At 33.2% G+C, this 70,601-nt stretch overlaps 9 protein-coding genes, 1 non-coding gene and 1 pseudogene across 17 annotated transcripts in view; 4 read left to right on the plus strand and 7 right to left on the minus strand.

The window, feature by feature from the left end:
• Positions 1–4,661: 4,661 nt before the first annotated feature.
• Positions 4,662–14,065, plus strand: LOC120259072. Of its 2 annotated transcripts, XM_039266608.1 has the most exons (11): positions 4,662–4,923; positions 6,226–6,262; positions 6,374–6,715; positions 7,012–7,162; positions 7,349–7,456; positions 7,561–8,116; positions 11,047–11,346; positions 11,469–11,538; positions 11,802–11,980; positions 13,403–13,475; positions 13,689–14,065. In XM_039266608.1, exons 1-11 carry the CDS (start codon positions 4,756–4,758, stop codon positions 13,835–13,837), a joined length of 2,133 nt encoding a protein of 710 aa, XP_039122542.1. In that variant the 5' UTR covers positions 4,662–4,755; the 3' UTR covers positions 13,838–14,065. The 2 variants fall into 2 exon arrangements, with proteins under 2 accessions (XP_039122542.1, XP_039122541.1); XM_039266607.1 differs by having other exon boundaries at positions 6,226–6,715.
• Positions 14,066–14,633: 568 nt separating this feature from the next.
• On the minus strand, positions 14,634–26,268 carry LOC120257981 (protein SEMI-ROLLED LEAF 2). 5 transcript variants are annotated; one of them, XM_039265304.1, is made up of 20 exons: positions 26,130–26,268; positions 24,747–24,821; positions 23,648–23,763; positions 22,738–22,852; positions 22,470–22,598; positions 21,850–21,897; positions 20,887–21,038; positions 20,603–20,799; positions 20,186–20,478; positions 19,710–19,859; positions 19,489–19,597; positions 19,242–19,387; positions 19,031–19,126; positions 18,139–18,214; positions 17,843–17,970; positions 17,478–17,678; positions 17,243–17,383; positions 17,015–17,143; positions 15,081–15,296; positions 14,634–14,950 (listed from the first exon to the last, which is right to left on the minus strand). In XM_039265304.1, the coding sequence occupies exons 1-20, from the start codon at positions 26,253–26,255 to the stop codon at positions 14,789–14,791; spliced, it is 2,805 nt and encodes a 934-aa protein (XP_039121238.1). In that variant the 5' UTR covers positions 26,256–26,268; the 3' UTR covers positions 14,634–14,788. The 5 variants fall into 5 exon arrangements, with proteins under 5 accessions (XP_039121238.1, XP_039121236.1, XP_039121237.1 ...); XM_039265302.1 differs by having other exon boundaries at positions 18,983–19,126; XM_039265303.1 differs by having other exon boundaries at positions 19,031–19,132.
• Positions 26,269–29,080: 2,812 nt separating this feature from the next.
• On the minus strand, positions 29,081–35,523 carry LOC120259407 (translation initiation factor IF3-1, mitochondrial). Its single transcript, XM_039266999.1, has 8 exons — positions 35,273–35,523; positions 35,095–35,191; positions 34,929–34,996; positions 33,956–34,054; positions 32,706–32,756; positions 30,940–31,008; positions 30,615–30,683; positions 29,081–30,480 (listed from the first exon to the last, which is right to left on the minus strand). Exons 1-8 carry the CDS (start codon positions 35,519–35,521, stop codon positions 29,356–29,358), a joined length of 1,827 nt encoding a protein of 608 aa, XP_039122933.1. The 5' UTR covers positions 35,522–35,523; the 3' UTR covers positions 29,081–29,355.
• Positions 35,524–36,469: 946 nt separating this feature from the next.
• LOC120259250 lies at positions 36,470–37,115 on the minus strand. Its single transcript, XM_039266825.1, has one exon. The coding sequence runs from the start codon at positions 37,037–37,039 to the stop codon at positions 36,647–36,649; it is 393 nt and encodes a 130-aa protein (XP_039122759.1). The 5' UTR covers positions 37,040–37,115; the 3' UTR covers positions 36,470–36,646.
• A 374-nt stretch (positions 37,116–37,489) lies between these two features.
• On the minus strand, positions 37,490–41,758 carry LOC120259224 (transcription factor 25). The gene is made up of 4 exons (XM_039266794.1): positions 41,566–41,758; positions 39,870–40,414; positions 38,342–39,253; positions 37,490–38,149 (listed from the first exon to the last, which is right to left on the minus strand). Exons 1-4 carry the CDS (start codon positions 41,704–41,706, stop codon positions 37,837–37,839), a joined length of 1,911 nt encoding a protein of 636 aa, XP_039122728.1. The 5' UTR covers positions 41,707–41,758; the 3' UTR covers positions 37,490–37,836.
• Positions 41,759–42,709: 951 nt separating this feature from the next.
• On the plus strand, positions 42,710–42,781 carry TRNAT-UGU. Its single transcript has one exon. It is a non-coding gene; the product is annotated as a tRNA-Thr (tRNA).
• A 520-nt stretch (positions 42,782–43,301) lies between these two features.
• On the minus strand, positions 43,302–52,556 carry LOC120258400. Of its 2 annotated transcripts, XM_039265786.1 has the most exons (8): positions 52,462–52,556; positions 50,873–51,060; positions 50,670–50,754; positions 50,473–50,582; positions 49,018–50,301; positions 44,898–44,935; positions 44,584–44,812; positions 43,302–43,546 (listed from the first exon to the last, which is right to left on the minus strand). In XM_039265786.1, exons 2-7 carry the CDS (start codon positions 51,005–51,007, stop codon positions 44,614–44,616), a joined length of 1,851 nt encoding a protein of 616 aa, XP_039121720.1. In that variant the 5' UTR covers positions 51,008–51,060; positions 52,462–52,556; the 3' UTR covers positions 43,302–43,546; positions 44,584–44,613. The 2 variants fall into 2 exon arrangements, 1 of the variants encoding a protein (XP_039121720.1); XR_005535987.1 differs by lacking the exon at positions 43,302–43,546 and having other exon boundaries at positions 44,720–44,812; positions 48,913–50,301.
• Positions 52,557–57,134: 4,578 nt separating this feature from the next.
• On the plus strand, positions 57,135–57,969 carry LOC120259163 (annotated as a pseudogene).
• Positions 57,970–58,640: 671 nt separating this feature from the next.
• LOC120258776 (putative pentatricopeptide repeat-containing protein At5g59200, chloroplastic) lies at positions 58,641–60,739 on the minus strand. Its single transcript, XM_039266211.1, is given in 2 exon segments — positions 58,641–59,841; positions 59,843–60,739. Coding segments are annotated over 2 exon segments (1,908 nt in total). The 3' UTR covers positions 58,641–58,830.
• A 7,110-nt stretch (positions 60,740–67,849) lies between these two features.
• LOC120259012 (fructokinase-1-like) lies at positions 67,850–70,288 on the plus strand. Its single transcript, XM_039266528.1, has 4 exons — positions 67,850–68,329; positions 69,424–69,756; positions 69,829–69,945; positions 70,021–70,288. Exons 1-4 carry the CDS (start codon positions 67,919–67,921, stop codon positions 70,147–70,149), a joined length of 990 nt encoding a protein of 329 aa, XP_039122462.1. The 5' UTR covers positions 67,850–67,918; the 3' UTR covers positions 70,150–70,288.
• The window catches only part of LOC120259013, a 3,641-nt gene continuing 3,288 nt past the window's right edge, over positions 70,249–70,601 (minus strand). For both annotated transcript variants that reach the window (XM_039266531.1, XM_039266529.1), the window contains one exon: positions 70,249–70,487. In XM_039266531.1, coding sequence (XP_039122465.1) covers positions 70,328–70,487 — 160 coding nt within the window. In that variant the 3' untranslated portion in view covers positions 70,249–70,327. The remainder of the gene's footprint in view (positions 70,488–70,601) is intronic.

The following is a 70,601-nucleotide window of genomic DNA, read 5'->3' on the forward strand; positions in this document are numbered from 1 at the left end:
TCGACCATTTTCGCCACCGTGAAATGACGAGCTTCCTTGATCCAAGCATCGAACGATCCGCGACGCTCGAATACATCTCACCCCAACGATCACCTCCGAACAGAGATCAATTACCAATGTGCCATATCCGATTTATTAATCAACCAAATGATGAGCTCGGGTGATATGGCATCGCGCTCATTCACTGAGATTATCGAAATCTTTAGCCGTGGACGCCCACGCACGCGGAAGCATATAGATCAAAGACTCCTCCCTCAATGCCTTCCCAAGTCCGACATCGCTTTCATAAAATTGGCCTCCAAATGTCGAAGACAAGACGCATGTGGCGAAGAAGGGAAGACTCGCGAATTGCGCTCACAAGGCCCTCGACTCGTCCGACACGAAGGTAATTATCTCATGATAATCTCCACCTCGTGATAAGGCATCGCCCAACTTAGATATCGTAACCAAGTCCAATCTGGCATCGGTCTCGCATTGTCGACTATACCAAGGCGACGTGGAAAAAACCCATTGTTACCATCTTTCCCTCGCTGGCACCCAAAGAGTGTACTCTCGATATTTTCCAAGGAGGTGGGTACCATCGAGAAACAGCAGCACGCCCCGCAAGCCCTCTCGAATCCCACAATACACGCTACCGAAAGAAAAAGAATGCACGCTTAAAACGATCACCGCCTCTCTCCACGATCGCAATGTCAGCCGGATTTGTCTCACCCACCTTATCCACATACCAAAGCAAACAAATATAGTCGGAGATGTCACCGCTGCCGAGGACCACCCTGCATGCTCTTTTTCCCAACCAAGCCTCGCTTGTATGGTACGTGGACACCATGTTCCCGCAACATGTCCTTCCTCGAATGTCGACGGCCTCGTATAAGGGACTGCGTCCTGAGCTCTCAATCACTCGCGCGCTAACCCATTTTTTTCGACGCTTTTCGATGTGACGTCGAACCTACGCCACCACCGCAAGTGTGTGACGGGTTGATTGTCTTGATTCAAAGTATTTTTGTTATACTTTTTGATGCATGAAGGCGCCAACGACAACCATCGGGCAGCAGATTCCACGACCACTCACGATGTTTTTCGCTCTTTATGAATTTGAAGTCAAAATTCCTTTTGATTGCATGATTTCAAGTACATCCCTCGAAATGTTCGACAATCGCAAAACGCCGACCAATATCCAACGACAACACTTCGTAATGATCCGACGAGGAAGGAAGACATCCCACACCGCTGTGGTCACCATGGGATGAACGTGAGCACTCGCAGAATCCGAATTCCTCGCCAACACTTCACCAAATGAAAAGATCAATATGTTAAGCGGAGAATATAATGTTTAAGCGATAATGACAATAGTTAAACGTTAAATTAAATACTTAAACAATTAACTAATAACGTAAAGGACTAGTACTAATATGTTAACCAAATGACGGACATATTTAAACAATAATCGACCCCTGCATAACCGAATAATTAAAAGAAAAGGAACTTACAACGAGTAAACCTCGCTTTTCATTAGATTCGGCAATAGCACATTTTCGCTCCCTCGACGACAAGATCAACTCACAAAGACATTCAAGATGGAGTGGACGTGACACATCCACCGGAAGTCAACATCGCTTTCTATCGGGCAAACTGCTTTTATATCCATCCGTGTGATGAACTTAACCCTCGACAAGAGAAACTCTCGAGACCCCATCGCTCACATATCTCAGCCTAACACCAATTCCCAAGAAGTCTCGAGCTGTGAACATTAGCACTCTTCCCTCCCCGTCAATCTAGCAATACCACAAAAACTCTCCATAATATATCTGATCGAAAACCAAATCAGCATAAACCAAATGAAATGAAGAACAAAAACGAAGACGACGTAAGAAGAAGTAGAAGATGTAAAGAACAAAATGCATAGATGTAATCGCAAAACAAAAAAAGTGCACAGATTGTACGACAGAGGTTAGACTAGACGTGATGTGATTGGGCGGTATTTTTTTTCCTCCATCCCAAGGGCAAAAAGGGAAATATATGTCATTGTCGCGAGGAAGACATGTTGTCATCGTTCGAATGAAAGTTCTCAACTCAACACGAGTCTCTGTGTAAACGCCAAGCTTTTTATGTTTAAACAGATACATATAGTGTTTAAAATAACGGTTAACTGTTTAACTAAAGTCTATATCATGTAAATAATATGTTATTGTTTAAATCGAATGCTTTCATCGACATCGCGTCGCTAGATGGGTACCTCCCGGTCACCTGCTTAAAACATATTTACGTATTTTCTTAAACACCGCTGTCATTGTTTAAAGAGTAACTTGAGTATTGTTTAACTTTTTTTCTATTGTTTACAATGACGCTTTTTGTTTCCCACATTGTTTTTACTAGGTCTCTGCTTAAATTTCGTAAGTTCACAACAACTACGATTGTTTCGCTTTTATTTATAAAAGATTTACAAGATTTACAACATTTACAAAGATTTACAACATTTACAACATTTACAACGTCCGCTCGGACTTTGGACACTCACGACTCGACCCTCAGATAACGAAACAAGTGTCTCAGTACATTCGATACGCCACGCTGTGCATAACAAGCGCATCAACTTGAACTCCGCAAAACGTATAACATTAAAAAGGTTAAACAACACACATTCATGAAAACGACTATTAATCAATGTGTCATGGTAGGACTTAAACGACGATCCCGAGTAGTTAAACACGTAACGTAAGAGTTGTACATCGACGCCATTTTCTTAAACGCTAACGTAAAAGTCTCAGTGGTAAATGTCAACCCCGTCTTTAAAGGATGTTTCACGATCTCCTCCTCTAGAGAATCCTCCGCAATCACGCAATACGTGAAAAACTTTCTTTTCTTACCCAAGTCGAAATGCTCTTTAATTGCTTTCCCAGTCATCCATCACTGGAGAATCCTCCTGCATTCGTGCAATTATGAGAGGATTTCGTCAAGGAGAAAAAGATAGTTTAACTAGTTCGGTGATTACGGCTAATTGATTCTCAAGATAAGGAAGAAGGCTCACGAAACATCCTTTCAGATAGAGTGGTTGTCCATGGGAAGAGGAGGAAGAGGAGGAGGAGGAGGAGGAGGATGATGAGGACGACGAGGAGTGGTTGTCCATGGGGAGGGTTCTTCCCAGTTATTTATGGTGTGAAGTCCATGACAGGCGACTCTTCAGATCCGAGAAAAAGTTAAACGCACAGGGTGCCGATATCGATCGATGAGAACGAACGCGTGTTCGAATTTGATGTTACGTGCATAAGAATTAATGCCGTCATTAATTCTTACGCACGGATACTCATAACTCTTGCACCGCCACGCGCTACATGCCAACAATTCGTATCAAACTGAAAAAGATCACCGCTTTACGCAGAGACTTTTGAGAATTTACACGCTTATGAATAGTTATACATGTAAAGATAATGTTAAACGGAGATGGGAAGTATTAAACGGATATGACAATTATTAAAACATATTAGTAAAAATATTTAAACGGATAATAGCAAATAGTTAAACATTATTTAAAAATATACAAATAGATAACCATAAACGAGAAGAACTTTACAACGAAATGAACTCATCGTAATTACTGTTCTTCTCGTCGTAATACAACTTTACAACCATAAACGAAGAGCGACAATGGCACATGCTGCCTCGCCGACAATAAAATCGACCATGATTTCATTCAAGATGAAGCTGCACTTGACCAATCCGATGGAAATCAATTTCATTTTCCGCTCGGAAACCGATTTATATATTTCGGGTATGATAATGAGGAGAACAACAAGATGTAATGCAACTCCTCGCATTGTCTATCGTAAACCAAGCGAAAAGTCCTTCAAAAGTCGAACACGATGTGATTTTGGGCTTCCTTTCCCACCATTTTCGTGGCTAAAAATGAGATTTCACAACACTGGACCCATTCTGAAGTGAGCGGTAGGGGGTAAAGGGAAGTTAAACACTAACGGAGACAGTCTGTGAGTGTGTAAAAAGTAGGGAGGGGTTTTTGGGAAGTTTTGAAAATTACGAGGGGTGAACAGTAATTTTCCCTAAAAATCATTTAAACATATATTAAAAAGGATAGCCAGTTATATTTTCATTAATTATTATATTATTAATATTAACAGGTGGAAAATAACAAAAAAAATTTATAAAAATATACATTGGTCAATCCAACTTTTACAAAAGCACAGTAACAAATAGCCATTTTTTACAAGGGTATACAAGCAATTTTTTTTAGAAATTATTATTATTATATATAGAAGTAAGTTAACATTTACCAACTTCTACAGCTGTCTATAACCATTTTTACTAACATATTAATTACTATTTAAAAAAAAATCATTTAAACATATATTAAAAAGAATAGCCAGTTATTTTTTATAAATTATTATATTATTAACATAAACAGGTGGAAAATAACAAAAGAAAAATTTATAAAAATTTACATAAGCCAGTCCAACTTTTACAAAACACAGTAACAATTATCCATTTTTGCAAGGGTATACAAGCAATTTTTTTAAATTTTTTTTTAAATAATAATAACAATAATAAGTATTATTTCATAATAATTTATTCGTACCGAATAAGACAAAAAACAGTTACTTTTTGTACAAGTCTCACACTCTGGAGCTTCGCTTCGCGCCCTTTTGGTTTTTCTCAAACCCTCGTTCTTATCGTTCCAATTTTGGAAACCTAATCCCCTTTTGATTCTCCAAACCCTAGATTCATTCTTTGTGCTTTTCTTCGATGGCCGCCGCTGCTGGCGATCTAGATGGGATGGACCCCGATGGAGAGATGACCATGGAGGAAGTCATCCATGCCCTAACTGATCAACTCGTTCTTCCCCTTCTTCCTTGTAGGAATCCCTCCAAGGAGCCTCCGCTGATCCCTCAGCAGGAAGCAGTCGCAAAGCAGGTGCTTTTTTGGGGTTTCTTGTAAAAATTGTTGGGTTTTATGGGTTGTATTTGGTTTTAGATGAATTGTTTAGGTGGCTTGGGTTTAGATCTCTAGAGAATTGACTGGATTTTGAGTTGATGATGCATTTGTTTTTGCCTGATGGATTAATGTTTCCAGTTTGGGGTTTTGTATGTGAGGGTTAGTGATCATCTGTATGATAGGAATTCTGGCAGCAGGGTTGAGAAATCTTGTTTTGTTTATTTATTTGTATATTTATTGGACCTGTTCTTGTGCATTTTCGATTTTTTTTTCTTTTTGCCGGATGTGTGTGAAGGATGAGAGGATTTTTGAGCAGCTCTGTTTTTCAGGTTGGTTGAATCACACATATTTATGAAATGAATTCTGGTGGTAAGAGAAATTTGGTCTTTTTGGTGTCCCCATCCCTGTGAATTTTGGATTTTTTTTTTGCCAGATATGTGTGAAGAATTAGGGGTTTTGGAAAAGCTCTGTTTTCCTCGTTTGTTGAATCACAAATATTTGTGAAATGAAATCTGGCAGTAATGGTAAGTGAGATTAGGTCTTATTATTGTCTCCATTCCTGTGAATTTTGGATTTTTTTTTTCTGCCAGATTTGTGTGAAGAATTAGAGGTTGGAAAAGCTCGGTTTTACATGTTGGTTGAATCACATATATTTGTGAAATGGATTTTGGTAGCAATGTTAAGAGAAATTTGGCCTTTTGGTTGTCCCTGTTCCTGTGAATTTTTTATTTTTGCTGCTGATATGTGTGAGGAATTACGGGTTTGGGAAAGCTCTGTTTTTTAGGTTGGTTATGCGTGAAATGGATTCTGGCAACAACGGTAAGAGAATTTGGCTTTTATTTTTTGGTATTGGTCTTGTGAATTATGGATCTTTGAATGTGTTTAAACAATGAAGGCTGTTTTGGAAAAGCTCTGTTTTTTAGGTTGTGTGAATTACGGATATGTGTGGAAGGAATTCTGGACTTGGTCTTTTCTTGGCTCTGATTTGTTGCAGTGGTGGAACTCTAAACCCTAAACTCTTTTAGAACTTCACTAATATTGCCTTTTAGTATGGGGTTATCTGCATTTTATTTTGATCTAATGACATGGCTGGTATTCTATAGTAAATGAAAAGCTATTTTGACTTAGTTTTACATTTACTATTGTTTTTGAATGATCATGGTAGTTGATTTTCCATCATTTCTCTTTTAGTAGTGTCATTTTCCGGTTAGTATTTCATTTCTTTTACTTCTGTTAATCTTTCATGGCGCTTCAAATATTGCATTCTCTCTCTTGCTGCAGTTGCATGCGGTTGTATTGCTGTACAATTATTATCACCGTAAGCAGTTCCCGCAGCTTGAGTTTGTTCAATTTGCACCATTTTGCAAAGCTGTTATAGTTGCAAATCCAAGTCTTATGATTTATATGAAATATATTCATGGACGTGAAGTAGCGGAGTTAGAAGATATTCAGAAGAACCTTTCCATTCTTTCCATCACAGAGAAGGCGGTCTTGGACGCTTGCAAGATATGTGCAGCATTGGATGCTGGAAAAGATGTTCCATCCATAGAGGGACTGCCAGTCTCTAAAATTGCTCTTTTTTTGGTCAACCCTGTGAAGAAGACATGCTTGCTTCAGTTTTCTGCTGTAACTCAAGGAGTTTGGTCCTTGCTTGAGAAAGATGTTGATGCACCTCTTGACAATCTTGGCGGATCAAAGAATAAGAAGAATTCTTTAGCTGATAATGATATAAGGCAGAAACTTGCATTTTCCGCTGCTCAGAAAATTACAGGTGCCTTAATCTTTTATGTGTTTGTTTTGTTGTGTCTATTTATTTATTAGCCTTGCCTTTCCATGCAAATAATTGAAAGAGCCTACATGCTTCCAATACACTCTCAGAAATATTTTGAGCAAGAATTTCTGATATCTTCTTTAAATTTCAAGGAAAAATAGCCAAATAATGATTTTGAATTTTGGTTTTCTTCCATGAAATGCCTTAGATATTGTTAGTCTATCTTGATGATAAAATATTATGGCACAATTTAATTTGTCAGTCACCTCCTGTACTCGAATCCCTGGTTGAAACAGGTATTCATCCATCAAAATTGAGAATTCTTGGATGCCATTTAACATACTCACTAAGCGAGGAGAAGAGAACTACTACGCTATATATAATGGAGTATAATCAAGCTGTTGATGGGGATTTTGTAGAAGTTCCTATTGATGATGTGATGAACAGGTTTGTTTATTATTCATATGTTCATAGGAATGCTGCTCTTTGTGATTTTTTTTCATAGCCATCTGTTGTACAATGGGTGTTTAAGGCTGAGCTTTTTTGGTTTTTGGAACATTCCGCCTTTTATTTTCTTGTCTTCACTAATTTGTTTGTATTAATTGAGTTTCTTGTTTGCTGATATTTGTGTAGCATAAGAGGTCCTCTAGTAAGGGCAGGTGTACCACCTGAAGTTACAACAGTTGTGGAATACTACCATTTGTTACCATATGTTCACATTATATCTGAGTGGCTATCCAGGTTATTTTTAATTTTACTTTCTGATCAGATGTGATACTTCAGTTTATGGTAATCAAGGGCATAATTTTCTCATTTTTAACATTGGGAGGAATTGCACTATGCAGGGATCCACCTCACAGAGGTTCCTTAGATTTGCAAAAGCAGCAAGCAGAAGTAGAGAAGTTTCCTTTGGAGCCAGAGCCAATTGTGAGAAGTCACGTGGTCAGCAACAAATCTTGTAAGAACACACAAGCTATGGTCTTGAGCAATAATATCAGCAAAACTGAAACTGAATCTAGAAATAAGAGGAAAAATAATCCATTCTATATGAATGGATCACAGGAAGCTGCTGGTATACCCAAAAAGAAAGCTGGCAGTTTCTCTTCGAAGCTTGATTCATCCAACTTGCAACAGCAGCCAATGACTTGTGGAATGAGTCTCAATAACAAGAAAGAAATGATGAAAACCCAAGTGATAAATGATCAAGGCATTCGAGGATCCACTTTGAGTGAGTCATCTGAAGCTTTTTCAAGACCTGAAAATGAGGCTGATGGACCTATCCAGCAACCTTTTCTTCAGACCAAAGAACGCATCATTTCTGACATTCAGATGAATAATACTTCAGAGCAGCTATCTTCCGAGGCCAATGTTAGTATTGATTCAGATGGATTTAAGGACAAGGTATAAGATACAAATTTTCTGATAAATGCTATTGACATTATCTGCAACTTGTGTGATTCATGTTTTTCTTCAATAAGACTATAATGTGATGGTTGGAAATACATATTTTCTTTGGTCTTCAGAATGATGCATTTTTTGACGCGTGATCTGTTATATTAGTTTCCAATTATATCAGGAAGCAAATGCAAATGTGAGTAGTAGGAGTATTTTTTCTCTGTGCTCATGAAGGCCACACTTTCATGAGAAATGATACATGTGTGAACGACGGATGTTTATTGGCTAAACTGAACATGGTATGCTATAGATTCAAATATTCATGTCTAACTGTGCAGAACAATATTATCTAGATTTGGTTGTGATGTAGCTCTTCACTACAACAAATATCACCTTTTGCATATTATGACGGCATAAGATATTAGAAAGTAGAAATTGCTCACTGATCTTGTGGGATGAAGATCATTCCAGTCAATGATTAATGGATGGTTTGGTGGTTGTGTCAGAGGAATTTAGCATGTTAAAATGCTAGTGATTTTTAGGAACTAAGGTCGCAATGCTATTGGATGTTTTAGAAACTGAATAAATTCTAAATATTTTTGCTCTACAGTAGCTACAACAGTCTTTTTGAAAATTAATACAATACCTTCACTATTGGAGCCACATTACCTATTGATAAGTCATTCAACTTTATGTCTTTTTAAAAGATACCGTTTAAACAAAATCCAGTGTTTGTTTTGAAGTATTTCACTGTAGCTATATATTTGAAAATTTTAATATTTTCCAAATAATGTTTGAAATCATGGCTTTCTATTGCACCTAATATGAGCGTAAGTCAAAATCTCGATTTTGTTTTCCATCTTCAATTGTGACTGGGATTGCATTTAATTCTCTCTTATTATTCATCTTTTTCTTTGTCAAGTTATGTTCCATATTTTGAGCCTTTTCTAAACAAATAAAAATCTCTTGATTTGAATTTCGAGCCTCTCCAACCAAAACAAAATTATATTAGCATAAATTTTCAAATCTATGCTACTCCAATTACATTTAGCTTCCAATATAAATTATTTCTAATTATCTTTAATATAATTCTAGGTCCTTCTTTGACCTAGCGCAACATGCACCATATTATTCCTCGAAAGCCACCCTTCCTATTTAACTAAAGACTAAAATCGGTGGAATATATACAGTGGATTATGAATGAAAGTAATCTTATTGTCTCATGAAGGAAAATGAAGGACTATGAATAAACTGAAGGATGATAGAAAGAGAACATAAATACCGATGGCATAAAGAATGGTTTAATTGATGATTATGATGATGATGATTGAGAAGTTGTAATCATAAATGGAAATAAAAAGCAAAATAAAGAAGATGTAATAATAAGATTGGAATTTGTCATCCAAATGTTGAGGTGTTAAAAAGGATATATTTGTTAGATAAAAACCAAAACTTATTATATGCACTCGATTTAACCCAATAGTTTTTAAGCTAATAGGATGAGAGACCATGGTTTATGTATACAAGTCTGTATTTATCAAGTTAACTTATGTGAGATCATTAGTTACTCTAATATGCATTTTTGTATGTGCTAATCTATTTTTAACTAGCCTCATTTGCAAACAAACTAAGCTTGGATACTATATTAGATTGAAACTGAACTTAGTAATTGAATTGATTCAACCCAAAAACTTAAGCTAATAGTGTGAAAGCGACTTATATATGCAAATCCATATATATTATAACTGGTATAGGACTATTAGTTACTCTAATGCATTTTCAATACAAATCCTGATTAAATTTCAGCTTAACACATGCTTTTGTCATCTGGTCTTGAGTCTAGGTCTAATTTTATTTTTGTATTAGGAAATTGGGTGTCAACGCTCTTTGACTTGATCCATGCTATTTCTAATATTTAAAGAAAAGAGAAAACAAAGAAAACAATTTATTCATGATTTGTAAGGACAGTAAACGGTTTTTTTATACCTTTTGTTGGCATCAAACTTATGCATTGTCTTTCCCTTTTTTTCATTGAGTGGGCAAGTCTATCGCCATCATCAACGTGGCTATAAACATAGCTGTGGATGGCAATATCCACGGATCTGATGGGTACGTGGTCCATCCGAATTTTAATAGAACTTGTTTAGAAAGCCCTCGGAGGGTCTAAGTGAGTTTGGAATACTAAGCTGAAATCCAAGTGAGGATAGGACATATATGGGATTTGACCATTGGCTACCTAAAACTTGAGCCCAAATATTTCAAAAGTACCTGATGTAGAATTCATGGAACCCAAAACATGAAATTCGAATATTATGATTATAAATGAATATATGTTAGTATGTATATAATTAGAATGCTAGATTTTTAAACCAATAATCTCTATTAGTTAATATATATGGTCTATTAATTTATTTCAAAGTTTAAACTAATTCCTTTTTCTTTCTATTTCATTTTTTGAGAAGTTGACCCTTATTTTCATGTTCTCATTACTTTGGGAAAAAATCCCAATTCAATAACTAACTCATCTTCTTACTAGTTTATTAAAGTATGACTTTTGTTCTCACTATTTGAATTTTTTTTTATGGGTATCTTATTAAGTTTGCAAAATATGGTAATTATTTTTATTTAAACCACTTGACGGCTTTTAGTCAGGTTTAGCAGGTTTAGGATAAGACAAGTCTGGGGATCTAAATAGTGATTAATAGGCTTGGGGCAGGTTTGGGTCATAAAATTTTAAATGGGTTTGTGTCTAAGGTTTGTGTTTTTTGCTGTTATGCGGGACATTGCCATCCATAAGTATGGTTTTACTGTTGATAATCTTATGTTTTTCCAATCCATTCTTCTTCTTTGTTATTTGTACATAAGTTCTATGCACATATGAGATAAATGAGTTTGTGCTTGACAATCAAAAGAATTATGTTTGTTTGGCCTGGTAGGCAGATAAAGTTGATGTGGCTAAGAGGCTTAATAATGACACCAGAACTGAAGACGGAGGATTACCAGTCCAGAAGGATAATGAAGGTGGAAATTCAATTCAAGATAGGATGGCTAGCAGTGGTCTTCGAAGTTCAGTTCAGGATAGGCTGGCTACCAGTGATCCTCGAAGTTCAGTTCGAGATAGGTTGGCTACCAGTGATCTTCCAATTGTTCCTGTTGAAGGATGCTCTGAGAAAAATGATAAGAGAACTAGTCTGCAGACCACCTTACGAACCTTTAAGAGAAAAAGGAATGAATTGGTAAATGTTATTTTTGAGTTCTTTGTAAATATTTGATTCCCTCGTCATTGTGTTAATTGTATTTCTGTTAAGATCATGCATTTGTTTTCATACAACTAAGTTCTACTTATCCTACAATGTAGTGTAATCAGCATCGAATTCTTGAAGATGAAATTGCCAAGTGTGAGATGAACATTCAGAACATATTGAATGGTACAAGTTCCATTTTTAGTCTTACATTTGGCAATTACTTGTGTGTTTTATTATGGTTATGCAGCAATATTGCAATTTTGGAATGGAAAGCTTCATATTATCAAAGTTAACTGCTTGAAGTCTTGAACTCTTAAACTTAGGTTTTATAAAATAGAGAATTTGGCTCCTCTGTATTATAACATGATTTATTTTACTATAAACAATTTCCTTATTAAAGTACCATATTACAAGAGGAATTGAAGTTCCATGGCTTTCTTTTCCAGGTGGGGAAGAGGATGTTGTTTCTAATATGGAACCCATAGCAGATGCGGTTACCATTTTATCATCTAGCCAAATGAGCATGGATGGATCTACTGCATCCTCTGAAGAAGAGAGCTTTAATGAACTTGTCAAAAGGAAGAAATTATCTGAGGCTGTTCTATTTTTAAGAACCCCGTGCCAGGCAAGTTTTAGTATTTTTGAAACTTTTCAAGGAATTCAATGATAAGTTTAAATCTCTTCCTAGCTACTTGTCACTTCGAAGTGGAGATATCAGCTGTATGATGTGGGGTTTCTTTTCTTTTCCTTTTCCTTTTATTTATTTATTTATTATTATTACTATTTTTTTATATACCCTCTAATTATGTCTAGTTGTCTAGTTTTCCTCCAAAAGTTCACAATTGTTTCTATGCCTGCATAAACCTCGAGATAATATTTGAATAGGGATGAAAAATGGATTGGGATTTAAGTTTGAGGATGAAATTAAAAATTTCCTTAATCTTCTTTGGGCTTGAATGAGGATTAAGATGTAGGGGATATTAAGGAAAAGTAGTTTGTTGGAGGTTAATGTATTCTTTTTAGTGTAGTTCACTTTTAACTGTAGAAATTTAAACTTCCATCAACGGTAGTAAGAGCAAAATTTTGGGGGTTTGGAGGATATAAGATGCCACAGTGTGCAGTTTCAGGAGCCCTAAAATCAAAAGGGGAGGAAATGATGATTGAAACAACTAGTTTATTGTTTGGTTTCCTTAATCTTAGTTTCTAAATAAGGAAATTTTCTCTTTCCTGAATTTTCCTTCCTTGCATTTGTATTACTCCTCTGTTTCGGTTGCTTGATGAATGAAAAGGCAAACTGGATTTTAAATTCTTCGTCGTTCATTTGTACTCTGACCAGCTACTGATAGGGTGCATAAACCACCCTCTTCCCCTTCTTGATTGTCACCTTTCTGTAACTCTTCTGAACTTATACTGCACTCTCAAACACTTCATCAGTCTCCTGTTCTGGCCCGGGAAGCTAATAAATGGAAAAGTCATGTGTGTGCACGCACGTGTTTACTGGTCACACTCAAAAATTCAAGTTTCCATGCCATTTCTGTCGAAGCAATATTTCTGGAAATTTTGAAGTGACCGCAGCACACTGAAGACAATTACCTGGGCAGCTAATAAATGGAAAACCCCTGTGTGCGTGCATGCGTACATGTGCATGTGTGTGTTTACTGGTCACATTCAAAAATTCAAGTTGCCATGCTCATAATTGTCGAAGCAATATTTCTGGAAATTCTGAAGTGACCGCAGCTCACTGAAGACAACTACCGGCTACGACCTTCGTAGCAGATTGTTGTATTGCAATGCTCAATCAGAAGACATTCTGGAGTGACTTGCCACACTGTAGAGACAACAACCTTTCACAATGTCATCCAGCATATTATTTTGTTACTACATAATTTCATGATCATATAAAATCCTTCTCTTATTTAAGTTCGCAGACTACATCTTTTTCTTTCAATTTATGTGCTTGTTTTGCATTGCAATAATAGTAGTTTATCATACTTCTGTCAGTTTGATATGTTATGAAAATTTAATTCTCTTTGATTCTTCAATGCAGGAGTTGGATGATATCTGCAGCAAAAACAACTGGACGCTTCCTAGATACTCTGTGTTGCCAGTTGTTTCAGGCGGTAAGACTCCCAAGTACCTCTTTATATTGCAGAAAAATATTGAAGACAAATATTAATTATAAAGCTCTCATGCATTGTCCCCAAACCATGAGAATCACTACACAGCCACAGAAGCAAAATAAAGAGCACCATATTATCCTGTTTACACCTATAAGAAGAAATGCGAGTTATTTAACATTCATTTAGCTTTATGTGTGGAGTTTGCTTTTGCAGGGAACTTCCAATCCACTGTAACAGTTCAAGGTGTAGATTTTGATTTCATGTGCCGAGGAGATCCCGAAGAAAAACCTCGTGACGCCCGACAATCCGCAGCAAGTGACATGTTGATCAAATTACGCAAAATGGCAAGTCAAACAAAGTAGATCAATCAGCTTAGCTTCTTATCCTCTCTGCTTACACCTTTTTGCTTGTTAGTCCATTAGATCCCATTTTGAATTCCAAATATAGTATTTATATGATGCCAAAGAAGCACAAAATACCAAACTTGTTAATCCCACAACAATTAGTTGCTGCCAAAACTCTGAACTCATGACTCATTTGTTTCTTGAGATTTATTAATATGAAGTCATCATTTAGTCTCTGAGTTATCAGTCTGTTTGATTCCTAATGCAAGTGTCTTCAGGTGTTAATATATAATTTGCCTTTTTGAACCATTTTGTGCTTTCCAAGTCTTCAACTTGTTATTCATGCAGGTTTGAGTTTCTACATATGTATTCTCTGGTTATTATTATTATTATTATTATTATTATTATTATTTCACCATATTAATAAAATAAAATTGCAAAGGAAAATGTGGACAAACCACATGCCCTTGAGTTTGGAGGGAAACAAGCTTGAGTTTTAAGAGGAATGAGGTAATTCTAGTATGTATATCTATATATATTTAACAAAAATTGTTTTAAACAATTAATAAATCTTCACAAATACATTTTTTATATTTTTAAAAATATTAATTTTTAATTTTACCCGTATCAGGTTGCATACATACACAGCAATCTTTTCAAAAGAATAACTTAACAATAGTAATTAAACAATATCCCAATTCAAATAAGCTTCAATTCAAACGCGCTATACTTCCAAGTGTTTGTTTTTTTTAAGCCACCCCTCTAACTTGCATACAAAAATACAAGACCAAACATAGTTATCAGAGATGAGATCTCACTGATAAACTTGGAATTATTATTATTACTGCAATAATATATGATATGTGAACTTTTACATGTAAAAAGAATGGAGGAAATAACAAAAGCAATAATACAACTTATGCGATTTATAATTAAGTATTTGTATACATGCTACATTTTCAGGATCTTTCAGCATCCTGCAGCTTTCAAGAATTTATCGTACGGGCTCGAAGGCGGAAGCCGGAAAGACTGCTCGGATTCAGAAAACTGTGAATCTCCGCTTCGTATACTCACATTCTCCGGCAAAGTTAATCTTAGGTCTACCACAGGGTGGTTTCGCTTTTGCACCATCTGCTTAATGGTTCAAGATGTGAAACAAACAAAACAAGAAAGAGTTACTTAAAAATACGGTTAAACTTGGCGTCAATTAGATGAAAGTTTACGATATGATACAATGGTTAAAAGCACCGGAAAAATTTACCTCCTGAGTAACCTCTGCCTCATTGTTACTACTGTACTCAAGCAACTTCAGAGGCGACGGTTCTTCTTGCTGCTGTTGTTGCTTGAAGCTCAGGAGAACTGACATTTTCTGCTGCTTTCCCAGCACTAGTGCCTCACATTGGCTTTTCATTTGGTCGTAGGGTACGATGGTAGTCAATACTGGTAAATTAGCAACTTCTCGTGCAGTCTCGAGAACCTGAAACAAGCAACAGTAGTTATTGACAATCTTAAATTCTAATCAGCTGCGGAAAAGCTCTGTCGTTAAAATTGCTTAAGGGTGACGACGGGTGCACAGAAATCTTATATTCTAAGTGGTTTATCACAAGAAAGCTCTTGGCATTTGCTATAGGTATACCAAAACAAATAAACTTGATCAAGATCGATAAAATGATTGTTAACAAGTGCTATAATGATTGGGGAGTATCAAGCATTTTAAGAGCAAAGAAAGATAATAGGATGAAAGTTATGATCAAACTGTAAGTTAAGAAGCAGTTTTCATATCATAAGAGAGATGTGCACAAACCAAACACATTACTGTCAAGTGTGTTAACATAAAGGTGAATGCAAGTGGTGAATAATCAGGTAAGTAGATTTCATGTTAGGTTTGATCTTGTGCATGTACATATGACATCAGAGGAATGTTCAAAAACAGTGGGGTTTTATGTCGATAGTATTCGACGGTGCCATGCTTAATACCAGCCATTACACTAGATGTCATGTTATACTGGATCTCGTGCAGGTATATTTATTTGCCCCATGGAACTATGCTCTCAAAAATTGACAATGGAACTTCTAACCAAATTACTTGTTTACTATAAATATGGGGTGGCCAAAAACGCAATTCAGCGAGTAAAATTGCTAAAACAGCACGGTAAAAAGAATTTTACATAATAAGACTTTTAATCACAGCTTCACTACATAAAATTATTTAATATTGTTGAAAATCATTTTACATAATTCGGCATGCATTTAATATTGTTGACACTCATTTAACCAAGGTTCAATTTATTTTGGGCAAGTGGTGCCATTGAAATGGGGCACATGCTCACCAAAATAAATCGAACCATCTTGCCCCAGTTCTCACTAAACTATTTAATAGGTTAGGCGGAGCTCCTTCGTGTATGACTCCATCCAAATGGACCATGTTACTTTTCTTTGATGGGATCAAATGTAAATAATATATACATATATATAACCAGAAAATATTACCAATGGAGGTTGGTCCAAGTGATAGAGGCTTAGGTCAGTTAAGCAAGAAGTTTTGAGTTCATCGTGTATCCAAAAAACTTCCCTGGGAAAAGGTGCAAACCTTATGGGGCTCACAATACCTCACCCCGAGAAATCAATGGGCCAAAAACCAAATTAAAAAAAAAATTCATTTTTTGTATAATGCCATAGTACTAATGTCTAACTCCATATAAATTTAGAATAAAATTTTAAAAATCCAAGATCATATTATTACATCATATTAGAAACCAATATGTAGATTAAAAATAACCCCCATTTTTAACAACCTGGTTTATAAAGGATCACAACTTGGACAACAGATCTTCCTGCTGTTACTCTAGAACTACCAAAAGCTTCACATCCTTTTCAAAGATTACTTACATCTTTTTAAATTCTTATCATCCTGAAATTACTGCAGATTTACATGTCTTAATTATGAAACATCATATTTAGCTAAATTATACTCGAACACCAAAGTATAGCAATGCTGACGTCACAGCGGATAACAAGCAATGAATTAGACAGTGAAGAATTCCTAAATACGCCTCCTAACTTATGCCAAGAACACCAAAGTCATTGTTAGACATGCATCAAACACAAATAGCAATAATTAATGATGGCTTCTCAGCATTAAATAAATTTATGCAAATGGAAACATTTTATTGGATTAGAGCAAGTATTACGTACCGATTCCATCAATTGATTGACATTTAAAACATCAAATCCATTTAGAGATTCGGACATTTTGCGATCTGACTGACTTCCACAAGCTTCCGGAAATAGGTCATCATCTTCTGTGAAAGTAATACCCATCACCTGCAATAAGAAAACCCTTACTGAGTCTAATGCATGCAAATAAAAAATACAATAAACTAGGGAGTTTAAATACAAGATAGGTTATGACAATGATAGAACCTCATCTAAAAGTTGGCTTTCTTTCTGTGCTAGTGGTGAACAATTCTGCGGTGTTTCCATGAACAAAGGAGCTCCTAGTAAAAAGATGTCGTCAGGTGAAAATTTCTGCAAAAGCTGCTCCTTTATGCCCATTAAATCTTCCTGTGATACAGCAGTTTTAGTTAGTGGTAAATATCACAAATGAATATTCCATTCCATCTGAGGCCAACAGATTCCTAATCTAAAGTACTTTTACCGCTGGTAATTCTTTAAATTTTCCAATCAAGTGTGAAATAACAACTTGCTTTAGTTTCTCGTCATCAATTTTGATTGTCTCAAGGAATTTCAATGCATCATTGTCATCTTCTTCAGACCCATAAGTTGCTTTTTCTTTTGAAGGAGTTACATAAATGGCTGGCAGCCTACCATCTTCAACCAAACGAATATGTGGATCAACCTGTAACATGAAGTAAATTAATGAATACAGAAATGGAACTAGTTGTTCAGCAAATCTTAAATGCAAGAACAAAAACCAAAGGGAATTAACTCGAACAATGTAATTGTTCAGGTATCAGACTGTAAAATAACACATCCAACTATCTGAAAAAGCTAGAAGCATACCATTTTCTCTATGGCCATTGCTTTAAGGGAAGAAATTAATCCTGGAAGATCAGAAGCCTTGGCTGATGATATAAGCATGGAAGAAGCCATAGTAAAAAGTGATCGCCTACGGGATGGCTGCAAACAATCTTCATCGAGATGCAAAGTCAGAAGAATAAAATGTTGAAGGAAAGCTCTTGACTTGAACCCTCACAAAATATTGTCAAATGGAAATGAACACAAAAAAAGAAAAAAAGAAAAAAAGCAACCATTACCAATTTTGGAAAATGGCTTACTTTAATCAGAAAAAAACTTACTTTCGGAGTCACAAGAGATGCTCCACAGGGAAACTGCTAACTGAAAACATCGAACTAGAGCCACATGGCTTGATGTCTGTCAGAGAGGACAAACATACGTAAAGCAAATACCGAAAAAACACGAAGAATGGATTTACAGTGTATTTAATTAATCTTCAAAATACAAACTTTCCTAACATTGAGGATTTTAGTCAAGGAACATATATTTAGCAGGTTCTCAATAAAAACATCATTAAGGATTCAACAAAATGCAAATGGCTTCAAGTGAAGGTTTCATTTACGTGAAATTCAAAAACGGTTTAAGCTTTCAGGGTAGGCAATAATAGTTAAGAAGAAAGACATAGGAAAAAAACACACACACACACACACAAAAGCATGTGCATTTAGTACAAGATAACAACATATATTTACCCTTAATAGTAGATAGCGGTTATTCAGAATTTTTTAAAACAAAAACTTCACAAAGCTTAAAGCTTAACATAAACATAGATCAGTGTGTGGTTCAAAAGATAGGTCAAATGCCAACAGGGAAAAAGAGAAGAATGCAGTAGTAAAAGGCGAGTGAGAGAAAATCACAATCTAACATAAAGCACTTCAAGCCCACGAGTGCGCAGCTCCCCACAAAAATTCAGGCACTCTCCTTATCGTAATGCATGACTAAGTAATTGTCAGATGATAGCACACAACAAATATTGCTCCAAGGAAATAAAAAAAAAAATTTAAATACAAATGTAAACATTGTACAAGCTGTTCAAATTTGAGTTGGGAATAAGAAGAAAATAAATTTGTGGCTTCTTAGTTGCAATGGATGTCCCCCCAAAAGAAAAAAAATTGTGTAACTCACTTTGGATCGAGAAAACAATAGAGTAAGGTTGTAACTGTGAGACATTGCCTCATAATTGGCAGGAGTATTCTCTTGTGATGTAGCCTGAGTCCAGATTGACGAAAGAAGGAGACCAACTTGGTGACTGCTCAATCTCAGAGACATCTGTTTCTTCAAGACAGTTTAATTAGGAAAAATCAGCAGGAAAAACAGCATTTTATGCTTAGTGAGGAGAAAGATTCAAATCATCACAAGCATGTTTCGGTTCAGCATAACATACTTCTTTGTAAGATTCTGCGGAAACTGCTCCTTCAGAAACCGTACACGGAGGAAACAGCTTCATGCAATCAGACTCGCTCCCTGGGGCATAACCTTTCGGCAGCTTTATATCTTCATTCACATTATGGTACCCACTGTCTCGCATTCCTTCCAAAAAAAAAAAAAAAATCCTGACTTCACATACTTTACCCGTGGATCATAAATGTTAGGTGAAACTGCAGCAAGTGGAATTGGCCAAGGACAAGTACCTAAGGGCATAAGAACAGCCGAAAAAACACGATGGGAGCCAACTCTCGTCATGTGGTCCGGGTGGGTCATTGCCAAAAGCAGCTGGTGAAACAAAGCTTCAGGGAAAGCCTGAAGTATAACATAACATCAAGACACCAACTTAGAAATTGCTTTGGTCTAAAATTTAATGAGATATCTTCATGAAGTAGTTTAAAGTTCTGAAAGAAAAAAAGGAACTCACCTTCTTGTGATATGATAAGTTGGGGATAGAAGCTGCTATTTGTGCAATGCGATAAACTGCAGAAATTGTTGTCCGAGCTACAATTGCCGATGTTGGGATATTCTCCAGCACTACAGCCATCATGTCAAGTATAGGTCCAACATCACCAACCTGCTGATCCAAAATAGTAGTCATGCTAGTTTCAAGAAAGGTGAAACAGAGAGGATCCTAAACGGTTCAGATAAAATTTTCAAACAGAACACGGTGAATATATTACATCCATCTATTGTCTATGTTATCGTCTTAGAAGTGGAAGACATATCAAATATATTCCATGTCATTTCCGGGTTCTTTTCATATCACTGGAAGTTATGTCACTAGAAAGTAGAAACTCATGAATAAACAGGGTTAAAGCTATACCAAACAAACGATGTAGACACTCCTACATAATTAACCTAAATCATAAATATATGTGAAAAAGGATAAGAAGTTTAAACCTTATTGGTCAATTCTTTGAGGCAATCTTCTATTGCATAATGAAAAAGAGAATTCCATTTAATGGCTTCATCATCCAGGTCTGATGCTTCAATTGAGACTTGGATACATTTCCGCAAATGTCTCAACAATTCATTTATAGCAGTAATTAATGCCACTGAACCTTCCAAATTCGACTGTCGTGAAAGATATGAAGTAACATTAATGATGTTGATCCGCACACTGGGCTGCTTGGCTACATTCTTGTGATCTAAATGCTTGATCAGTATGGATAGTAACAAGTGACTATTTTCTCCTGAATTTAGAAAAACACACACACACACACACACACACACATGTAAAAACACATGATAATGCTCTCTATTCTAAATTCACAAGAAAGAAATAATGAAATAATGTAGAAAAAAACCCTACTTAACCTGACTTCTCCATTAAGATCTGCATTTCAGATAATACAGGCAATGCAATCCCACTATCAGGAGTCCAGTGACTCCCAGTGTCAAACACACGGAATAAGGACTCCGATACACGTCTCAAAGTAGTTGCCTCCTTGGCAAGTTTGGCCATATTGTGCACACAAACTTTTGACCAGTACGATGGACTTTTGGAAGTATCACTGTCAATATATCAATTAATGTCAATATGAAGAAAAAATAAAAATAAAAACTTATGTGAAATATTGCTAATAACAATGAGTTCTAACATTATTGAATCCAGTAAAGCTTTGGGACTGTCTGACAGGGCAACCTCTTTTCTAACAACTTCCTGCACCAGCAGACTTTGAGGCAGGTCATACTTTCCTTTCTCTCGGTAAAATTCAGGAACCTCATAACTATCCAAAGTTATTGAAACAATCTGTTTACAGTTCACAGACACATGTTAAAAAACTACAGCAATATTAGAAGTCTAAGTTGAGTTGTAGCATACCAACTAGATGGTAAGTTATGAAAAATGATGCAGTCAAAAAGTTGATCCTTTCAGTTTATAAAAATAAACTGATCAACCACTTCAAATGCAATTATTCTGCAAAAAATCCTCTCAAAAAGACAGAATATTCAAGACATGAGGCTAAATTCGACTATGGATAATGCCAAACAAAGACCAACAAAGCTATCACACTCACCTTGGGAATTTCTTCTTCAGAATCAAATATTCAAACACATAGAACATCAAAGCTATGCATAATTCCTTAACATTTCCTTTAAAGTTTTAAAAAGAAATTTGTGAGTTACAGCAAAGCCCAAAAGCATTTCTCTATTTGATCCTTTAGCTCTAAATTGAACATATATATTGCATAAAAGAATTATCGTAGGGCTTTATGGATAAGACATTATTTGCATCAGCAATTACTTATTCTAGTTGGTACTGTATACTTGATATTTATTTGGACAGAAAAGAGGAGTTTAGAAAATTTCATCTCTGGACATCATGTTGTGAGGTCTTTTCCATCTGTAAGGACACACAGACTTGTCCCATTGGCATGTGACAATTGCTTCAATAAAAAACTGAAAATCAACAAATCATAAATCCAAAACAAACTAACAAAACTGAAAGTGGGAGAGAAATACAAGCACCAAAACAAAGAGAATTTGGCTCACATGCAGTTATTCGAAAGCACGGCACTCACTTAATTTTGACAGATGCAAACTAAGAAAATCAAACTTACATCATCAAAGTCCATTGCTATATGCGAGTAGTCACCCATGAACTGCACCTATGAAAGAAGTACATGAAACAATGCCAAATATAAAAATGATAAGTAAGTGTGACATTAACAAGAATACAAAGAACCCATAATGTATGGTTTGCTTGAGAAAATTATAGACAAATTGGAATTTAAATTATTACATAATTTCCATAGTTTATACATCAGACTTAAAATATTGTTTTAAGTTATATCAAACAATGCATTTATCAATTCAGTTCAGAACCCATTTTCTCTTATGCCTAGTAACTAGATAGCTATACCTAGGTCACGTGACGTTAATCATGTATCTTTTTTTTTATAAAAATTCATGCACACAAGCTGCAATTTACTTTGTTGTAAGTCAAGAGCAATATAATACCAAATCAAATAGAACTCTAAGCTGGGTATTACTCTGTGAAAACTAAACAAACCTCAGTCAATTTAACAGGAATCAGTCTATAGTGTGAAAGATATAGAATCTAACGTAACCTAGTGATACAATGTCACAAATTGTCAATGAGCTAAAACAGCCATAAAAATATATAGTGGATGTTACAAAACAAAATTATATACTCAAAAACATAAATAATAATATATACCATTGATGCAAGAGCTTGCAATCCTGCCGAGCGTAGACGGAGTGCCCTATCATCTTCTCCTATTTCATGACCAACTTGACAAAGTTTTGGAATGAGGCCTTCAAGGTTGAACATATAGGTGCTATCAACCTATTATGAGACATGCTGTGTAGAAGTTAGCAGATATGGATAGTTCATACAAATTTCACAATCAAATAAACTGCATTCATGGTGCTTTCCGAAACATGCAGAATAATTCAAGCAACCACCAAGAGTGACAAAGAAATACCTGGCTGTTCAGAAAGTCCACAAGTGTATAACAACCAAGAATGCGCATCTCATCATGTCTTGTTTGATCAAGGAGGGTACGTATGATACACAATAAGCTAGTTGCAAAAAATGGCCTGATTGCACCAAAATAAACAGAAATATTAGGCAATGACATGATGTAAAGGAAGAAAAGGAAGGGAGGGGAAAAACAGAGAGGAAGAGTATGTCATATCAGGTATGTGTGCTATTTTGACCTAAGATTGATTTTGAGGTTTCTTTTGTATTCTCTCTCAACATGTTTATTCCACTTAGACAGATAGAAATCTTTAATGCATTTTTTTTCATTTGAATTCCAAAATGCAATGGGCAGCAGAAATGTAGCCCAATTTCCTAGCTTAGGGCATTCTTTTGCTCCTAATATTTATCTAGTTGTTCAAAGTTCCAATTGACATTACTTAATTCTGAATGTTTTGATCTCTCTCCCCAACAAGTCAGCAAGTATGCTAGTCACTGTTAGAAGACTTTGAAACCGTTAAAACAGATGTGAGTGACCAACAAGCTTTAAATAATGTAAATATCATACATAACAAGGTATAATTTATAGAAAACACATAACATGTAATGCTTTATTTGCAGAGTGCCAAACAAGAAATGTTAGGAACCCAATGAAGTAATAAGTAATTGAACCACTTATTGCCTTTAATCAGCAAAAATGATCATTCATCAAGTGTCTGTGTTGGTGCATGCAGTATTTGCATGCATGTGTGTGAGTGGTAGGTTTCCAATAATGAATGCTTAATTAGATTTTTTTTTTATAATAGACTCAAGTGGATCTATATGATAGAAAAGGATGTTAATAGAATCTTGCCAGCAGACAACATCAGCCTTTAGCAAAGATTAACCTTGAAGAAAACATACATTAAACTTACATCTGCTCCTTACATGAAGCTAAAAGTTTCCTATAGATGCACGGCACAACTTTTGCCATACAAAAGTGTTCATTCCGCAATTCTTTGTAACATCTCTGCTCTAAATACTGTGTGATCTGCAAAGTACACTTACAAGTGGTTAAAATTATTTAAAATGCCAGAAGTATTTTGAGAAAATTCAAGAAAATTGCCAGCAGCCTAGTGTTTTTGTATAAACTTCATTATAAGACATGATATTTAGGAGACAAAAATATGGCAATAAAATGGTTAAATGAGGCATCAAAAGGGCTGGCTTTCTTCCTCTTTGTCATCTATCTTTCATTTTCTTGGCGAGGAGTTGCACGTGTTTCCCCTTAAAAAGTGAGGACAAGAACAAAAAAAACAGTCATCCTAACCTTTGAAATATATTCAAAGATTGAGAATAGACATATTTTTGTGAGGCATATGCCACAAAGAGCTCATGTGATAATACTTATAATAATATTAACTTTTCATATTTTATTTTGCGTTATTGTTAATGATTCACACTTTTGGAACTGCAGCACTTGAATTAGTAAGAACTAGCACTATTGATTCAGCCACCTGCTAAGGTACATCACAACAAAAATGAGAGTGGCTGGTATTGTGTATTACTATTACCTAATAAGATTGGCAAAATAAATCATAAACTAATATGAGAATATTATATTAAAACTTTGAATAGGGAGTACTGTGTTGGCAATACTTTAAGCAAGACTATGATAAATATTTTAATGGCAATCAAGAAATTAACTTGATGCAACCAACAGCTATGTTTTTCTTTTTTCTTTCAAATACCACCTTCCAAAGATCCACAAAATCTCTGAAACGGTTCCTTTTTCAAGTAAAATATTAGAGAAGTTTCTTCCAGTAAGACAAGCATTTAAAAACAAACTAAACCTTGCTGAGTTGAAGAACACCAAGAACTTGTGTCAGTATTCATTAGATGTCCTAGACACAACGCAAACTACATTTAAGGTAATGGACATATGGCTAAACATCCGGGACAAGTTGACCAGATCATATATTAACAAGTTCAAAATCATTGTCACACAACAGACATGGTGAAGATGGAAAGTACCTTTGGTATGCGCAATGGATTTTTTGAAGCATACTCACAGAGTTTGGCAATCATCCTATCATTTGGATCTCCATCCTGCATTTACAAAAGAGAAAGGTATTCGTTGAGCAACATGTCCAACAAAAATAAAAATATAAATCAGTTGGAAATCAGATCGTCAAAAAGTCTACGTGGTTGAGTAGAAGTTTTAAGCCAAATCAAGTAACTTGATCAAAATGAGAAAAAACTACTTTTAATAAGGAACATGGTCTCTCAATCCTTCAAATGCCAATTTTCCCACAACTAATATACATGGGCATCCACTCAGAAATGCTTATATGCATGCAAGCAAGCAAGCAGACAGGCATGCACCACTCCAGAAACAACATATCGATAAAGTTTGATGTAAGTAGAGTTTAAAAAATGAGGAAAAAAGAATGAAATGATGTCTTAACAGCAACATGAAAAAATGTTAATGAAATTAAAATTAGATTTTAAGACTTGCAAGGCACAATACCAACTGAATAAGACAAGTAAAAGGAAAAGGAAAAGGTCACAAGAACCAAGTATGCTTGGATATTCATTTTGTATTCATGTAAACTAAAAGGAAACACATAACAACTCAGTCCTCATTTTTTCCAAAGCCATAAACAGAACTGCCTGAAGAAACCCAACTACCTATCAGAAATGACAGGGGACATAACTCATTGTCATCTTTAGAATGACGTCTTATTGACACATCAAAATAGAATTCAAATGGTGTTTCATGAGACAACATTTGCTAAAGTGTGGGTATTCGATAATAATGGAGATGAAAGAATTTCCTTTGCCCTATGTCAGCAAATGGGAAATGGACATAGTTTCTCCATAAAATATATCGAATACATGGATACTAAGTTGCTGAATGATAGTTCTGCAAACATAACAGTTCTTCAAATTTGTTATATTTAAGCACACAGAAAAATTCTACCGTCACTCTTGTTTATAGGAATAGTAGCAATTTTAGTACAAATAGTTAATTTTAATACCTGTTAAACAAAAAACTTCATGAGATGTTTAGAATATTCTCCAAGGTTATACAGCACAAAAATGCATCAGCCAAACTATACAAAAGTGTTGCTGCATTACCTAATTAAATGCACAGTATATAAAGCTAAACTTCCTGTTCATTGATCCAACTGACTCAACCTTTAGGTTCTCAATATCAATATATCATTGACATTAGGACTACGTCCTCAAAAATCCCTTAAATTTAAGTACGCTCAATGATAACACTAGCCAAATTAGAAATAATGCAATTCAATTCGAAAACATACTAAATATGTTGCTCAATCAACATCACCAACAAAAAGATTTAAAAAATAAATAAATAAATAAATAAAAATTAAAAGCTTATAACTTCACCTGAGATTTAGGGAATGCATCAGCAAGAAGCTTCTTGTAACGCTTAACAGGCTGTCGCGATCTTGCACGTAGGGATGGGCAAAAGAAACACAATCGGCCGCAGGCCGGCAAAACACGCCTCGACATAACCCCCCATTTCAAATATATATACAAATTTTTTCCTTAATTTTTTTCTTTTTTCTTTATTTTCTACTTTTCCAAAACAATTCGCCGAAACCCTAATAAAATCTCAATTCATCAATTCATCCAAGCAAAGGGCCCGAGATTTCTCCAGAGCCCCAATTGAAAACTCAAAGTCTCATCAAAACTCAAAACTCAAAATTCCAAACAAATTCAGCAACAAAACCCCTCAGAACACTAACCAAAAAATTTTCAACAACTACCAAATTAAAAATCCCCAGAAGAACCAAAAAGCCAATTTCTTGATTCCTTGATTGAATCACGACTTCGGGATCAGCCTGCAATCCAAGATCTCCACAATCACAGACTGAGAAATCACTACCACAAAAAAATATAAAAAATGCGATTTTTACCAACGATCAAGCAACATCTGATCAAACTGGGATAAAAATCAACAAAAAATTTAAAATTTAAAGGAAAAAAACTGAAAAAATAAAAAAACGAAGATACCTCCGTTGGTTGCCTCCGAGAGGGGGCAGAGAGGCTTGGGATCCCTCAACGTTCGTTTTTTCAATCTCATAAATTGCATTATATGGAGAGAGATAGATGGCAAGAAATAAAAAAAATTCTATAAAAAAAATATAAAACTATAAATGATGCATAATAAATAAGTAATAAATATAAAATTATAATTTACCAAAATATAAAAGGAAATATGAATATATATATATATATATAAGGAAATAAATAATTAAAAAGTCAACTTATAATTTTTTTTAAGGTAATAAATATAAAATTATAATAATTCATTAGAAATCCAAAAGGAAATATAAAAGGAAATTTATATATGTAGTTAGGAAAATGCATAATTGCATGTATAGCGGTTAAAAAATAATATTTATAATTATACATGTACTTATGTTGTCAAATGTTAACTCACTTTTATTTTTTAAAAAACTCAGTTTACTATATATATATATATATATTACCTCCAATCTCCCACTCAAACATGTTGAAAAAAAAACCTCTCTTCATTATTAGATGCATTCTCTTAAAAAAAAAATGTTGTTTTAAAATTTTAACCAAATAAGAATAAATGTAAATATCATATTAATGTTTTTATGTAAATATATGGTTTTTTAGGGCGTATGCACACAGTATGATCCACTTGTGTGTCACATTCGGTAAATATGAAAATTTAGCTACAAATTCACTCCCATAATCAGAAAAAATTGTGATACTATTACATTTTAAGTTCACTGTATTTTGAACCTAAATAATAAGTGTTACATAAATTAAACCTTTCGCAGTGGGTCAGTGCTATTGGATAAAAAGATTTAACCTTATTTATATGCGGATATGCATAAAAAATAAAATAAAATAATTATATAATTGTAATATTTGTCACTTTTGGAAATTGAAAAACACACTTTTTATTTATTAATTTACAGTGTATGCCTTTGAGGAATTTAGATTATAGTACTTACGGTTGAGATTAATTATCTTCGAGTTGTTTTATAGTTAACTTTGGTCACTATCAACAATTATTAAATGAAGTGGGACTATGAGACAACTCATTGGTTGTACAAGTTAAGGAGGGAGGGCACAAGTATATTATTTGTTACTTGTTAATTTTATATTTAATTTTATCTTCAGTAATACCAAGTAAATTTTTATCATACAGTTTGCTTCCAAATCAGTTAGACACACCGATCACCTAATTTATTAAAACTAAATTTTTTATATGAGATGTTTTTGTTTTTATAAAAAGATGAGTTCAAATCTCAAGTCACGCACAAGTGTATTAAAATATTAACTTCATATTGTGTATTGTTTGTTCACAATTCTTTATAAATATTTTTATTTTATTAATTTAAATCTAAATGTTAGTTTATAATATTTTATATTAGGAGGTGAGCTTGATTTCTTTAGCTTGAGAAAATTTTCATTAATTTTTACAATTAAATGATAAATAAGATGAGATAAAAAAAAATTATTGCAGATAACTTGCAAGGTTTTGAGTTGAGTGTTATTACTTATTAAGTCTAAAAATTAAAAATTAGGAAAAAGAAAAATAAAAAAAGAAAAAGGACAGTGTTGATATGATTGAATGCAGAGTTAGAAAGAAAGCCACTTTCTGTGAGATTAGATTGAATTAAAGATACAAAAAAGTTAGGGCACAGCATGAACATGTTCTGGCAGTACTTGTCTGCCCTAAGTTGGCAAAACTATACCATACCTTGTTAGTTCTGAGAATAAACTATGTTTACATAAATTATTTTTATTTTTATTTTAAAAAAAAATTGAACACACTATTAACAAACTTCCAAACCTACAGAGAATGAACTACTCACTATTGAGGTGGTGGGTGATAAATTATTTTAAAAAATATACATATAAATAATTTTTTAAAAAAATTTATTCAATCATGTGACAAAATATATTGCATGAGTCCTGAAACTATTCCCTAAAAAAATAAAAAAGAGAAGAAAAAAAATCATCTTTGAATTCAAAGACATCAAAAGAAGACAAAAAAGACAAATATAAATGGTCATGACCAACTTCCATGTGGAAACAATAAATGCATTAATTAAATAAGAAATAATGAGGTAGCTCAACAAGTGATAAACATATGGGTGCTACATAATAGTAATAATAAAATAATAATAATAATAATAATAATAATAATAATAATAATAATAATGATGATGATAATATTAAATTATAGCAGCAGATCATCCATAATGCTACAACAGCATCCAAGAGTGTATATAAATCACTGATTTCTAAAACCTCTGACTTTGAAAAATAAATTTAAAAAAAAAAGAAAAGAAAAAGAAAACATGCTTGTTATATTAGGCCCAAAAATTGCCTACAAGATCTCCATAGAAATTGTTAGAAATTGACAGTTTATTTGGATTTCAAAAATGGTACCTTTGTGAACCAAACAAGGTTCTGTGGCTGGTTGCAGAGGCTTTCCCTATTGATTAAATTCAAACTCATAACAAGTTATGGTATCTTGATAGTCTCAAAGATCTAACCTTGATCGACAGCCGAAATAGTTTGAATGATGGATTGATTCAGTAAAAACAGAGATTAATCGTCGTTAATTCCTTTGATCACTAGAACTGCTGAAAATTCCAAACCTCGGAGGTGATGGATTAGGATTATTTGCATCTTTGGTATTCCTTTGATCACTAGATGCGGCACGATTTGGCTCGCTAAATATTCCGAAGCTAGTTCTACCAGCATTGAAATTTCCGGGTTTATCTGCAGTAGCATCTGCCGGGTTCTTCTTCTCAGCAGAGGCAATGTTTGTGCCTGCACTAAAAATTCCATAGCTCCGCGGTGATGAGTTAGTTTCACCAAGCTTTCCCTGATTTTGAATGCCCTGATTAGCAGAAACCTTCTGACCGCTGAATATACCATAACTTGGTTTTGATGAATTGTTGGGCTCACTTACTGTTGCATCACTTGAACTAGCAGTTTTTGAAGACATGAATACTCCATAACGCGGAGATGGAATAACAGGATCGGTTGGGTTAGACTGTCTTTGCCTTGGATCAGATTGAACTTGGGGATTCCTCGGGCTAGGCTGTCTTTGCCTTGGATCAAATTGAACTTGTCCTTCGCTCGTGTTTCTGGGAGGTTGCTGTCTTCCCTGATTAAAGACGGGGTTTTCTGTACTGGCTCTTCTAGGTGTTGGTTTTACCTGATTGAACCTCCCATTGGGATCAGTCTGTCTAGCATACCTATTGGTTTCCACGACAGAAGGTTCTGTAGATCTATCTGCAGGACGGGGAGTGTTGGTGTTTTGATTAAAACCAGCAAGTTTACTGTTTCTAATGGAATTGGGATCAGTCATTCTGTTGAAATCCTTTTCTTTAAATCCAGATAAGCCAAGTTCCTTACTGAAGTTTCTGCTTGGTGAGCTTTCGGAGGTGTGAGGTACACTAGAGAAAGACTGGGCTTTGGCTTCAATCTGATCATTGAAGTCCTCAACCTCAATTGCTGAACTGTCATCAACTGTTTCCCATTCTTCTTCATCTTGGGATGAAGTATCATCCTGGCCCGATTGTTTGGTACTAGGAACTCCTTTACTTGCAGCTTCTAAAACCTCGCTGACTTTCTTTCCAGATTTCTTTGCTGCAAACTTAACATGCCTGACAATCACATAAGCTTTGCTTGCCTCAGCATGTGGACCACTCTCCACAATAGAGACATCTTCAATCTGTTTCATATAAAATGTTTGATGTTCTAAGGAACTGAAAAACTCAACTCACTAGAAATCTAACAAGCCATAGTGCTGTATTCATGAAAGTCAGCAATATAAAAAAAGGTGTGTAGATATTTAAAGATTGTTACCAGCGCTAAAACTTTTGATAGAATGTCTGGCAAACCTTCATTTTCTCTTCCAGCAGGCATAGCTGTACACTGTTTGATTGTATAAAAGGTGCAAATGCAATTAGTATTTTCCAACATAAGGAAATAATTTAGTAAGACAAAATAAGTCAGACCAGCTTTCTGGGAGAAAAATGACTGGGTGAAAAAGAAAGGTAGTTACTGCAGCTCATTACTCATAATTTACATAATCGAGAAATCAAGAAAGAGAGGTTCAATGAAAGGATGACAAGAAAGGCACTATGTGTAAACTGGCAAGTAGATGAGCCATAAAAGTCAGCTGCAGTACCTTCACCCTGTAACCACGCTCCATTAGTCTCGTGATTGTGTCTGCTTTCATTTTAAGGTCTTTTAAGTCCTGAAGGAAAAGCAAATGCAATAATTAAGAGCCAAATCTTTAACTGGAATGACAAGAAACAGAGGAATCATGTATGAGTCTTCATAACATGCAATTATCTGCATTATTTAAGAGTTTTCATCAGGACAGAAAACTAGGTGGTTATCAAGATTTTTATCAGAGTGAATTATTTAAAAGACCAGCACTTGGCAAAAGGATGGCATTAGCAGGATATCTGATTGACAGTTTAAAAAAAAAAATGTCTTAATTGCATTTTTACATTTATATTTAAAAAACTAAAGGTAAATCTATTGATGTGGAACAAGAACAACCATAATCAGCATATGTCCTTAATCTTTATTTCAGCAAGGCATGCTTCCAAATAGGCTAATATCATATGTATTGATGACACAGCCAAGATACACCACTTATGAATGCAAGTTGTCATTATAAGTAATTTGGTCCAAACAGAAGCCATACAATTATTTTGAAGTTTCATGCCACTTTTTATTTTTTCAATATACAAAAAACCAAGAAGAATAATATGCAATATTTCAATTTGCAATCAATAATGAGATTCACTATTTTCTAAGCTGTGTGATTGTTTATTCTTGAGTCATGTTGCCATTGCTAAATGTAAAAATACTAGTTTATGGTAATAAACAACTGAGCAAAGAGTATACTGTAATGACTACATAACTCACACAAAATCGAATTATTCATAAGCCAGATTTACTCAGCATTTACTATTCATCTACATATCACCTATTTCAGTATCAAGCTTATCAAAGATTTTGTCCTTGTCGTATAGTACATAAAGAAAGTAGTATAATCTTTCTTCTCAAGCTGAATTAATTAATCATAGACTGAAAAACAATTTGCAGATCATGCTTTCAGTCATCACAGAAACAGGAACTATGATGGCTTGTCCAAATTAAAAATAGAAGCTTTATAGGGAAGTTTGAGAGCTTCATGTCATCAGTAAAAATTTCCCAATGTTCCCCCAATTCATCACCTAATTATTCTCTTCTCTTGATCCAAGTCTTAATTCTTAAAGGCAAATAGAGCCTCATCATACAAATCAAACAATTTATAACTCACATAATTTTCCATTCACTTCAGAAAGAAACATTATTCTCCAATTCGACTGATATATTTCCCAACCAAACTCAGGTTTTAGTATAAAAATTCATCTTCAGCATTCTGAAGTTGGTGTTTGAAGCTTGCATTTAGCATATTCAAAGATCATTAATATACTATATGAACCTTTTATGATTTTATTTTCCTGTTGTATGGAGATGTCCCGTAGCTGCTTGACAAATCAGATGAAAGGAGCAAATAAAAACTTTCGAACCCAAAATAAACTAGATTCCGCAAGGATAATAGCGTAATCCCACTTCAGATTAGCAGGATACTAAAACAACCAATAAAACCCTTTCAATTCAACTGCCTAGAGAGAACCCAAAATGATCAGCTTGAGTTTTGTGTCTAAGATGAGAGATTAGTCCTGCACTTGGTATAACCTTTATCATTAACTACATAATTTGTCTGACCTCAATCAGCAGCACAAAGGCTTTCATCCATTGAACAATAGAAAAAGGACAACAAAGAAAGATACCTAAGTATATAAAGCAGGCTATTCTAATTAACTAAGACAAAAAAGGGTATCTTAAATCAAAATGATAGCCCAGAAAAAGTGCTATAGAAGCACAACTTACAGTTTTTGGTGTAAAGCGTATTTCTTTGTTCTCACCATTGCGCAAAGCAACCTGCATCATGGGCACCCAATCATGGAATATAAATGAGATAAGTGCTGCAAATCTTGGCAATTTTTTATGGAATTAGAAATTTTTGATATCAGATATAGTAAAGAAACAGGATTTAGACAAAGAAACAGGTTGACACTTTAATTATGAGCAATGATGAAAGTGATTACATTTCAAATATATATATATATATATATATATATGTATATGTGTATATTATTTCATATTGAAACAAGTTGTTCAGCTACGAACATTTAAATGTATAAGAATTTGCCCCCTAATTAAATATATGGTTTCTCAGTTGGTTTATAAAACGATTCTTGCCCTGAAGGCAGGATTATAGTCCTAGTCATGGTATAAAGAGTATCAGTGTCCAGTTTAGCAAATCATGACAAACTAATAAAACCATCATCTTCATTATAATCCAGGCTTTTGGATATTGGATAATGGATATTGATCACATCACTAAAGTGTTTCAGAGGAAGTGAATGGCATTTGTTATCAGTTATCATCAAGCATGGCTTAAAAACTAGTCAAACAGTCAACGAAGGCAATGGGCAAGTCAAGCCTTGCCATACAAACTCCATTATACAACCCCATAATAGAAAACAAGTCTAATTCTAAAATTTGGTATACATTTAAACTAGACTATGGGCAAAGTCAAGCCTTACCATACAGACTCCATTAATTACATCATCGTGATTGAAATCAAATTAAAAAGTTTTTTAATTCCATGGAGATCATTCTTAAGCCCCTTCAACATATATAAGTGGTGTGTGGTTCAATATTTTGAAACTTAAAATTGTCAGGAATCCCTGAGGACATAAAACACCTACTCTTTTGCAGAGCTGAATAAAGATATTGGCCAAATTATGCTAAACGCATGGGATCTAATTCATGTCCGGAATCATGGAAATCTTTTTTTTTTTTTAAATAATTATCTATTGGCCAAATCATCCCATCATTGATCAAATTAAATAATTAATAACTGTTGTTCCAATCCATCCTCACAGAATTCCGCAACCACAGTTTTATTCATTCTCAGACATAGCTTAAATGAATAGACACTGTCCAAATCCACTGGCGAGCATCTATTATTCACATGAAGTCACTACTATCTAAGAATTAATTGAATATATTCCCTGATATCAAGCTTTCTTTAAACCAAAATAAATAAATAAATAAAACAAAATAAAACTAACCTTGCTTTTGACACGTTCCTTTACTTTTACTTCTTGTCTGAACTTTTCCTTATAGAAATCCATGATCTTGCAAACAGGTGGATTTGCATGTCTTTGAACCTGCATTCCATGAACAGGCAAACTTTTCAGTGCAAAGCTTCTTGACACCAAATCATTCTTAAATTATGTAAATTCATGCGAAGAAAAAGCTTTCAACATTGATATTATGTTACACATTGGTTTTAAAATATCTCAAAAAAATTTTGAAAATGAAATCAGTTAAATACATGGCAAAAAAATAATTAAAAATCATTATTAGATGAATAAAGATCTTTTTTGAGTTATTAGGCACTAGTTTCCCATAGATACTATTATCTCATTTTCAAGCTTTGATATCATTTATGCACTTTAGCAAGCAATCAACAAGTATTATTCCTCTAGGATATCCACCAATATGTCCTGATGTTTTTGGTCCAATATGTCCTGATGTTATTTCGATTAAGTGTGGGTTTTCAACTAAGGTATTGCAAGAGGCCTGATCTTTGCTATGAGACAATTTGTAACAGTTCATTGTTGTCCATATAAGATAAGATGTTAGAGGCTGTTTGTCAAGTATATATATTTCCAGTCTTTTTCTAGAGAACTAGTGCACTTACTCAGCATGGAACCTCTTCTCTAACTATAGCAACATCAAGTTTCTTAATAATTTGTGGATTTTACAAATTTGTGGAACTAATAGAACTCTGGGATCAAGATCAAGCATGATAGACTTGAACATAATACATAAATTAAACAGGGATAAAGATTTACATAAACAATTACAAATAGATTTGAAGTTTAGCTTGATTAGTTTATACTACAAATCTTCAAACACAGTCGCATCATGCGCACCACCAATTTCACTAAGAAAGGATGTAATTATGAAATCAAGATGATAACAAAATAAGTTGAGAGAGATCATGAACAAGAACAACATATAAAAGAAATCAATAACCTCAACTAAGTCAAGATTGAGCTTTTTTGCACGATCAAGTGCCTCCAGCCTTGAGACAATACAATGCCCTACAAGCCAATCAAATTCAGTAAATGCAACTTTAACCTAAACAACCATACATCTTTACTAGCAAAAGAGCAACAGATACCAAAACTAGGGCCTTTACCTTCGTCACTGACAACCCGGACAAAAGGGGCAGTGATAGTGTCATTCAAGCGAGGCCCAGCCGAGGAATTCATACTAAATTTAGGTTTCGGCTTAGCCTACAATTCCATCAATTACAGCAAGCAATCACAATTAAAAATCCCCAAAAGAAAAAAATCACTGAAGGACTAGAAATCCACCTGAACGGGAGCAGCGAAGGATCGAACGGAAATGAAGCTGGATTCCAGGGCGGGTGATAAGCAGAGGGGTTTCTCCACGACACTCGATCGCCGCCGTCCACAAGCGCGGTTCAGCAGTGGAGCTCCGGCGAGATAGGAGAGGCATCTCGTTTGGTAGTGGTAGAGAGGATCGATGACAACCGGCCGGATCCGACGCCAAATCGCCATGCTTTTTTCCCACTCTATCGAGCGTAGAGAAGCAGCAGCCATGGACATGAGAGACCTTTCGCTTCATCTTCGTTTCCATTTTAAACTAAAAATTTAAAAATAATTATTATTATTATTATTACTAGACATTTTCCACATCTTCGCATCGGAGTTTTTATAATTTTTTTAAAGAGTTTTGAAGCAATATCATATATAAAATAACAAGTTTAATTATCTTACAAGTCTCTTTTTTATCCTTTTAATACTTTTAGGTACAATTAAATCCTCATATTTGATCAAATTGGGTCATTCTAGTCCACGGCAATATTTTTAAATATAATTAAATCCTTGTAATTTACACTTGCTCATCTATACTGCAGACTAGAATGATCCAACTCGACTATGATGACTTAATTGTACCTAAAAACATTACAAGAACTAAAACAGCAGAAAATACACAGTTACATAGACCTATATAATAATTAAACCAAAATAATATAATTAAACAAATACTAAATTATAATCTACTTTATATCTTAGATTTTAAAAATTTAGTCATATTTATTATATAAATAATTAAATATTATTAATGTTTTTAATTACTAATATTATAAATAATATAAATAAAAAATGTAAATTATACATCTATTTTAATAATATTTGTATAAATTATTATTATCATTACTAGATTATTATTATTATTATTATTATTGAATATTAATATTTAGTAATTATTTTTTTATTTTAATTTAATGTATTAAGGACAACAACCAAGAAAAAATAAAATTTATTAATATTATCGTAAAAAAATAATTTTGGCCAATTTTTTTTTAAAAAAAACACATTAATGTAATCCAAAAAAAGGTGGCTTTAAAGTCTACAAGTGGATGTTTAAATTGGAGCAAACTTTTTAATTTATCATTTTAATTTGGAATAATTTAAGTAAATATTAAATTAATTTTTCTTTTTATAAATTGAGAATTTTCCACATAATATGATCGCAACAACAGCTAAAGAGAAAAAAAAATTTTGAAATTTCATGATAAAAATACAATTTTGGGGGGAAAAAATTAAAATGTAATCTTAAATTCCATTGATAACTCCATCACGTTCATGTTTCAATCTCAAATTTAAAATTAAAAAAAAATCCCCAAAATTCCCAAATTGGAAACCCTAACCCTAAAAATCTCAAGGCCACTTGAGCTTATCAGCTCCGGCGACACGCACGCCGGCTTGCTGAACAGATAGAAAGAGGGAAGCGAGAGGGCGGCGATAGTGTGGAGGGCGGGAAAGCTCAAGGTCAAGATCAACCTCGACAACGTCTACACCAGCGCCGCGGAGACGGAGGCCGAGCTTCTCGCCGACGCGCGCAGCATCACGAGCATCCCAAATGCTACGAGATCTCGGAAACCGGCTGAAAAGACGCGCTCGATGTTGCTGTACAAACTCTTGCTCGCCGGAGGAGGCCATGGCGACGATGGCTCCCGTCCTCGGGATCATCACCTCAGCCGTGATTTTCCGGCATGTTAGCACCAGCCTCAGCATATGCGCCGTGGATTCCGCCGCCGATGACGCCGCCATGAGAGAGAGAGAGAGAGAGAGAGAGAGGAGAGATCGAAGGTTGGGGATGGTGATCGGGTCGCGGGAGTGTTCTGGAAGGGGAAATGTTATTAATATTTAATGCATAAATTAATTATTTTTTAAAAAAAATTAATAATTAATTAATATATCATTTGGTTGTAAATTAGAGAATTTAAAAATAATATTTAGGGAAAAAAATGCAGGAACCTGTTGAAAGCATGGAAATGAACAATTGATTTAATTAATAAATATATATAAAGTTTAATATTAATAAGCTTTTATCTCTATTTTAAAATATTTATTATAAGTGATGTTAATTATATTTAAAAAAAAGGAAGAATAACAACAGAATTTACAACTACTGAGAAATGTTATTCGAAATGTTATTCATCAGTAATAACTTTCACAAAATTTAATATAAATATAAACCTAGAACTAAGATTAACATTCCCAACTCCAGAGTAACAATCCCAGTTTTAAAATTAGTATTTGTATGATTTTTCATACAAACTATTCGTGATGAAATAGCATTGCTAGTTAATATAACCATAGCTGATGCCTTAATAATAACCTTACATATAAAACTACAGTATTGCCTGAACCCTGAGGCAGAATTGTTATATATATATATATATATATAAATCGCTTGACATAACTTAGGAACAAAGATTAAAAGAGGAAAAAAAAAAAGGAAAAAGAAAAAAAGAAGAGCTCCACAAGTTTGTCCATGGGTAGGCATTTTAATGTCAAAAGGAAGAAAGAAAAAATAGAGGAAAACTGATTAGTGAAGAATGTTTCTAATGAAGATCATCATTGAAATTCTGGTCACCATCATCTGGATATTCATGGTCTTCATGGTTTTCATGACCGAAATCAACCCATGGAAGCAATGATTCCAGGAACACAGCTACCGCATTGCGGCCAGCTACATCTCTTGGGGCAGGAGCTCTTTCAGGAGCAACTGCTTCACCATTACCATCGGGAATCTGATGATGATGATGATGATGATGATGATGCATCATGTGTGGAGCAACCATGAGGGGGCGCAATTCTTCAGGAGGAAGCGTTGGTACCACATCGGAAAAATCAGAGACGAGCAAATGTGAATATCTGCCATGAATAAGGATTCAGATGTTATTTGGAGCAGAGTTTGAGAAATTGCAGACTCAAACTGTTGGACATAAAAGATTGTAATGATAAGTAAAATCAGGTCAAATGGGTTCATAAAGAGCACAAAGGAGTCCATAATTTCAAGAAAATTTTTAAACAATTGAGAAGTCTTAGAAGATCAAAATGCCTTACTCATTTTTGTCTGATGAAAAAGCTTCTTGTCTGACGCATTGCCAGTCCCAGGCTTCACTGTTGTTTTGTTTCAGCATTTCAATCACCAGCAGGGCAGCCTCCTTTAACAGATTCTGCAGTTCTGGGAACCTCCACATAATATAATTCCGCTCCACGTAAATGTTAATAAGGTGATCTAGAGTAGGGCTGCCCGCCTTAGCTGATCCGAAGAATGAATGCTTGAGTATTTGGGTCCAAGCAGAGTCCTTCAGAGGTGCCTTGGCCACTAATTTCTGAAGAACCAATGGGTGAAGCATTAAGGCCTGCTTCATAAGATCACCAGAGGTGGCTTTCCCAGTTGATGAAGTTTCATTTCCAGGTGCCGCATCTTGTTCGATATAGTACCGACATATAGCAAGGGAATAAGAGAAGTTTGGAAACAGCCATATTGAGTTATCACTTTGATACTCCTCTGCAAACTGTTCTAACCATCTATACTCTTGTGCCCGCAAAGAAAAGTAATCAATACAAAACAGAGCTCCCTTTGGATCATCATGATCTAGGGCTAACAGAAGCTTACAGACCTCAAGAGCTGAACGATGACAGCCACGTCTATCCATGTTTTTCATGTGACTGAAAAGGGCTGAGAAAATTGGCTTATTTGTATCGTAGGTATATTTCAGCTGGCAATTACCCTGCAATGGGCTGAATAGTGGATGCCATGCACACTCCAATGCAAATAGGCACTTTGCAATGGCATCAGCAGATGATTGATGCTCTCCTGAATACTTGAAAAGTTCAGCAAAAGTCAATAGTGACTCAACATGATAAGGATAATGTGCTAAGACAGCAGCAATGGCATTGAGATCATTTATCTCCTTGGCAGCTTCAAATGCTTCTTGTGCATGTCTGTAAGAAGGGGAATGCACATACCTGCAGGAGAAATTAACTTAGCAGCAATAAAGGATGCCATATGCAACAATGACACATTAAACCAAGCCAAGATCAGAATATTAGAATGTAACAAGAGTTCAGCAAAAAAGTACTCATTTAGTCAAGCAAGTTCCATCATATCACGTTAAGAAAAAATAATCAAGCAAAAAGGGAACAACTTTCTAATAAGCAACATCAATTATCTAAAATAGCCAAAAATTCTATGAGCTCTTTTTTTATATGTAATAGTAAGCAAAAGAATTTGACACACAGAAAACAAGGATAATTATGCCACCTTTTGAATTTTTAGGTGTGAGTTGTTTGAGCTAAACCTCAACACTGGATATATCATATGCTAACATAAACCAGACCAAGCTGTCATATTCTAGCAGGAGCCAAAAGATGAACATGAAATTATTTGTTTCATTCTTATTTCTATGATCAACCACTGGGAATCTAAATCAGCCATACTCCTGTTCAACACAAACTGAGGTATTAAGCACACAATATAGCAATGTCAATCACAAAAGAGATAGAACTATATTTATTCAAGTTGAGAAACAATTGCATCCGTCATGCTGCCATCTATTGACAACTAGAAAAGAATGAAAGCTACCTGAAATAATGAAACCCTTCCTTTGTTTCCAGAAGTTCCATAGACATGGATCTATCCCACCAGGGCCAATAGCTTGATGGAGTTACAAGAATTGTCTTCCTTGGATTGTGCGCTACACGCCTCCCACCATGTACCTGCCTTGAACTACTGCCACTATGACTATTCTCAAAAGAACTGACAACTTTGGCACCAAATATTTTTCTTAATTCATTTTCAGCTTTTAAACGTTTGGGATCTACAGCAAGAATGGATGAAACACTATGCTTCTTAGGATTTGCCTCATCAAGTTCTTTCTGTATGGCTGTGGTATTTTGTTCTGTTTGTTGAATAGGAGCTTTATTGATGATGGATAGGTCTTCTAAAATTTGTTCAATCTTTTCGACATCAGATTTTGGCCTTGGCTTATCATCTTTACCTTTGTTCTTTTTTTTCTTGGTTTTTCGAATATTAGCTGCAACTACATTGGAAGAGTTCCTAGTCACATGTTCTGCTTGTTCAGCAGCATCTCCTTGGTTGTCTAAATCATCAGCTTCCTCCACATCCTCCTGCAAAAAAATTCACTGTCAACTACAAGTAATTCACAAAACAATGAGATACTGAATACTTCAAATAACAAAAGAAAAAAGGTAATAAAGATTTAACCAAACCTCACTATTCATTGTTAATTTCAAAAAACATGCACTATATTATCTCAGAAGAAAATATAAAGACAATTTGCTATCAATAAAATACCCAAAATTTATGCCAAAATTAAGAAACATAAGCTTTTATTTCTGATGGATGATTGAAAAGTCATACTGAAAACCCATGCTTATTTAGACCAAAATGGTGCCCTCTATATAAATTACAGAAATCAGGAGATAAATTGCAAAAAAAACTGGAACTAGACTTGCTAGAAGTGCTCTCCAGATAAATTAAAGAAATCAGGAGATGAATTGCGAAACAATGGAACTAGACTTGTTGGAAGCCATTATTAGATGCTATAACTAATGACAGTCCCAATCAGTAAAAACAGAAAAGGAGGGGAAGAAAGTGCCAACTAGAAACAAGTTTCAGCACCATATGCATCCTATCCTCCCACTCCTCTTTCACATCACATCTTCCCTCGCACTAAAATCATTTTATTTTCAGCTTTCAGATCAAAACAATCCAAAATTTCAACTTCAACCAATAAAGGGAATGAGACTCAGAATAGCTTAGTATATTATTTTGCCTTCCTTCAATCAAAGATTGGAGCATATGAAAAGAAATAGAGCAATCTCCTTCCACATTAAAGCAATAAGAACAAAAAACTAACCAGAAATGCAAAAGCCAGATAACACACCCATTCAAACATACAAATTAAATTAGAAGCATTATCATGGAAATTTAAATCCCACAAACTTAGAACTATCCCTCCAAGAATATCGATCAAAGCACAAAAAGAAAGGGAAACAAAATATATATATATATATATCTGATTTAAGGTTAAAAAAGTTATAATCACATCAAAAATCATACAAAAAAGACAATCTTTCCTACCTAGCAACACGTTCAAGACAAGAAATTCTAGTCGCTAACCATCAAATTCAAGAGCAAAAATCAAGGAATTGAAACAGAACAACAAAGAAAGCCAATAAAGATGACAACCACTATCATTATCAGCAAGAATCTCAAGCAATGACGATAAAAACCCTAATTCTCAAAGCACAGAGACCTGGTCACCGAGGAGATCGAAGAGGTTCCTTGAGGGAGCTCCACGCTTAGGGGAATCATCGAATTCCTCATCGAGCTCCTGGTCATGGAGCTGCTGCTCCTCTTGCTCCTTGAGAACCCTTCTCAGCAACCTTCCGGACATCTACTTCGTCTCTGGTGCTCCGAAAACTCGAAACTCGAAACTCGAACCTCGATCGATCGGAAAGCAAAGAGAGGAGGTAGCGGCTACTTATTATAGCTGCAGATTTAAACGGGTCGGATCTTTGTTCTCATTCTTAGATCCAAACCCGATATAGCATAATGGTTAAATTTAGTTGAGAAATTATAAATGAAAAGGTTTTATGGATTTATCTTTTATTTAATTTAATTATGGAAATAATTGCAGTAGATACGCCAGTGAGTTATGCTTAATTACTCGCTTATAAATCCTTTGAAGATGTGATATCCAAATACACTCTAAAAAAACATTAGCATTTATTTATTACTAGGCATTTTCCCCAGCTTCGTATCGGGAAATTTTAAAAATTTTGTGAGGAGTTTTGAAAACAATATCATATATAAAATAATATAATTAAATAACTCCTACAATATAAACTATTTTATACCTTGGATTTTCAAGGTTTTATGAAAATTTATTACATAAATAATTATATGTAATTAATATTTTTTAATTATTAATATCATAAGTTATATAAATAAAAACTTAAATGTTATTAAAAAGTAAAAATTATTCCTTTGAAATGCTCTCGAGTTAACTATACATCTACTTTAATAATATGTATAGATTATTTAATCAAGTTTGTATGTATATACTACAATTAAAAACAAAAATAAATTCTTTTCTTTATGTATCAATTTTATTAGAGGAACGTGGACAAATCATGGATAATTATTTATATTTTTATTTTATCTAAAAATATTTAAATAATAATATGATAAACTTTCTGGAGTATAAGAAAATGTTTGCATATAATCTAGGAGTTTGTTTTTGTTTCTCTTCATTCAACCGAACACTTTATTTCCTTCTAATTGTTATATATATTATAGTTGTAACACATTATTTGGGGAAAAATTAGTTGTAATTTGGAGGGGGCAAATATAAAGAATTAGTCAAATATTAAAATTTTAAGATGCTAACAAAACAAGCCCCTATAGCTCAGTGGTAGAGCGTCAGTCTTGTAAACTGAAGGTCCGTAGTTCGATCCTGCGTGGGGGCATATTTTATTAGTTTTGTAGGGCTCGGCTTTCTTGCTTTTTTTTTCCATTACATGACATTTAATTAAATGATATATAAAATCCCCTCAACACGGTAAAAAAATAAATAAATAAAATTTGGGACCCAGAGTCAAAATTCATCCAACTTCAAATACCAACAAATCAAAATCATATCAATTATAATAATATTTATCAAATTTGGAAATAAAATCTTACCACCCAATTTGGAGGACAAGAAGAACATCAATCCTGTTTTGAAAACACAAATCTTGTGGGCACTAAATACTGTAATAAACCTGTTTCAAACCATCAGCACTTTGAAGACAAATCATTCTCTTAAATAAAAACTAAAAGAAAGTAACACATGTAAGAACATCACACAAACCTATTTTGCAAAAGTTTTCATGATCTCTGACGAATATTAAATGAAATTTAAGTGTGTTAATTCTGCTGATTTCATGATAAATTCAGTGTATCACGTCCACATGCAAACATGAATGAAAAGTTTCTATTTTTTTTTTCCCCCTCTTAACCAATGGAGAATGAAGAATTATGACATTTATAATACCCAAAACATACATTCCACCCTTTCAGTCAGCTTCAACAAGGGGAAGGGCAATGTTGAGTGTGCTTGTACAAATTGCCTCTGCTTCTGCTGTGAAATAATTATAGTCTCCGGTAAGAGTAACTCATCTTCAGTTTTTTTTTTCTTTTTTTCCTTTTTAATTATTTTCGCAAATGTAAGTAATAAGCTTTGACTAATTGCACTGCACATCAAGGAAATAAGAGTCAGAATATGAATATGGTAAATCAAGAGCATATTGAAGATAGAAGAATCAATGGAATACAAGAAAAAATTAACAGATAAAAAACTGAGAACTGAAGAATCAAAGAAAATCTCAGGTATATTAGAGAATCTATATTTAAAGGAAATATCATAGAACTACAAATTGAAACAACCTTGAATCTACAAGAGAGGGGACAAGGTTGACAGTGTAAGATAAAGGTATATGGCAGGAGACCTAAATATTACTATCAGTTGGTAGAAACATTAGTGATTATGAAACAAAAGTTTCTGCGACACTGTCTTATACTATTATCCTGGAGTGAATTTCACATGCATGGGTTAGGAATTAGATCAAGGAAAACCAAATTATTACACAATAATGTATATAGGTATGAAAAGTAGATGCAAAATGCAAAATAGCAAACTGCATCTCATGAACTCTTGCATGGATCCAGCAGTGCCCTTCAATGTCCATGTTGTTAAGTCTCACATACTCATCTGAAGAACCAAGAAATTCTTTGCTACTAAACAATCTAAAGAAAAAATATTGAGTTTATAGAAAATTCTTACTTTAGGTGTTTAAGCACATGCTTAACTACACATTCAAGGCCAACAGCTAGTTTTTAGTCCCACCCATTTTCAAACATGTAAGTATGTGCTTGCAAATGGTCCACGCTCAGTTATTTGTTTTTTAGATGGGCAAACAAAACTTCTTAGTGTTCATACATTTGGACGTAGACAAGGGGGGCTACGTGTCAATAACTACATGGTTATCAAAATATAAGTTATCACCCAAATCATAGGCTTTGTACAATTTTTAACAATCATTGGCATCATTTTTGTCAGGGCACTTAAGAAATGAAAGGTCTGTATCTCATAAGCATAATGCAGCAATTTACAACAATGGGGTCATTTAAGTTCAGTTCAATTCCAGCATAGCCAATTGATAACAAATATAAGCCAAAAGCAATCAACTGAATAAAAACCACAAGTACACGTGAGATCAGAAGATATTACCTCTCAGTGGTCAGAAACAGAATCATCAGATTAAACCTTAGACACAAGTCTTGAAGATCTCCTGGGAAGAACTGAATCACATATAGTTTCTGTGCTTCTTAAATTCATAACAGCGCCACTCTTACTTTCACCATTAGAGTGTTGTTTCTTACTCTGGAATTCCTCTGTTGTCTTTGAACTGTGAGGTTTCTTGCCATTCTCAACTACGAAGCCAGGAAATTGTGAGCATCTGCATAATCAAGTAACAAAGTTTATGTCAGTATGAATTTGTTAAAATCAATATAGCAATAAACTTTAGCTAAAGCAGAGATTACTCCGAGCTCTCTTTTTCCCTCCCCTCAATGCTCCTATCCTGCATACACAAAAAATAATTCAATTTAAATCCATGTTTCAATTTTATTGACATTTGATACTCAAAATTATTGATGTTTACACAGCTAAAGTTATCATTTGGTGCTCTTACTTGGTGGCCTCTTTGACCATCAAAAGCAATGTTCCATGTGAAAATTTTCATAAGCAGACTAACATCAAAAGGATCACATTTTGCAGTCCAAGTGTAGTAGCTTTGACCTTTGCATGTCCACAAATCATAATGGAAGATCAATGACCACAACCAAATTCATATTTCTAAAAACTAAATGCACAGAAATAGAGAGAACGCAAACATAGCATGTCATCCTAGCCATATTTACCACATTGCATACCCAATGAGGCCCTCAAGGTCACAATGTTTCCAGGGGAGATATAAACAAAGTGTTGAAAAAGAAATAGGATTTGAGAGTGCAAGATTGTAATTTTGAGAAAGACGAACAGGGGTGTTCTCATAATGTTCCTAGACATTTGGCAAGTAAACTGCAATTCATCAAAGGTCTGTCACTCGAAACTAGTGTTCCTAGTCTGCTCTAAGCTGATACTATTATATAAGGTTATAACTGGGAACAAACTATAATATCCATAAGTTCTGTTGTTGGCCCAAACTCAAAAATAGAGCTATGATTTGGGCAATGAGAGTCCTTGAGTTTCAGAGGCGTGTCCACACATATGGGCAACATAAGTTGAGAACTCAGGAAAAAGCACAACAAACAAAGGGTTTTATTAGATCCTTCAAGAAAAATGCATGAGAAATGAATCTATAGTCTCTTATTGGTGATGAGTTTGGCATATAAGCTCAAACAACATGGACATTGAAGGGCATTGCTGGATCCATGCACGAGTGCGAATGGCATGTGCTTAACTACTAAGCAAGCCACTTATATGGACATTGAAGTGCATTGCTGGATCCATGCTCAACTACTAAGCAAGTTACTTATATGGTACATATGATGTAAGCTTTCACATATGTATAGGGTTTGGCAGCGTCACACAAACAGACGGACAAATAAGTATGTACCCATATATTGCCACGTATCTCGATTCTAAAATTTAGCTGTAGCAAACACTTGGGTAGAGTATAGCCGCATGATAGAATAGTGTGGGCAAGACAACGTAAAGAGGGATGAAACAAAAAAAAAGAATCTTGTCTATGTATCTATATTTGGTAAAACGCCGCCAATAAACCACAAAAAAAAAAGTACACCATGCCAAATGTCAAAAATGCCATTACTATGTGAGATAATTTCCAAAATATTAATGCTAGAAACCTAATATATAATATATGATTTTAATTTATTCAGTATCTTAAGGCATTAATGTTTATTGTAAAGATACAATTATCCAGTATTAAATTATTTTAATCAAAGTATTAATCACTAACATCCAAAAATAAATTGCAAACTAGTTTGGAAGTGTTTTATAACAAAGTAAACTTCTAATAACCAAAATATTCTGTGTGTGTATGCATGTGTGTCTATATGTATATATACTAACACATTTTTTTTCATATATACCATTTAAAAAAGTTGTAATTGTTACCATATTTCGATAAAAATATGCATATCAATGCAAGGGCATATATGTAATTACAAATGTATCAAGGGATATATTTGTGATTGCAAATTTCACAAGCATTTATAAAAATGAGATTAAATAAACTATCTTAATGCGAAATAAGCTTTATAAGGGGTATAAATTAAAATTTAGATATATTCTCATAGAAAGAAAGAAAGAAAAAAATGGGTTAAATGGATAAAAACAAAGGTTCACCCAGAGTGTAACAAATTTATCCCATGGGAGGGCATTGGATAAGGATTAATGTTATCTTTTGGTCCTATATGATGGGTGACAGCATGAACTGTGCAACAAATGCATCACAAATTTTTTTTTGCATTTTATTGTACACATAACCTTAGCAACAAACACGTTACAAAAATCTTTATATTGCATTGCCCATGTCCATTTTCTTTCACAACAAGTGTCCATATATAAGTCGCACAACAACTATGTAAATATCTAACAAATCGTACTAATGTGGCAAAATCTATAATCCAAATGCTGTAACCCGATCCATCCTCCATTTTGAAATTGAAATATATGGTCATAAGATCTAAACTAAAAAAAAATCTTAGTCTTATATTTCATTGTAACCCCATCATTCCACCATGGCATTAAAAAGGATAAACTCCTTATCCTAACTGACTCTCTCAATCAACACATTTAGACATAAGCCTCTTGATATGGTCTCTAACCAAATTTGTTGGGTTGATCCTCCATAATCCTACCTTTTCGAGATGATTGACACAGCTTTAGCGCTGAAGCCAACGGCTTAATTGTTACAACTTTACAATTTTCTTGGCTTCTTCATCTCCTCAACAAGCTACATATCTTTAATTCTACTACTCCAGTTATTTGCCGCAATACTCTCACGGAATTACATTTCTGGTAACTCTTATATACGGATAATGATAAACATAAAGGCTAGGCCTCTCCTTGTGTTTTTTTTTATAGACAAGCAACCACTTGAAACAACTTTGATCCAGATGTATGATCGTCATTTTTACAAATAGATTGTTTCTGATCAATGATATCCTTCAAATTTTTTTAGCTCATGTGATACGTATTTAGTACCCATAGTCACAAGTGGGTACTTGTACGTTTTTAAAAATATTTTAATATTGCAATGTGTGTATATATATAAGCTAAAATCTAATTGCCATTCTAAATTTTTTATAAATTAGTAATTAGGATTTCTACATGAGTATACACATGTAACAGGTAATTTGTAAAAAAATTAAAAACTATCTTAGCTAATAATTATATACTTTTTCTCTAAAAAAATAATTATTTAGTAATTATATACTTTTTAAGGGAGGGCAATTACATGGAGAAAGAAGTTAATACCATGAGAACTAAGCCATTGATCAAATCTCCGCTGCCTCCATATATCTTATGACTATGAACAGTTGTGATTTCGTATCATTCTCAAATGAGGTAGAAAATAAGAAATTGGATCTTTAAGTGAATTATCCAAGGCATTACTTGATTTAAATACCTTTATCTCATATAGTTTTCTAGGCCATCACAAAGACAATCACAACCTTAAAAATAGGATGAAGCTAAAGCAGACCGAATCCCTTCATTAACTAATTCAGATTTCTTAGAAGAGATTCATCTCTCTTTGATAGATATTGGAGACCTTAATAAAGCCTAACTATAAATAAAATTGATAAAGGTAGGACTTATTGATAAAATCCACTTAGAATAGGATTAAAAAATATATATAAATAAATAAAAACGGCACTACATTTAGTACATGTATAAATATGAAATTATGGAACTACCTTTGACACCTAAATTCATGAAATTATATAATTTTAATTCTTAGAGGACTTCTAGCCCTAATCCATGTCAAGTAAAAGGGTAGACCATATTCTACATCACAAACTAGCACAGAAATTTTCATTATTTTCCAAATCTCCATACCATCTTCAAATGACAAATTTCAAAAGGAATCATCTAAAATTTTTAAGTTACTTTGACTATCTGCAGAATGTTCCATACCCATATCCTGAGAATCGAAAGTGATGCTTCAAACATAAGTCCATGAACAAGTAGAGTAAGAAAGGAATGTAGAAAGTCATATCCTTAACATATTTTAAGGGCTATTGCAAAGGAGGTGTGCAGATGACTTAGAAGACTCAAAACTTTGGCATTTACACCTTCAGGTGACAAGCGGTTGATTATATGAACATGGGAGTGAAGTGAAGTAACAATCACCTAAAATTTAGTAAAACCAGTGTTACTCAATCAATAACTAATGACATAGTGAAACAATAACCATAAAGAAAAATAATTTTGTTGAAACAAGAATAGTTCCATTATTCATCAAATTGCAGACCAGAAGAAGATCTAGAAGGTCAATTAAAAAAAAATGCATAAAAGTTGATCTCAAACCTAATTTAAAGAGAAGCTGCATCAAGCATAGCATCACAATTTGTGTCCCTTGAACAGCTATCCAACCATGGTATATTGTTCCAAGTTAGAGGAAAGGACTCATACCAATTCATCATCCACAGCTGACACTGGAACCTCAGTAGCAGAAGGTCCAAGACTACAACATGGATGGCCGTTGAGCATATTGTCAGATGACCCAACATCTGATTGAGCATCAGTCATCGGAAGGTCTAATAATGGTTGATTAATCTGACAACAATCTGATTCTGACGAACTCTTGTTAGAGTCTAAAGCTTCAGACAGTCCTCCTGCTCGAACTCCATCAGCAGATACCTGAGATCCTCCACCACTATGTTTCAGATTGCCAGAGGAAGACACATCAAGGTTATCTTGAAGTGCATTGCACTTTGATGGACTCTGTTTCTCACAAACAGCAACTACTTCCTTATCTAGACGATTAACTTTTGCATTATCAGAACCAACACTAAGAATGTTCACCTTCTTGTGCTCCACGGCATTCGAGATTTTTCTACCATCAGGATTCAAAATATCTGTCATTTCAGCAGGTTTAACAGAAGCATCAATCACTGATTTATTGCTCTTCAGCATGCTACAGGCTACCTCCATAGATTCCTGAAGCATCAGATCTTTGTCCCTTGCACAAGATGGAATGCTAACTGACACATTGTTGAGGATATCAGAATGAGTTGTACATGAAGCACCAACCATTTGATTGCCTGCTAAACATCCTGAGGTTATGATGGTTATATCTGTCAGATAGGCTTCAGCATGGCAGTTCTCACTAACAACAGAACTCGAGGAAGAATTGGTGCATCCATTATTTTTCTCCGCCGCACCACTCTGACAGTCCTTCCCCACCTTACCTGAGGAATCTTTCATAGGGTCCTCTGCATCTAACAAATCCCTTATATGATCACCCAAAGTCATGGATTTGCAATGCTGAGATTCCTGGTAGATGCAAACATCATTCTTCAAGCGGCCAACCCAATCAGATAGGCTTGAGTTTAAATCAACATGGAGGTTAATACCCTCATCAGATGTCATGAAGAATTCAAAGGAAGGAGCAGCTTTTGTGGGAACCACAGATGCCACAAATCCACTGTCTTTGGAGAAATCAGAAACTCTTTTACGCTTACAGGAAACTGGTGCTGAGTTACTAGTTTTGTCATTGGCGCAATCAACCATTATGGCTTTCTGAGGTTCATTTCTGTTCCAATCACAGCACTCAATAGCAGGTTGAATAATTCCAGTGATATCTTGGACATTGGTGGCAATTGAAGGCAATAAACAAGCAGAGCTACTATAGTTTTCTGCTCTTTCATTTCTGGAAGGGCATGGATGGACGAAATGTGGGTTGCAATTAAATACCTAAATCAGTACATACAAAATAATGTGACATAAGGAAACAACAACCACCTGAAAACTTCATATTATGCATATAAACAACAAGAATAGACATGCAAATGCAATCGGTTACCACATTACATATGTCCATGTTCAAGAAAAAGTATAAACAATGGATAGAGATGCAACTAAAACCTTTTGTGAATTTTGAGTTTCCAGGCCACCATTCCTGTCAATCTGAATGCCAACTGATGAGTGCCGCCAATCATTGGACTCCGGATAAGCACTCTGGCTCTCAATCACCCCTAAAGCATTTATATAAAGGATTTCGTTCATGAGGTTGTGCTGTGTTTTCTACAACTTGCATCTCACAAATAGATGTCAAAACAAACCTTTGGTATTTTTTATTGGAATGTTGTTTTTTCCTTTGTTATTGCTTGCCTGGTCCTTTGAGAGTTTCGAGCTGCCATTTTTCCTCTTAACAGAATATAGAGTCAAGTTTAGACATTTTGTTCAGTAGAGAATGGCATGAAATCAAGAAAATGAACTGCTCCTTGCCAGTAAGTAGGTTACAATAAACAGCAGATGAGTTTACCTTAAAATGTGAAACCAGAGATTTTGCTAATTGTACATGACTTCTATTTGCAGGAAGATTAGACCCCTTGCATAGACCTTGAAGCTCTTTCCGTGAGAGGTTTAGATAAAACTCCAAACTTTCTTGGCGGCCCATTAATTCATTTCTAAACAGACTGAAAGCCTGCCTCCGTAAACATCCACATTAATCTGCTTCAATATTGCACAACAGATGAACATATAACAACAAATAAGGTATCGTAAACAATAAAAGAAAGGAAGCACTATAGCATTTAAAGAGCGAAAGTTGTACGTTAGAAATGAATGCAAAGATTATATTATAAACATAAAATTGCTGATCAAAGTGGCGCATTATATTTTCAATAAATGTAATAAACAAAAGATGATGAAAGAATATTTGAAGAAGTCATTCCATTGGATCAACTTGTCAAGAAAGAATTGTGTTTGCATACAAGATAACAAGCCCTCCAAAAATCTAAATCTCTCCCGAAACCACAGTAATGGGGCTGTTGTGCATTGGATGACCTTTCGTCCAATCAGAACTCTCAAGGAAAAACGACAACAAAGATAATAAGACAATGTTCAAAACATACCATTTTGATAGAGAAGAAGCAAGAACAACAAGTGAGGAAGGGAGCTGAGAATTGACAAAATTGAAAGTTTGAAAAGCAAGAAATCAAAGAAGACCAAATTCCATTATATCATTAATAAACAACAGATTGGTATGAAGGCCTTGGTTTATCATCTCAAACATCCAACTTGTCATTTCCATTGTGAGTTCCCTTCCAACCCCATCAACAACAAAACAATACGACAAAATCATATCAAACAACTCAAAATACCAAATCAAACAACGAAAATAACTCAATATCACTAAAAAGCATCATTTACCAAACATGGTTTGGCGTTCACGGTTCATATAGCGCAAAATCAGCACAAAAACCTGTAATAATCATGCAATATTGGCACAACATTCAACATAAAAAATGAACTTCAATGCACCAATTCCGAGAATTAAAATTGAATTGGATGATTAAACAAAAAAAAAACATCTAAAATCAATGAAAAACAAAGAAAATCCACATCCAGGGTCGTCCAATTACTAATTAACCTAGCACTCAATCAGCACAAAGATCGAGTAATAATCATACCAACATCGCCACAGAATTCATTATCCACAACGAACTTCAATGCAACATTCCCAAGAATTGAAATCGAATTATATAATTATACCAAAAAAAATAATATAAATCGAAAAAAAAAAATCCATAGAAATCCACATCCAGTGTCATCAGATTACTAAATTAACCTAGCACGAAACCAGCACAAAAATCCAGTAACAATCATGCCAATACTGTTACAAAATACAACATAAAAGATGCAAAATTTTCCAGAATTTAACCTCGATTCTGATCATTCAACAAAAAGAAAAAGACCTAAAATACACGGAAAAATACGAAGAAAAACACATCCAGTGCAATCGAATCACTAAATTAACCTAGAAACGAGACTGCAAGAATCACAAACAATTCCAGCAGGGTTTCAAATCAATCGCGAATCACGGAAATCGAAATACAGAGAGATTCAAACCTCCGAAGTCCTGGATCGGCGCCGCCGATGAGCGAGAGCGAGCGCGAGAGCGAGAGAGAGAGAGAGAGAGAAATGGGCCAAGCTTTAGAACAAGAGTGCTTAGTATTCCGACAAAAGGCTGCTGACGTGTCAGAAGGATATTGGATGGATTGGATCGTACGCACCGTGACATCCTAAGATTAAATTTGAGAAAATTTTTATTTTTTTATTAATTAGAATTTAGAATATTATTTTTTAGAAATATGTTTATGTATTATTTTTATTTAAATAATTATATATTTGAAGATAAATAATCTAAATAGTATTTTATTTTTCAAGGCTTTTATTTTTTAAAAAATTACGATTTGATCCCGAGCTTACATGTTGTGACAAGTTTGATATGCTGAAAATGCCTATATTATATGAACTTTTTAGTTTTTTTTTATAAACTTATCAATTCCGGTAAAAAATAAATTTTTTTTTTTCCTTATTTTTGATGAATTGATGTTTATTAATTAATTTTTTTCTTATAAGATTATCAGCAGCCTTTACTTAAATCAACATTTAGTTAGATAAACATAAAATACAATCATAACAGTCTACCACATTAAGAAGATAAATTGATAAATCGAGTCTTAATGGAAATGATACTAACGTTAGTTATTAACAATAAAGATTGGAAAAAAAGAAAGAAAAACATTCTCGACTATATAAAATAATTTTTAAAAAAATAAAAATATTAGCTGTTCTTATATTTAAAATACCGGATAGATATAATTTTAGTGAACAATAATTCAATAATAACGAGGTTGGTGTAATAGAGTTTTAAATAAATAAATATATTTGTTATTAAATTGTTTATTAAAAGTTGTTAAAAGGCCATAAAACTCTAATGTTGGTACATAAATTAATGTCACACTAGCATTGGTTGATGATTGTAGATTGATTGCCTATGTTAAGCACAGTAAGGAAATAGCTGCCGTTCATGCAGTGTACTTACCACTAATCTATGACTTTGTTGCCTTCCACCAAACCAACACGTGAGCATTCCTCTACCGACCAAGTTTTTTTTTATTTTTTTATTTTTTATATAATGCCAATAATCGACACCCACGAAGGAGTGCCAAAAAGACAAACAAGTATAGTGAGGCACTAAGTTATTTAACGACCTCCGGAAAATTTACCATATAAGATATACTAATATATGAAACAATTAGAGCTTGACATATTCGCTCAAGATAATATATCTAGAACTACAATTGCAGTGGTAAATCTCCTCTTCCCTCCTTTTATAACTTTAAAGAGTGAAAAAATATAACTCTTCACACAAGAAATCTAGAAAACAATATTCATACAATATATCTATAATATTTTTCGGCATAAATAATTCGATCTTACATCATTCACACATTACTTAAAATATGATTTTCATTAAACTACCTAACGAGAGTGTTTTTCAAGACAACCACAAAAAGTCATGTAGTGAAGTGGCAAGAGATGATTTATTTACTCTTTATCTATGACCTGGCTTCATAGTTTTATTAACCCTCCCCACCATCTCAACTGTCACGGATCCAGGTGCCCTGGGCAAGGCACCACCCTTCGCCGAGCATGTAAGGCAAGATCCTTACATTAATCATCATACTACCAATTTTTTCCATTTTAGTACTAATTGTGTTTGGGGTGTTTATAGAGTATTATATAATGTTTTTTTTTACAATGTGGATAAATTACATCACACAAATTTTTTTTAATTAATCCTCTATCATATTTAAGAAATGAATCAAATTGTATTAAAGTTAATGACATTATCGCTTGTTTATTGCTGTGTTGGTATGTGCAGTATTTTGTGTGTTCAATGTGGATGTGTATGTGTTTGTGGAAATAGGAAATGCAAGGATTGGTTTTAGTGTTGTTGGATATATTAAAAGTATGTTATCATTAGGAGTTGAAAACTTAATTAATGTTCATTGCATTCCTATCTGTCATAGGCTATGGTTTATTGAATTATTAACTCTTCAATGGTTAGCTAGCATTGTGATCATATTTGAATACAAAATAAATCCCCAATGGGCCCAAACATTTTTAAAAAAATATATATATATATAAGAAAAATTATTTTAAAAAAGTAATTATATAAAAAATTATTTGAATGGAACCAGCTCAAAATTTTTATTAAAATTTAATATAAAATGTTACATGAAGAAATAAATAATAACAACTAAAATGAGTATAATAAATTGAAAATTGTTAAAAATTTAAAAATTTGTGATTTATTTGAAACATATGAAAAATATGTACATCAAAGTCTATCTCATAAATTTTTTTACTAAAAATTTCAAATTTGAAATCTTCAAGTTTTGAAAGGTTGAATGAATTTATAATGGAGATTTGAACTTTGAAGAGACATTTAGAAGACTTGGGCTAATGAAGCATTAAACTTTGAGTTTTGAAGTCTTGAATATTTTTTGAAGCTTTGTCTTATTTATAAAATCATTCTTTTCTATATCAGTATATAGAAAAGAAAAGAAAATAGTAAATTGTGGGGTTTACACACATTTCATTGAGTTCAATTTTTTAAAAGTTATAAATTGCAAAATTTCCATTAAAAAAAACTTATTGCTTTATTATGTATCCTTAAAAGCATTTTACATTTATTCCAATCTTAACATGGTTCATATTCCTATATTACTAAATTGGACTAGGTTTTATTCAAATGGCCCAATATATCAAACAAATCACTACTAAAAAAATGATTTTTATATTTTATGATTTGATGACATTTTAGGATTTTTTGTATAAAATGGATTAATCGCAAATGCATTAAAAAAATGATAGAGTACAAACTTACAAATAAGAGACAAAACAAACAACAACATAAAACAACAACAAAGCAAAAAACCTGAAGGTGTCCACCAAAAGAACATACGCAAAATCGAAGCCCAAAAAAACGGATGAAAGCTGCTAGAGGTGGGCCTCCTGCCTAGCAGAAGGGCAACAAAGGGAAAGATACACTAGCCAGTGGCATAGTCATGGCTAACATTAGGGTCGTGCTACTCACGTGTAGAAGGCCCTTAGAACGTGATACAACGTCTAACTGGAAATCGAAGGCTCCTCAAACTTCTGCCTCTTTGCACTAAGAACTTCATCCATTTAAAAAAAAAAAACATATGGCAGATTTTAAGATGTAATGAAGATATTAACAACGAAACTGAATTAAAAATGTAGTAATTTCTTCCTAGCCAAAGAAACTAAATAATTGCCCTCGCTGATAAAGAACATGTAGGCCTATGTACACTATTTAAACCCCTAAGCCAGGGCCCCCACATGTCAAAACTAGACAAAGAGGCTCTTTGGAAACATAAGATTTGCGCAAAATAAATTCAGACAAATACATCAACTAGACAATTGAAAAAGAGATAATCCCCGGCTCGATACCTTGTGGCAGAAGGTGCATGTGGTCGTAGCAAGTTTGTTGCAACCCCGGGTAAACAAATTATTCAGGATGAGGATCTTGTTGTCCCATTTTTTTACAATTTTCTAAAAAAATAAAAAATGCATAGATCCCATGTATGTTTATCTTTTACACCTTGATGACAACAGATCTCTGTGTTTATCCATTTTATAAAAACAAAATATAACAATAGCATACACAACATAAAAATAAAACACTAAACTAAAGTTTTTCTACATTTTTTTAAATTAATTAATTAAGTAAAACATCAGGGACCTCATTTAGTATCTGGAGCCCTTATGTCTAAGGTCAAACCACACTTGTTTAATCTTCTTGGCAGACATTATGTTTTTCTTTGCCTCAACACCCGCTGACCTTCCTTGGCATGACACACACTATGCCCAATGACTCCAATCCATTCTATCAAACCAAACTTTGGGCCCGGCCCGACACACAGGCCCCAAAAAATATTTTAAAATTCTAAAAAAAATTGTAAAATAATTCAATAATACTAATGATTTTTTATCTATTATTATCGATTCCTGCCTAAAGTGTTCGTATTTATGCAGAATGAAAGTACAAGAGTGTCAAAGTGGTAACCACGTCCCCTGATTTATCTATATTTCATTAAATAAATAAAATAATTCAAAAATTAAGGTCATTTTGTCTTTATTAAAAGTTTTAATATAAACAACTTTAACCGGGCCCAACAGGTAAAGGCTTGGCCCGTTAAAAACAGTGGATCTAGATCAAGTTTGCCAAAAAAAAAAACCTCAACTAGTGCTGCACTAACATATTTTATTATTAAAATTAATCTCTGCTCCTCTTTCTATTTTTTAATCCAATTGACTTCATTCAAAATTTCTAAAAAAAAAAAATTAAAAGGAAAACAAAATTAGTTTTTAATTTTTAATATTTTTGTCACAGATAAAATTTAATGGTAAAATAATAAAATTTAAATTTTGCGGATTATTTGGCCCAATTTTCCGCTTCTAGAAAAACCAAATATGTTCAGTTTGGGTCTTTAATGGAACCGTTTACATATACTATTCCACGTGTCAAAATCTAAACGTCTCTATCAAACCATCCAACGGTCCAAAACAGCCGCCCCAACGGCTCTGACTCCAACGGTCGGCTCCTTTTTAAAAAACCGTTGCCCAAAACGCGCTTTCTCTCTTTTTCTCAAATTTCCTGAAAACTAGCGCGTGGGTCCAAATCACTCCCCCATAAATTCATACCATTTCCTCACTCTCTTCATCACTTCTTCTTCTTGATTTCTTTCACAATGGCTACTATTTTGCTAAGAATCTCAATCCTTCTTCATCTCCTTCATTCCCTTCTCTACTCCCTTCCTAAAAAGATTAAATCTTGTTTGAAAACCTCTAAAATCACTGCCAAACAAGATGATGATGATGTTTTGATCACAGGGACAAGGCCAATGCTTGATTTGTTAGAACTTAGAAGAGTTTTTCAAACCTTTGATCATGATGGTGATGGGAGGATCACAAAGGAGGAGTTGCAAGACTCATTGGAGAATCTTGGGATATTTATCTCAGAAGGTGATTTGTCAGCTATGATTGGTAGGATTGATGTGAATGGTGATGGTTGTGTGGATATCGATGAGTTTGGAGCATTGTATGGGACGATCGTCGGTGAGATGGGGAGGGAGGAGGTGGAGGAGGATGTGAAGGAGGCCTTTGATGTGTTTGATGTTAATGGAGATGGGTATATCAGTGTGGATGAGTTGAAATTTGTGTTGTCTTCACTTGGGCTTCGGCAAGGCCGGACTGCCGATGATTTTACGGAGGATGATCGGGAAGGTCGATCAGGATGGAGATGGCAGAGTGAGTTTTAATGAGTTTAAGGACATGATGAAAGGTGGGAGTTTTGTTTGTTTGACTTGATTGTTTGGTTTTTGTATATAGTTTTGGAAAGATGAAAATGAATGAATGTCAAATTTCAGACATGGAATGAATCTGAATTTGATTAGATTCTAAATCTGTTATTTCTGCATTGTTTCAATGATGATTCTTCTGAGAAGTGTATATCAAGGGTTGGATGTTCTGTTTGCTTGAGTTGAATGTTTGGTTGTTGTATATAGTCTCAAAAAGAAGAAACTGAATGTCTCTACATTGTTCTTATGATGATTTTCCAAGATGCCAATTTAGTGTATATTGATTTAATTATGAGGATTGTTATGTCGATTAATATATTTTCTCAGATTTAATCTAATCTAAGGAATACTAGATTCTAATCATCTATGGTGTTCTTTGTGTTCATTCTCCAAATTTATTTGCTTAGAAGGAGGATTCACCATTTTGGATTTAAAATTCTTTATGATTGTGATGTTTTATTGCATTCATTGATGCATATGTAGACAATGCCATTTGTTATGTTATTATGATCATTCTTTTCTCAGTGTTTTAAAGCATAGAGCAACTGATTTCCTTGTTGTTTGTTCAGTTGTATGCATTGTGTTTGTTCTTACGTTGTTGTTCATTGACAAGTCCTATTCAACAAACATCCAGGACAATAATTTGTTCCTAATGACTTTCCAGTCTGTTTCTTTATATTATTCTAATGTCGATTATTTCAATAAATAATATTCACAATGTTTATGAATAAACAAAGTTTTATTTAGCTGTCAATGATCAGATTTGCACAATTAGAATGTATTAAACTACAAGCATAATAATCACATCCAACGAGGCCTGTCGTATAGACCAAACAACCAAAAAGATGGATCTATGAATTTGATTCACTAATATTTCAGTTTTGAAGTTTTTTACATGATGCAAAGGGCAAGCCATACAATAATCAAATCACAAGAACTAACTAGCCAACAAAACCTTGGAGTGAGTTTTCAATGGATGGCGATCTTTTCATGTGAAAATGATTAACGATGTATAATTGCAGCAATTTATTCATGATTGCGATCACCAATAATCCCCACAAGAACAGAAACCATCTTCGAAATGATGGAATCGATTCCGATCCCTCAAGACGATCTTTCTCCGGGTGATCTTTGAGATGAACTTAATCAGTGAATGGCAGTCATTGCATACCCGAAGGTTATTCACAACCCTTAGCGTCGCCGTTGGTTTTGTCGAAATGAGACCATAACATATTGCCAGCCTCTCACTATGGATACTTAGCGCCCATTCCTTCTCATCTTCGTCAATATCCTGTAAAACCACTTGCTTTTCCGGAGAGTAACCTTCTAATTTCAAGGCATCACTCAATTCCTCCAACTTTCGATATATTTCATCTCTTCGAGGGTGTCGAATATCACCTAAGAGGAACTCATGCACCTCATTATCAACTTCTATAGAACTGCAACCCGGTTCTTTCTGAATGCCATATTCCTTCATCTTCGAGCGTATTCCAACTGCCTCTCTCCATTTACCGAATGATGCATACACGTTTGAGAGAAGAACATAAGTTCCAGAATCGGCGGCATCACTCTCAATCAAAATTTCAGCAACCTTTTCAGCTAGATCAAGATTTCTGTGCATCTTACAAGCACTAAGCAAAGTTCCCCAAATAACATGATCTGGTTGGATTCTCATCCGACTGATAAACTCATAAGCTTCATCCAAGCATCCGACACGACCAAGAAGGTCTACCATGCCATAGTGTTCAATTCTTGGCTCTACACTGAAAACCTTTGTCATTGACTCAAATATCTCATATCCTAGTTCCACAAGACCACCATGGCTACAAGCATTAAGAACACCAACGAAAGTTATGTGGTTAGGACTTAGACCTTGCTCAATCATTTGCTTAAACAGTTTGGCAGCTTCCCTGCTCCTCCCATGCATTGCTAATCCGGCAATCATCGAATTATAAGAGACCACATCCTTCTCCGGCATCTCATCAAAGACTTTCTTCGCTTCTTCCAAACTACCACATTTTGAGTACATATCAACAAGAGTGGAGCCGACATAAAGTATTCAGCTTAATGCCAAACCTGCTGAAATAAGAATGAATCCATCTCCCGAGCTCAAGCGCTCCCAATTGAGAACACGCAGATAGCGCACAAACAACAGTAACTTCATTCAGCGGAACCTTCTCCCCCTGCATTTCTCTGAAAAGTCCTAATGCAGCACTAGTCATTCCATTTTCAATAAGCCCGTTGATCATAGCAGTCCAGCAGGCCGTGTCCTTATCACCAACATTATCAAACAAAGTCCTTGCCTTTTCGATAAAAGACCGATCAGAATAGCAAGATATCAAAATGGTAGCGGCCACAGCATCTCTCTGCAGCATTCCATCAAAAACCTTCTCTGCATCACCAAAAACTCCACATTTCCCATAAAACTCAATCAATCTCATGGAAACAAGCCTCTCATTCCCAACTCCCAGTTTCAGAGCATGTCCATGAACCTGCCTACCTTCCTCCAAAGACAGCCCAATCCCACAAGCCTTCAAAACATAAGACATCACAACAAAATCCGGCATAATTTTCCCCTCAAGCAAGCGGGAAAATAACCGAAAACAAGCATCAGAATAGCCGGAAACAATGCTGCCACAAATGAGAGCAGTGTAATGATAAACATCAGGGGTTTGGATCGTTTCAAAGAGTTTGGAGGCATAATCAATGGAGTTCAATGTGGAGCAATGGTGAAGGAGCTTGAAGAGAAGGTGTGGGTCTTGGGATTGCCCTGTTTTGAGGATCTTGGCGTGGATTTGGTGGAGTTCTTGGATGGTTTTGCATCTCCGCAAGAGAGTGATGGTGTGGTGTTGTGAAGAAGATGATGATGTGTTCCTTTTCCGCTGAAGAGAAGCACAGTTTGAATTTGGCGGGAGAGGGATTGTGCCAACGGCTACTATGGAGGGAAGCATTTTGATTGGCTAACTAACCCACAAACCCTAGAAATTGAGTTTTTATTTATTTATTTATTTATTTATTTATTTATTTATTTATGTTTTCTAGTGGTATTTGGGATTTATTGTTGATAGATTAAAAAATTAAGAAAAAAAGAGTTCTTTCTATTTTTTTATATTTTTTAAAATGAATTCTAAAATTTATTATGTTATGTTGATAAGAAAATGTAATTCTCTAGAGAAAATTTCTTTGTATATGGAAAAATCCACATCATATTTTTATACCATTTTTCTATTTTATTTTTCATAATTTGAAGTTTGTTTTCTTGATCATTTAGTAAATAAACTTTGAAAATTAATACAACAAAAATATACATGTGTTACAACTCTATTTCTACCATTGCTATGGTAATCAAATTTGTATAGTATTAATTTATATATTTTTATGATCAACATCAGCTCATTTATAAAGTTGTACTCCCTCAACTAGTTATTTTTTACTTGTTTATTTTATTAATTCACATGGATTAAAAAAATTGGTTAAAATGAGTTAGTAATTTAAAATTTATCAAAAATTTACATTAATTTTTCAAGATTATTTTTTTAAAATATGATTTAATAAAATATATAATTGAATGTGATTTATTAGAAATTGTAGAAATACATTAAATATAAATAATAATTTTAGAAAAAATAATATTTAAAGTTTCATAAATTTTTTAAAATGGACAGGTAAAAAGGCAAAAAAAAAACTTTGAAATAGGACCATTAAAAAAAAGGCCGAAATGAATATTATCTAACCTACAAAATTTTTCTATTTATGAAATATAAACAAATTATATTAGGATGTGCATCAATATGAAATTAATTTTTTTTAACATATTTATGTCTCATTCTCTGTAAACTAAAATTCAAACCCTGATCTTCAATAGAATATAATACTTTTATACAGATGATCCAATACTAATAGATGGGTGATGACATAAGTACAGGCATCTAAAACAATGATATCTACTAAAAGAAAACAAATAAATAAAAATTGAATATTAAAAGTTGATTAATTTTTCATTAAATAATAAATAAATATTATGTAATTAAAATGCACCAAAATCAATGTGATTTTGTGTGATGACGGTGGACATTGGGTCCCACATAAGACATGGTTGTGGGTCCCATAACAAAACAGAGAGTCCATAGATCTGACCAACCTCCCCATCACGTGCCCAATATGCACCGCTAAATTTTGCACGTGATGACACACGAAATCCAATGAAAATGCATTTTGGTTTTGTCATCAACCTATGAAACCAAAGCCCATTGTGTTATTATTATTTATTTTTTATTTTGTTTATATATATCTCAATTTGTATTATTTATTTTAAAAAATCCAAAGAGCTCCGGGAGTGAGATTTTAAAAAATTATTTTTTCTAAGTTGACAATCATGAGAAATTATGATAGAATTATTTTTGACAAATTTCAAACTGTTGTATAAGTTCTTTTATTTTTATAATTTTTTCTCAAAAATATTTATCTAACGGTTGTCAAATATCTTGATTTTATTTTTTTTTATTTTTTTTGTGCTCACGTGTGATTAGGGAAGTTGGGTTTGTGTTGTTGGTAGGTAAGGAAAAAAAAGATGAAAAAGCAATTATGAGAAGAAAGAAAAATATGAGTTTGTAATTATAGTCTTGTTTTAATGGAATTATAATTTTTAAAAATTTAAAATATAATTGAGTTTAAATTGAAAGATTTAAGATATATATTATAAAAGACCCGTTTTGTATGTATATATAACAAAAGGAAAAATTACTATTTTATTTTTTATAATTTACAAATAGCAACATATCGTTTAATCTATTGTACATCAAATTTCTTATTTATGATGTTTATATTTCTCTATGGAAGTAGGTTTAAACCGAAGCTCTTATAGAAATGAGGGTGCATATATTGTAAAGCATGTATTTGTGTTCTTCGCATATTCATCTCTAACAGGTGGTTTCTTTATATTCGTCAAATATATATATATATATATATATATAATATAAATAAATAAATTCAATTTTAAACTAGTATTTCCCTTGCTATTGAATAGGGCAATTGATTTTATTTTTTATTTCCTATTTTTTGTTTCTCATATAAAGCTAATTCCATTTGTTTTCTTTTGGGGATGGTTTGTTTGGAAGATAAAGACACTAACATATGCATGCCACCAACCACCTTAATAACATTACTAACATCTTGAAAATGAATGAGGCCAAACAAGTTGGTGTGAGCAATTAAGGCCAAATAAGTTGGTATTTTTGTGTTTGTTTTTAATTAAAATTTGTAATTATTTGTTCCGAGACATTTACTTACAAGATGAAGACAAGCGAAAAATCAACTTATAGTCCACCACAAAATGTGTAAGGGGTGAAAGTTCAAAACTAATTTACTTTTGTAATATTATTCATCAATATCATTCACGCATTGTAATATTATTTGTTGATTATGATGTAAATCATCTGTAGAAAAAATAGTATTTTTTCCCATCTAAAAAGATTTATTTCTAAGATCATTAAATCACTGTAATAAAAGATTTATTCCCTATAAAATAATTAATGTTTACTGATCATGGTATGTGGATCCCTTGTGCTTGTCACTTTTAATAAAAAAAAACATTATATATATATAAAAATGATTTGGCTTGAAAACTTAACCCAACCTATGAAAGAGTATATTGAAATAAATTCAATATTTTATATGAGATAAAATATAAAAGATAAATATGAGAGTCAAAATCTAAATATAAAGAAACAAATTGAGAATACACAAAATTTTAAAATAATAATGCTGAAACTCCAAATGAAAATCTACTTTTTTTTCCTTATTACTTATCATCGACATCTTTAAGTTAGTAACTGATGCAATATCTCTAAAAGATATAATTTTTTTTGTTTTTATAATAATAATAATTATTATTATTATTATCATTATTATTATTATTATTATTATAAATATTGGGTCAATTCAATACTTACAATTAATTATAAATTTATACCATCTAAACATTATGTGCGTTACAATTAATTTACAAAATTCACTTTTTGTGGTGCCACCCTCAGTTTTATGATTAATCCATTATGGACAACTATGAATGTATTGTCATACATTACTTTATGAAATTATATATAAAGATATATATATATATATATATATATATATATATTACGTGTTTCTTTTTTTTTCTTTTTGATGATCAAACACTCCCATTTGGATTCATGGGATACAAGAAGATTTTGTGTATTAATATTATTATTATTAACTATCAAGTTGTCAACTTTTAATAAATGAGTTGGAAAAGAAATCAAAGGCTGATGTTTGTCCCCTACTTTTGCTGAATTTATGGTCCTTGATTTTGAATGACCCTTGAAAGAGACATGGTTTCCAATAGATATTTTTTGAACCCATGGTTTACGTTTTTCAATTAATATTCCAAGCATGGTACTCAATATATATATATATATATACAAAATACAAATGAGAGGGCACATCATCCCGCCACATTTTTATATTTGAAAATTTAAAAATATCTTACAGTGTCCTTACAGTGTCATTAGATTTACATTCAACGGCTATTGTCAACTTATAAACAGTACTGGATAGTGTTAAACATTATTAAATAGTAATTATATATATAGTAATTAATAGTAAATATATATAATTTTTATATAAGTATTAAATATTAAATGATGATTTAACAATTATCATCAAACGTCTTTTCAGAATATTAACTCTAAAAACATGTTGATATTTACCATATCTATCTATATATATTTTAAGATTGTGTTGGATTAAATATTAGAACATATAAACATTTCCGACATAATGAACAACTAATTCAACAAATAATTGGATTGATTTAAATTAACTCAAGCAAAACCAATATTATGATTGTGATTTTATAAAATTCAATTATATAGAATTATTATTTGTAAAGCTAACAATGTATCATTTATTTAATATATATATATATATATACTTTTTAAAATTAACATGATCAATACTTACATGTAAATATCTTCAGAAAATTTATAATCACTTCTAATGTTTGTCAAGTTATTACTCAATTAAACACTATTGCTATAAAATCACAAGCATGTATTATTAAACATTTAATCTATATTCTAAATTTGTGCCTTAATTAACTGGATATGATGTTAATTCACAAGCATATAATTTTTTTTATATAAAATAAGTAAACCAGATCAAGACATTCATAGATGCAGAATTACGCTTTTAACACATTCATGCTCTCACCTTATATGAGTTGAAGTTCAAATTCACTTTCTTAATAGAATACAAATACTCTATAAAAAAAAAAACTTGAAGCCCATAGACCAAGTAGTTGGCAAGTTAATACCAACTTACCATTTTAAATCACAGATGCTTTTGAGCATATACTAATATTATATAGGTTTGATTTATTTAAATACAAGTTGACCATTTAAAAAAGGAAAAAGGAGGAAATAGTTTAATTGTAGTGGTGATTATGAAGGCAATTTGAAGGCACTAAAATTATAATTAATAAATAATGATCCAAGTTTGTTTCATATGGTTTCAACTTTCAAGAGAAGGACACTTAATTAATATATATATATATATATATATATACATATTAATTAAAGTAGTATTAGTCAAGCATACAGTATTATCCATGAACAAACCAATGGACGCTCATATATATCATATTCTCACTACCACCGACATCATTCTTATAAATTAATACTAAGTTCTTATATATACATATAAAAATACTTTGAAATTTGAGCTATGAGTTATGATTAGTATTAATATAATTAATTTAGGAATAAACTAAACAGGCATGTACTATTAAATAATATATATGTATATATATTATGGGTATATATGACTAGAAATTAAATATCTGAGATATAATTTATAAAGCAAAACAGTGAGATTATTCACATAGTCTTAATTGACTTTTCTTTTCAATAATTAAGTGAATTATTATTTATAATATTTGAATTGCTATATATGATATTTATAAAATTATTTTTGTCCTCGTAAATAACCAAATATTGAAATTAAAATTTAAAGAATCTATATATATTTAGTTCAAGATAAAACAATTGTGGCAATGCATTTAGATAATTCTCATGTCTCAATCACAAGAATTTTATTATAGAAATACTTCCACAAAACATGAGGATATAAAGACTTATTATTCCCTTCATCTTCCCAAATTTGTGTCTAATTTTCAACCATTTGTACAAAATACTAGATTCCATTTTAAAGTTCATGAATCAATCATTTAAAGTCATCTAGTCCAATTCGAGATAAGTAATTAAATATTATTTCTCGAAAAAAAAAATCAATGGTTCATAAATGAGTATCTCTAACTTTTTGGTGTTTAGGTATTAGTTTTTGTCAAATAAAGTATAGTTCAAAGTTTATTTATTTATTTATTATCAAAGCTATATATTTGAAATTGATATATAATTAATAATTCCTGATTAAATTTATTTTTTATTTATTATTTTGTAGTAATGTTCATTTTTATCTTTGTAATTTTAAACCAGTGAATATATTTAATATATTTAGTACGGTGATCATTTTATATTTAATCTGAAACATATAATTATTCTATATCTAATAATAATAATAATATGTTTATGATGGATATATTAGGCGCTAAAAATTACAAAAATAAAAACATAAAAACAAAATACAAACACTGTATCAAATATTTTAAAAAATTAAATTAGTGAAATGAACAATGAATTATCACTATCAAAACTACATTTAAGCCAATAAATTATTATAAAATTATTATTTTTATAAAATCACTACCTTAGACATTTAAAAAACATTTATATTATTTTATATTATAAATGCACATTTTTCTCCCATCCAACAACACCAACCAATGAAAGTGGAAACCAAAATAAATATAAAATAAATTAAAAAAACACAACAAACACTCCATACAAAATTTGACCAAAACCATCAACACCAAACTTTTTCACTTAAAATATCATATATTTTTATATAGAAAAAATATTTACTTTTTTTCCCCTCTTTATCTAAAAGGAAGGAAAAACAGGGATATGTTTGGTTATGAACCAAAGAAAAGTTTAGTATTACCGACCCTAAGTTTTGACCAACTTTTTACATATATATATTTTGATAGTATTTAATTAATATAAATTTCATACAATTTAATTTTTTCCATAAAAAATAATCTCCAAGTATCAAAATAGCATTTACTATTTTTATTTGAAAAAAATCAATTTAAAATTGCCTTTTCCCATATAAACTCCTCTTATATTATGCATTTTTTACAATTTAATATATATATATATATATATATTATATAATAAAAAAATAAAATAATGTTATTCATCACAAACAACTCTTTCCATCTATATCCTGTTAGCATCAGGATATTTCTTTCCCATGGACATTGGAAGCTACCATCCTTTATTAATTCATAAATAATTAATACTTTTATTATTTTAATTATTATTTAATATAAAAAAATACAATAAAGATATCATATCTCTATATATAATACATATATATTAATCAACTAAAAACAAATAATTTAATATATTCTCTCTGTTCTTTTTAATCTGTCTGTCATGGTAATTTATATCTTCACATTTTTTTCCATATTTAATTAAAAAAAGAATTGAATATAATGTTAAAAATAATTTAAAAAAATAATAATAAATATTTCTTATATATAACATTGAATTTTTTATATAATATTTATATTATATTAAAAAAATACAAAACTCAACTAAAATAAAAAAGCGCAAATGTATTGAGTGAATAACTCCACATTCATGTCCATCCTTATGGTACGCCAATATTTTAAAAAAATAACAAAAATATATATATATATATATCTTATTGTCCTTATTTATAAAAAAAAATATACAAATTATTAATAAAAAAATAAAAATAATAATAATAATAATAATAATATTAAAATCCCATAAGGAAATGTCACACCTAACCTCATAAAAGTTATTCAACTCCTTCCCAACGCTAACGCCTGCCATTTGTGACCTTCCAACCCATTCCTTCTTCTTCTTCTTCTCTATATATACACCTCCTTCTCCCAACCTCTCATTCTCTCCTCTCTTCTTCTTCTCTCTCTAGATCTGCTCTATTTTCTCTCTCTAGAATCCATGGCGGTGGGCAATGGAACAACCAAAGAAGAAGCACTGGTGGTGAGCTTCGGAGAGATGTTGATCGACTTCGTACCAACCGCCTCCGGCGTATCCCTGGCCGAAGCTCCTGGCTTTCTCAAAGCTCCAGGCGGTGCCCCGGCCAACGTCGCCATCGCCGTCACCCGGCTTGGTGGCCGCGCCGCCTTCGTCGGAAAACTCGGTGACGATGAGTTTGGCCGTATGCTCGCCTCGATCCTCCAACAAAACGGCGTCGTTGATTCCGGCATCGTCTTCGACTCCGGCGCCCGCACTGCTTTGGCTTTCGTCACCCTCCGTGCCGACGGCGAGCGTGAGTTCATGTTCTATCGGAACCCTAGCGCCGACATGCTCCTCACCGAGGCCGAGCTCGATCGAGATCTCATTTCTAGGGTTTCATTCGTTCCCCTTTTCTAACCTTTTTCCATGCAATAATTTTTTTTTAATTTTTTTTATATTTGTGGTTTTATTTGGGTGATAATTTATATGTTCATAAAGATCTGATTTTTTTTTTCAATTTATTATTATTAATTTTTTTTTTGATATAATTATTTTTAGATGTCGATCATGAGAAAGATAATTGCATGTAGACAAGCATTAAATTGTTTAACTTATTTTGTTTGTAAATGTGTGGACGAAATTTCGCTTTATTTTTGTTTTTATCTATTTATTTATTTATTTATTTTAGCTTTAAGACATTTATTTATTTATTGATATTGATATTTGAAATTATGTATATATAAATAATTGAAGGTTCTTTTCACATAAGACCTTTCTTGAAGTTTTTCTTCCACAAACTTTGCTTCAAAGAACAGTTATTTTAGTTATTTTATCCTTTTGTTTGTAGACAAATATTAATAGTGAAAGAGAACCTTTTTTTTTTCTTTTGAAATTTCTAGTTTTGTTTTATTTCTATAGAGCAAATCTTGATTATTTTTTCCTAATTTATTGTTATTGTTTTAGGTTTTCAAATTGTTTAACCCACAAAATACTTTTAGTTTTGCTTCTTTTTTAAAAAATTAACATTGGCCTTTACTTTAAAAGTAAATTATTAAAGGTACCTTCATATCACATGAAGACCTTTCTTTAAGTTTCTCTTTCACAAACTTTGCTTCAAAAATATCTATTTTACCCACCTTTCACGGGTCCCTTCTCAATTATTTTGTTTCCTTCCAATATATATATATATATATATATATATTTCAAAAAAAAAAAATCTAGAATAAAAAGTAGTCAAAACCCATCCTAAAAAAAACCTTATATATATAATTGTTTTTACATATATACCCCTAATTAAGAACTTCAGCAAGACTCTTTCAAGTTGGTCAACAGAAAACACAAGTTTTGCTTTCTCCAAGAACTCTTTTATTATTATTATTATGATTCGTTGAATTAAATGATTCTTATCCTCAAACAATTCATCAATTAATAATAATAATAATAATAATAATAATTGTTATATTGATTCATGTTTATCTGATTCACAGGCTGCAATCTTCCATTATGGATCCATAAGCTTGATCACAGAGCCTTGCAGATCAGCCCATTTAAGAGCAATGGAGATTGCAAAAGAAGCAGGTGCATTACTCTCATATGACCCGAATCTTCGTCTTCCTCTCTGGCCATCGCCGGAGGAAGCACGTGACCAGATCATGAGCATTTGGGACCAAGCCGACATCATAAAGGTCAGTGATGTTGAGCTTGAGTTCCTCACCGGAGAAAACTCCGTTGAAGATGATGTTGCCATGAAACTATGGAGACCAACACTCAAGCTTCTTTTAATAACTTTAGGTGACAAAGGATGCAAATACTACACTAAGGTGACTAAAATTTCATTGGTTCAATGCAATTGACTCAATCTAAAAGCATTTACTGAGTTTATCATGTAACAGGATTTCCGGGGAATGGTTGAGAGCATTCAGGTTAAAGCAGTGGACACGACCGGTGCGGGCGACGCATTTGTCGGAGCTATGCTCCGTAGGATTGTTACTGATCAATCCGCATTGCAAGTGAGTCAAACACGATGAATAAACGGCATTGTCACTAAATTCTAATGCAATTATGTGATGACTTTTTAATTGCAGGATGAGAAGAAACTTAGAGAAATACTGAGATTTGCTAATGCATGCGGAGCCATAACTACGACTAAAAAAGGCGCAATTCCTGCTCTGCCGAATGAAGCAGAAGCTCAGGAGTTCCTCCAAAGAGTCTGAGACTCTCTTCTAAGTTATCAGCTTGTGTTGTTGTACTTTGATTCAGGAATGTTTTTTTCGTGTTTTTTGTTTTTGTATTCGTTGCAAGCAAAGTGAATGTGATTGTAATAAAACTTTTGCAATGGTCATTAAAAGTTTAGCCAGAATGAAGAAATTATTCATCGAAAAGAAATACTCTCTATAACACAATGGCTTGTGGATAACATTCACTAACCTCCATCCTCAGGTGCATCCATACTCGCCTGCAACTCTCGAGCTTTGCTGATATGCAGGTGAGAAACATTTCCGCCCATGGCTCTTTATCCGCTCTCTGACTCAGTTCGTACGGCACGGTGAAACTAAACAATGGGAAAAAATCACCAGATTACAAAAGTGAAATTTTAGATATTAAATATCAAAGTCATATTCATGTGAATATAAAAGATCAAAGTCATATTCATGGTGGATCTGGC

Source organism: Dioscorea cayenensis, chromosome 4 (assembly GCF_009730915.1).
Source record: "Dioscorea cayenensis subsp. rotundata cultivar TDr96_F1 chromosome 4, TDr96_F1_v2_PseudoChromosome.rev07_lg8_w22 25.fasta, whole genome shotgun sequence".
In the NCBI taxonomy this organism is placed as follows: domain Eukaryota; kingdom Viridiplantae; phylum Streptophyta; class Magnoliopsida; order Dioscoreales; family Dioscoreaceae; genus Dioscorea; species Dioscorea cayenensis.

Excerpts from the sequence above, each read along its gene's own strand:
- LOC120257981 (XM_039265301.1), bottom strand. The coding sequence starts at position 26,255 with ATGTCGAGGCGTGTTTTGCCGGCCTGCGGCCGATTGTGTTTCTTTTGC. Across the intron at positions 23,764-24,746 it reads ATCCATTGCGCATACCAAAG|ATCACACAGTATTTAGAGCA; the intron begins GTACTTTCCATC and ends TGTACTTTGCAG. Across the intron at positions 17,971-18,138 it reads CATCTCTTGTGACTCCGAAA|ATTGTTTGCAGCCATCCCGT; the intron begins GTAAGTTTTTTT and ends ATCTCGATGAAG.
- LOC120259224 (XM_039266794.1), bottom strand. The coding sequence starts at position 41,706 with ATGTCCGGAAGGTTGCTGAGAAGGGTTCTCAAGGAGCAAGAGGAGCAG. Across the intron at positions 40,415-41,565 it reads TCGATCTCCTCGGTGACCAG|GAGGATGTGGAGGAAGCTGA; the intron begins GTCTCTGTGCTT and ends ATTTTTTTGCAG. Across the intron at positions 38,150-38,341 it reads TTTTCATCAGACAAAAATGA|ATATTCACATTTGCTCGTCT; the intron begins GTAAGGCATTTT and ends TATTCATGGCAG.
- LOC120258400 (XM_039265786.1), bottom strand. The coding sequence starts at position 51,007 with ATGGGCCGCCAAGAAAGTTTGGAGTTTTATCTAAACCTCTCACGGAAA. Across the intron at positions 50,583-50,669 it reads TCCAATAAAAAATACCAAAG|GGGTGATTGAGAGCCAGAGT; the intron begins GTTTGTTTTGAC and ends TAAATGCTTTAG. Across the intron at positions 44,813-44,897 it reads AGGGAAAAAGAGAGCTCGGA|ATGCTCACAATTTCCTGGCT; the intron begins GTAATCTCTGCT and ends TTGATTATGCAG.
- LOC120259012 (XM_039266528.1), top strand. The coding sequence starts at position 67,919 with ATGGCGGTGGGCAATGGAACAACCAAAGAAGAAGCACTGGTGGTGAGC. Across the intron at positions 69,757-69,828 it reads GATGCAAATACTACACTAAG|GATTTCCGGGGAATGGTTGA; the intron begins GTGACTAAAATT and ends ATCATGTAACAG. Across the intron at positions 69,946-70,020 it reads CTGATCAATCCGCATTGCAA|GATGAGAAGAAACTTAGAGA; the intron begins GTGAGTCAAACA and ends TTTTAATTGCAG.
- LOC120259072 (XM_039266607.1), top strand. The coding sequence starts at position 4,756 with ATGGCCGCCGCTGCTGGCGATCTAGATGGGATGGACCCCGATGGAGAG. Across the intron at positions 11,347-11,468 it reads AGAGAAAAAGGAATGAATTG|TGTAATCAGCATCGAATTCT; the intron begins GTAAATGTTATT and ends CCTACAATGTAG. Across the intron at positions 11,539-11,801 it reads CATTCAGAACATATTGAATG|GTGGGGAAGAGGATGTTGTT; the intron begins GTACAAGTTCCA and ends TTTCTTTTCCAG.
- LOC120259250 (XM_039266825.1), bottom strand. The coding sequence starts at position 37,039 with ATGGCGGCGTCATCGGCGGCGGAATCCACGGCGCATATGCTGAGGCTG.
- LOC120259407 (XM_039266999.1), bottom strand. The coding sequence starts at position 35,521 with ATGGCTGCTGCTTCTCTACGCTCGATAGAGTGGGAAAAAAGCATGGCG. Across the intron at positions 35,192-35,272 it reads CCTTCGCTGCTCCCGTTCAG|GCTAAGCCGAAACCTAAATT; the intron begins GTGGATTTCTAG and ends ATGGAATTGTAG. Across the intron at positions 34,055-34,928 it reads TCAATCTTGACTTAGTTGAG|GTTCAAAGACATGCAAATCC; the intron begins GTTATTGATTTC and ends CATGGAATGCAG.